Genomic DNA, 72,089 nt, shown 5'->3' with positions numbered 1-72,089 from the left:
CCGTATTACTTCATTGCAAGTGTTTTCCATTAACAATTTATTCCTTGTCTTTTTTGAATATTATGCTATATAAAAGGTGTTAAAATACAATCATATCCTCCACCGAGTAGAACATTGTGAAACTATTATGAAACCAAACTTTCCTCAACCCCCAGAAATATCAATGAAACTGGCAATAACTACTAATTGCATTACAGATAAACAAGCACACTAATAACAGTAAGTGATCTACATTTCTGACCCTATCAGAAGAACCAACCAACCAACCAAACATACACCATTCTCCAAATTGCAAAATACAAAAACACCTACTTAACAACACAATGCTAAATACCTAGTCACCTAAAACAAGAAAAACCTTAACCTAGTCACCTTATAACTAATCAAGTACATGTTTTTACATACTAAACATATAACTATACTGTCTAGACTATTCATCAGTATCATAGGAGGTGAATTTATTCACAGCTTTGACACCTTCTGCAATGGCATGCTTCCCAAGCTCTCCTGGTAAAACCAGCTTCACTGCTCCTTGAATCTCCCTTGAAGACAATGTCATGTGTCCAGTGTAGTCCTTCAGCTTAGCAGCTTCACCAGCCAATCTCTCAAACATGTCATTCATCAAATTGTTCAGAACAGTCATGCATTTGGCAGAGATTCCCATCTCAGGGTGCACCTGCTTCAACACCCTATACACATACCTCTGATACCCTTCTACACTTTTCCTTCCCTTCTTTTTCCCCTTTTTTCTCTCTTTTCCATTAGACCCTTTTGGTATCTTTGCCTTCTCCTTCTCCTTCTCCTTCTCATCCTTCTCTCCCTCATTCTCTACCTTCTTCTCTTTCTCTTCAATCTGCACTCCACCGTCTTCCCCAGTGTTGTTTTTCTCACCTTTGTTTCCCTCAGTAATGGCAGAGGTAGACGAATCCTTCCGGGCTTCGGGATTCACTTCTTCAACGGGAATAACCATCACATGCTCTTTTCCACCTTCTGCCTCTTCTGTTTCTTTGTTTCCCCGTGTTTGTCTTCTGCTGCCGGTGCTTACAACCGATACTTGCACGCTTGATTCCACAACTTTCTTGGTGGATCTCACCACCAACTTCTCACCACGTTTTGGAGCCATTAACTACTTCAAGCTTTTCTAGAAACGACAAGAGTAAGTTACTGATGGATGGCATCCTTATTGAAGGAAGAACTATCGAAACCTGAAGGGCTTCTAGAGCTTGACACGTGGACTCCAAGTGTCATGTGCATGGGAACCAAAGTGAATACGTGTGGTTAAAGGTAAGTAACAAGTTCAGGAGAGTTCAGAGGATATGTGTCCCACTGCGATTCTGTCCCTTCAAATTTATAGTACTATACTACCTTTGACATGTTTTTGTAGTATTATAATACACAAGAAAAAGACATGGTATATGTCAGATTTTAGCAGAACTTGGTTGTGTATCCATTTTTCAAGAACCATCCTTTAAAATTGATTCAAGAAATGTGGTGTGGTTTAAGAAAAGAACAAGGCAATGAACATGATTTCCAGGAGTTCTATATTTGTTGAACCACCCTTAGTTTTTCATGCATTCGGTGGAATGGATAAGGCTATCTTCGACCACATCTCCTGTAGTAAACTAAGCTGGAATTGGAGGTGTTGTTTATTCTTATTCTTATTCCTTTTATCTCTATATAAAAACATACTGTATAGTATAATCGGTCAATATATTCTCGTACATTTAAACTGAATATCTTTCCAAACAAATATATATTATAATTACTCGATTTATATTTTAAGGATGACCAATCGATTTATAAACTCTACATAATAAGATAAAATAAATTTTTAGAGAGTTAACTCTAATACAAAATTTATTTCAAAACTTATAAATACAGAAGAAAGATAAAAATTTATAAATATAGAAAAAAAATAAAAACTTATAAATATAGAGGAAAGATAAAGAATTACGTGATTGTATTATTTAACTAATTTAAGTATAAAATGTCTTCAATAATAATATACTACTGTAAAAAACTAAACCAGAACATGAATAATACTATTATCATTAATATCTTGTATTTATTATGGTAAAAAGAATTAGACATCAGCCAATACCAAATAAGAACTCAAACATGTCAATGACAAAATGCAGCAGTTATGCAATTTATTTTTCTGTATATTGGCAAGAAAAATAATGAAAGTAAACAGAGTGTTCATAACATAAAAAGAAAAATCAAAATCAAATGGAGTCATATTGAGATGGTTTGAAAGTGAATACATGTTATCACCAACTACTAATTCTTTATTTTAATAATATATTAATGATTTAATATAAAAGATATAAAATTTAGGTGAGAGTTTTTCATATGACTTTTGGTTTTAGTCATTTCTGTAGTTGTGGAGATCAAACCTATCCTCTATCACTTATTGGTCTATAAAAAAAAAGTTTTGAAAATGTGTAACACAAAAAGGAGACCACGTAAAAGGGCCAGAAGGGTAGAGTGAGATATTTCTTTTACCACCTCCATATTTTCTTCTTCCACCTCCATATAGGTGTAAGAAAATCCAAATCATCTATCCGTCAGAAACATTTATCTGAAAATTTATTTTGAAGCATACTATTTGTAACTCAAAAATGTATTTTGGATTATCTAAAACATAATTTTATATTTCCAAATACATTTTAGATTGTATAATTCAGAAAAACACAATTTGAAAATGAAAAATTATATCACGAGTTACACAATTTAAAATACATTTTTAAATTAAATAATTGGAAAACTTATAAATTCATACTTGAAAAAGAAAAAAAAATATTGTATTTAAAATTATATAATATAAAAAATATCTTTTGAATATCCAAAAGGTGCGTGAAGAAATGATGACGTGTTGAATTATAAAGGTGGATTGTGAAGGACAGAAATGAATGGTTAGAAAGTAAGGAAGTACAAATTATGTTCTCGTGGTGCTCGTGGATGTGTCTTGGTCCCCATCCATGGCTTTTCGACAAATAAAGCTAATCAATTCTGCAGCAGGTTTATCTGTCTCTTTCTCTTTTCAATAATCTCACTCTAATTACATACTCTCAAATATCACCTTTTTATGAATCAACATCATCCATTTTTACATAATGTTAGAATTACAGTATGTAAAAATGAAAACTTTATTATATAAATTAATTTTGTAAAATTATATTATATTTTTTTAACATGTAAATAATGAACATTTTATTATATAAATTAATTTCGTGAAATTAAGTTATAATTAAATTATATCTTTTAATAAGGTATCATAACGATATATTAAAATTTATTCTAATAAAATTTAATGTTTTTTAAGTTTATTGATTGACATCATTTACTCATGTTTAGTTTTATAATCAAAATATATGTATATGTTTACGTGTGTAAATATATTTTAGAAGTAATGGTTTGAAATATATGTATTAAAATATAAATTTTAAGTTTAATTTAATTTTATAAAATTAATTTATATATATATATATATATATTATAAATTGATTTTATTTTTTTAGTATGTAAGAAGGAAAATTACTTTTAACTATTTTTTTTTACAATATTTTAATAATTGATTATGTCATAGTTTGTAATTAGTCTGTTTAAACACAGACCAATAAAATAATGATATGTGATTTATTGTAAAAAAATTGTTAAATTTTTTTTTAAAAATATCAGATTATTAAAAAATTGTTAAAATACTGTGAAATAGACTTTTAAGTCACTTTTTTACTGGAAATATTAGTTTTTCTTAAAAAAAATGATAAAACTCACAAAAATGTCTGTTTTGTTGTGAATTAATAGCGATCACGATGACATAATAGTTTCTTCTTTGAGTGGGGTTGTCTCTTATATTATCTGTACGAAGCAGAGGCTACTGTAACTCTGAAGTATCAGATAATGCAGTTACTGCTTCCCATACACAACACATTGTTTATGGGAACGTGTAAGATAATTCTTTCGTGTGACATGATAGGTCATTGTATAATTACCATATATATCTATTTTTATCGATATTATAATAATTTAAACCCTCGTTTGTGCAATATCTATTTTAAAAAAAACAAATAAACACAGAGCTTGCATATGGCAGTCACATGAACTTCGGACACGAGACATTGGCATGGAACTTACAACAACCGAGTGGGGAATCGAATGTGAGATATGTGATATATTGAACACTCCACCATGATTTTATCCATTGAAATGCAAATATAGACGAACAATCACTCACAATTATTGACTAAGAGTTAAGTTGAGTTGAGTTTCATACACTTCTGCATCTCTTGTTTACTCTAGAAAGCTCAAACGTGGATTGGAAGAAAGACTCTACCTCTTGATCATGCCTCACTACATAGTTCAAGGCATTTGACGATGATCTTTTGATGCTTGAAGAAAACTGTTGCATTTGTAGTCTTCTTCTCTTTCTTGGTGCAGGTGGGCATGTTTCAATTGTGGGAATCTTGTTGCTCGATGAAGTTGGAGTTTTGCATTCTTCAAACTCTTGCAACTCTTGCAACTCTTGCAAGTCTTGAAGACTTCCATCTTTTGCTGCAACAACCCTTAAGATCATAGCTTCTGGTCCTGCTTGTGCTGTTGAGTCTGAAGACATGGAGATTCGCTAATCATAAGAAAAAAGTGTTAGTGTGTAAGCAATGGAAGAAATGGAGAATACGTTAGAAAATGAAAAGTGAAAGATGAGAGAGTACTTGGAAGGTGGAAGCTTTTTGGTGTATGATTTGTGTACCCTTTTGGCTGTGTAGTTGAAAGATTTGATGTGGAAGCTTTTGGGTTGAAGGTGGAGAATTGAAAGATGATGTCAGATTATGGTGCTTGCAAAGGACATGTGCATGTGAGAACAAAGTCTAAGTTGGCAAGAAAGGCACTCCTCGGATCCTGTTTGTGTTAAGATGTGTTCCATTCATTCCAGTACCTTCCTAACTACCCTTACCTTATACATGTCATTTCTTACCTGTCTAATAACTTTTTATTAGGATTTTTTTTAAGTAGTATTATTTTTTTTTATTTTTTTTACATTTAATAGATTTTTTTCATACATTCTACTTTCCTTTTCAATTCTTTTATAAATACAAAATTTAGTTTTTTAATGACAATAATACTCTTGAGAATAAACTTTTACCGCTCTCTCATAGCTTTTTATTGGGATTCTTAAGTATTTTTTTTCAAGGTGATATTGTTTTGACACTCAACAAAAATTTTACACAAATTCTACTTCTATTATTTTATTCTTCAATCTTTTTCTTTGTTTACACATACAAAATTTATCCCTTTTAATGACAAAAATACTCCTAAAAAATAAATCTCACAACTTTATATTAGGATTCTTAAGTATTTCTCTAAGGTAGTATTAGTTTGATACCAAACAAATTTTTACACACAATCTACTTCCATTATTTTACTCTTCAATCTTTCTCTTTCTTTACAAATACAAAATTTAGCTTTTCTAATGATAAAAATACTCTTAAAAATAAATTGTCAAGTAGTGTATCTAATGTCAACAAAATAATTTTTTGCCTTTTTATAAGTTAAATAGATTTATCATCTTCAAATAAGAATTTATTCTTTCAATTTTGTAAATTTATGTAAAATATTTTTATAAACATAATATACGAAGTATATTTTTATGTGACAAATAGAGTTTTGAAGTTATAATATAACTTTTATTTATCATTTATTAAGAGATTATTTACATTACATTTATAAACTATAAAAAAAATTATAATTTAATTAAGGATAAAAAACAATTTTTTACAATAAATTAGGAACAAAAATATATTTAAGTCTTTTTCTATTATTAAGATATGCATGTACAAATTTAGAAGAAAAAACTTTATATATATAGAAACAAAAACCAAAATTTGTCCATACAAGAACCATAAAACTATTTTAAAATGTTCATCCATTATTCCTCATAGTTACTTTGTTGATATCAGTTTTGGTCTAATAAAAGTTATTTGTTATTATCGATGTTGAGTTTATGTATGTTATCGATGTGACATTACACTAATAAAAAGAAGAACATTTCTCTCCTCTTAAGTGAACGTAAAAGAATTAAACACACTCCAATTAGAATATCAAAATTAAGAATTGTGGTAAAAGCAAAACCAAATATACATATAAAGAATCCAAAATTAAATAAAAACTTAGCTCTGTATTTTCTAATTAATACTTACTTGTGTACTTTATCCTTTGATATATACTTTTCTTACTTTAGATAAATGAAATTCTATGTAAAAGTTATGTATATAATTAAAATATTTTATTTATATAGATAATTATATATGTAGATGCATTGTTTCACTAAAATATAATATATATATATTTTCTAATTATTAATATATTATAACTAGCAGAGTAACATGAAGCAAAAGAACATTAAATACTCTAAAATCTTAATAGTAGTCAAAGAAAGAAGTATTACATGCAATATGTACCAAAATATAAAGATAAACATGTTAAATGATATAAACATATTTTTCTACATACTACTTTTGAACTAACCAACATTATATGCATTTATTGGGAACTGCATTCTTAAAGTTGAGAACTTAAAATGCACCATCTTGCATAAATGGAGTGTTTGTGCTTGAAATGTGTCAATGAATATGATAAAGTTTGTGTGCTAGTTGTATGTTTTCTTGTGTATTTTAGGAGATAATGCTACCAACAAGATAAAGTTACTATTTTATTGTTTTCTTTTTTGGGTTTTATCATTGAGAATTTTAAATCTCAAAATAAGAAGTGACATTATTGAAGCTCAATTATTGATAAAAATTGCATTGAAAATATTCAATTAGTTTTATTATCTTTACAATTGAATTTCATATTTACTTTTGACATAAATTACATCACCTTGTGCTTGTATTCACGAATTCATATATTCAAATAACATTAAATGAAATTAAGAACTATTAAAACAAATAATATAAAAAAAGTAAACAAGTTGGAACGGAAAATATAGCTAAAGAAAAATAGAAAATGAGCAGAAAAAGAAAATAGGAAATACATCACTTGAAGTCAAAGAAAAATAGAAACAGAGTACAAAAACAAAATAGAGAATGCATCACTTGAAGTCGGCCAAGGTAAGTAAGATAAAAAAAATACTACTTGAATTCTTGAGAATTTTAGGATCATATTTAAAAGAAATAGAATCTTTCTTTCAAGAGACCAAACTTTCACAAGTTATTCAAATAGTTTATATCTAATAAAAAAATGTATTACACAAGTTGATAATATATAGCCCAAAACTTGGCCTAATTCAAATTAAATTTAAGAGAAAAAAATTAAAAGTGAGGAATCTAGATATAGATTAGATTTTGAGGGGATCTTGCAATTTTTTTTCTTTCTCATATATAAATTAATTTTGTACTTGAGTATTAAATTTTATATATTTAACTTTTTTAAATTTTTATAATTTATAAGATAATTTTGATACTTTTAGATATGTTCTGAAGATGTTACTTTTTACAAGCATCATTTTTATTTTCTTCTTCTTTATAAAATGCAAATATATAAATATATAAATATATATATATATATATATATATATATATATATAAAATTATATTAGAAGGTTACTAAAAGAATCACCTAAAAGTATCTAATAATATTTAGGATCTTAAGAATGAGAGTGAAGTCCATAAATATACATAATAAATATACTAAACAAGTGAATATATTTTAGGAAAAGAAGGAAACAAAAATGGAAGATTACATTTTTGTTTTCTTTTCTTGTCTTCTTGCAATGTGTGCATGATAAGTTGGGTTAAAGTGTGATTATTTTTTGTTATTTTATGAGGTTAAAAAGAGTTTTTATTTAAAATATGTTGAGATTTGAAGATATTGATAATTGATTTAGGTATAGGGTTTCTAAGGGATTTTTTTGAGAAAGATGATATTTTGATGAAAAAATATTTTTCATGATTTTATGAGTTTCACGAACATAGGGGTATGTGAGCATCTTTGGTTGTAAGGAAAGTTAACTTTGTTGCTTGTTGACTTTGATGTTATCTTGACTGTGTATATAGATATGATTACTAGTGTTAATTATGATTGTTTGTTCAAGTTCTTAAAATGTTGAAGCCAAAAGGTTAATGTCTTTGGACAAAGAACTTTATGAACTATGCTTGGGTGTAATTGCTTATATGGATAATCCTTGGAGTTTGGAAGCTAGAGTGATGTTGTATTTGGGCAAGTAACTCTATGAACTATGATTGTATGTGTTTGTTTGTGATTGCTTGTATGTGAACTATGTTTGTGTGTGCTTGCTTATATTACAAACTAAATTTTGGTATCACAGTAGTTAGGTCAAAATGTAACACCCCAATTTTTCGCTTATTAAAATCTATAATTAACACAAAATTACATAATTTAAAATAAAACTTCATTCCTATTTTATTGAAAATCTCAATTAAAAACATACTTTATTGAAGAGGAAAACCTAAGACTAAAACATTATCCCAATAGTCTTTTAATATTGACATTTATGTGCATCTTTCTCAAATACCTATACTATCATATGTTCCCTTATAAAACAGTTATCGTAAGTGGAAACCACAAACATAAAGGCAATAATAAGCTAACAAAACATTATAAAAACCTTAATTTTAAAAATAAACTCCAAAAGTGTTTAAAATCCCAAAACATATGAATAATCATTTGAAAATTTAGATAATTGAAAATAATCTACCAATAATTTTTAAAATACAACAAAACCTTGAGTCATAAAGTTCTTGGTCTAGAGACATCAGCTTTCTGACTTCTACACTCAAGAACCAAATATTAAACACCAGTTAATATAGTTCTGTGCCTAGAGATATAAGTCATTTGGCTTTGATACTCCAAAAACCATCCACAAACAAGCACACACAACCATACTTTATAGAGTTTTTTTGTCTAAGACATCAACACTCCAAGGACCATCAACAAACAAGCACACCAAAGCATAGTTTATAAAGTAGTTTATAAAGTTCTTTGTCCAATCAGCCTTCTCACTTTTTGACACCTTAAAAATGTCCCACAAACAACAATTTAACACTAGTAATCATATTTATATATACACAATCAAGATGGCAACAAACAAAGCCAAAGCAACAAAGTTAGCATTCCTCACAACTTAAGATACTCACACACCCCTATCCCATGAAACTCATAAAATCATGAAAAGTATTTTTTGCATCAAAATATCATCTTTCACAAAAAAAAAACCTTTGAAACCCTATACCCAAATCAATTATCAATTTCTCCAAATCTCAACATATTTTAAATAGTCTTTTAAATCACAAAAGATAACCAAAAATAACAATAGCTTAACCCTACTTATCATGCACGTATACAAGCAAGAATACAAGAAAAAAAAGACAAGAAAACAAGAATGTAAGCTTCTTTTACCTCTTTCTGTTCACTTTTTTCCTTTAAATGTACTTAGTCGTGTTCTTTTTTATCCAAGTGTGTAACAATACTTATTCTTTAATATGTATATTTATGGACTTCGCTCTCATCACTTAAAACCTTAAATAATCTTTAAAAAAAAATTAAAAACTATTCTAATAATCATAAAATATTATATATATCTTTTCATACTTTTTTATTTATATTTCTTAAAAAATCTCTTATATATAACAAAAATCACATATAATAATATGATATATTTTTAATAAATTTGTTTATGGATTTAACCTTCATATACAACTTGTTTATGTAATAATAATTATTTTATATATCTTTTAAATAAAATAAATATATTAAATAATTAGTAAACATAAATCTTTTCAAATAAAAAACAATCTTAATTATTATAACTTTTTAGGTTTTATGAAATATAAATTTTATTATGGATTTGGTGTGTTTTATATTTTATTTTATTTTTTTATGAATAATTTTTTATACAATTAAATTAATGAATTTTGAAATATCAACATAACTTAATTAAAACTAATAGTAGTACTATCACATTTTTGGAACACGGTAATTTTATTTCAACCACTAATTTTTTTTTAACACGGTAATTTTATTTCAACCACTAATTTTTTTTTGTTAACATATCATCTTGAAAATTGTATGTTTGATATAGTTGACTCTCATCCACACTTCAAATTTAAACTGAATCAAATTTCAGTGCAACAATAATATATCATATATTTTATATTCTAACGATGACTCTAGTCAACGTTAACAAATTAAAATAAATCAAATTTAAGTTCCAATTATCCATTATATAAATTAGACTGAGTTAGTCTGACACATGTTTATATAATTCTATTGTATAAAATTTTAAAAACAAAATTTAACAAACATCTTTGTCTTGGTTAAACTTTTAAAACCTTATTGTTATGACAAGGTTTTATTCTCCAATAAGTTACCAATATTTTTCCTATATTATATTAAACAGAGAAACCATAAACCCCTGCCAAATTATTCAAATTTATGAATAATGCCCTAAATAATGGAATGTGTAGTTATTAAATACTTATATAGTTGATATCTCACTTGACACTGATTAATTAAGTACCTAACATAATATTTTTTTAAAAAATAATAAGTAAATTAATTTAAAAATATAAGTATTCTTTTATGTTACGATTCAAGCATTGAGATAAAGTTCTTTATTTTTGTGATAATTATTCTATAAATAATATTTATAATATTTGTAAATAATTAAATAATAGTAATCAAAACTAGAACTGTCAAAATAGGTAACCTGACTCGATCATGTTCGGTTCACCATGGGTTGGTCACTTAGTAAGTTAATCTAACTCAACTCACTTATTAGCGAACTGAAAAAATTCGAACTCAGTCCAACCCACCACGGGTTGGTGAGTTAAATGGATTGGCTCACTAGCTCACTTAATTATAATTTTTTTTAATTCAAATCTAAATAAATTTCACTCTAAAATGATGTTAAACTCCAAAGATAATTCAAATTAGAAAAATATCATACAATCAAAGCATAATAAAGAAAACACAAAAAATGAACAAATAAGTTTTTAATATTGATAATTTTTGTATCACTTGTCCATTTATAATATTAAAGTATTAAATAGATAAATCTATAATATTTTTCTCTTTTGAAACATTTTTTTTATCCTCATCTATAATATAATAAAAGAATATGCTAACTAATAATATTGAAATACAAAATAATAAATAATTAAATTAAATTAAATTGGGTGGGTTGGTGAGTCAATCCGACTCACAACGAGTTCAACCCAAGTGAACCGTCAAATTTGTAGTTGGTCGGATTGACTCGCAGCTCAAACTCGCAGATTACAATTCATTTTGACAGCACTAATCCAAATAAAGAAAGAAAAGGAAAACATCACAAACTTATTTTAATTTCAATAATATTTAACCGATTTAATAATCCTTCTATTCATTTTAAAGTAGCCTTTATTAGAACCAATAATTTGGCTACGAACAAACATAAAGTAGGAATAGTAAAAAACACTATAATGCCTTTAACTCCATAAAAAAAGAAAAAGAAAAAAATATCTATAATTCTATACATAGTTTTGTGTAGAGGTTCAAAAAGAGTTCTAACCTTCGGTTGATTTTCTTAATTCCCTTAAAGTCGATTTTGTTGCATGTCTTACACTAATTATTTGGAAGAAGATAAGAGAAGAAAAAACAAAGCAATGGTTTTGTTGAATGAAACCATTCATGTGTAGAAAGGAACATTTACAACTAGGATGTTTCATTCATTATATTCAAATGAATGCAAAGCATAGCATTATTGCAGCCAAAGCCAGCCTATCTTGAAAAGTAACATCAACATTGCTCTCTCTTTAGGTACTTAAAAAATTAATGCTCTCCATTAAGACAGCTTTGGTTTAAGGACACTCCAACCCACATGGGTTTGTGAGGAATGAGCTGGATAAAGAGCACAAATCCAGCTTGAAATTAGTTAATCATGAAACCATAAGAATAAAAATATATGTCAAAACTAAAACTTGTAATTATTCTTAATTGTACTATAACTTCAATTATGGACCTAAAGGTGCTCTATGAGGTATCCCTTTTCTTCTCCTTGAATTTGAACAACCATGTTGTAGGGATGGCCTTAGATGTGAATTAGAAGACGTGCTTTGGTACACTTGTTTGTGGATTCCTTCACGCAATTCTTCCTTTGATGGCAACCTTCTTCGCATTCCTTCATGCAGTCTCCCTATTTCTTCGTCTTTCTTTGCGCTTAAGACAAAGCTCACATTCCCATTCTTCTTTGTTCCTTCAACCTATTATTATTTATATACATATAAAATCACTCTTTTTATATAAGTTTCTTAAGATAATTCTATCAAAACCACTTCTAATCTTTATATATATTGTTCTTCTTCTTCTGGGTATCAACACAAACATACAAAATGACACAGTTCGATATGTTTTAATAAACTAAACAATTGAAAAAGTAACACAAATTAAGATATTGGAAAGAATAAGGAAAGAAGCAAATGAGAGATAACCAACCTTGCATCCCAAAGAACAGAAACGAAAAGGATCCAAGAGATTCCTTCTGCAAATTTCACACAAATGAGAATTGCTTTTTCCACCACCAACCATGTTACTGGTTTTTGATTGATTCTGAGGCCTCTCATTCAGGAAAATAACTTTAGCACTGTTGATCACATAAGTCTGAACTCCACTGATATCCAAAACTTTCTGAATCTCTGCTACCCTCACAACATCATGATACGAAGATCTTCTTATCTGCATTACACTTACCGATAAAAATATTCAATCTTTCTCATTCTGTTAATTCCATCGCCATTAAAACTCTCTTAATATCTAATCAAACTTCATGCATGAATGAATGTATATGTAAAGATTGATACTTGATAAACATTTTTTTGCTGCACATGGTATTCTCTTTTGCAGATAAAACATGGTTCATCACATTGTGAGGACTAATCCCTTCTGCTAGACTCAACCATTTGTGAAACTGTACTGAGATGTGTATATATAATGAAGAACAGAAAGTAAAATACAATACCCACTTGAATTACTTGATGATCTTTGTGCCAAGATTGTTTGCAATAAAAACAAAATGAATGGTCCTTGCAATCGAGGCAATACATGTTACATTCGTTTCTGGGTGTGTTGATGTGAGTTTCGCATACGGTGAAGAATGTGGTGGATAAGAGTTGTTCCAGCCATGGTGGAGGCACCAACATCAATTCCTGAGAAAGACAAGCACAAACACTGTCATATGTAGTGGACAAAAAAAAAACATGAGTATATGTTCGAACATCATACCATTGTGGAGGATGATTGTTATAATGTGCAAGTAACTTAGGGTTGGAGATTATTTTAGCAGACAGTGAGGAAGACACAGAGAAGAGGAAGAGGAAGGTTTTGAAAGGGTAACATAGGATTTGTCAACAAAACAATGAATGAAGTAAAGGACAAAGCAAGTGTGTCGTATTATATAAGGTGACACCAACCGTTAAGATGAAAGGATGGTAGGTCAAGTAGGTTTTGGAGCGTCGGATTATGAGAGATTATGCTCTTTCCAAGAGTTGGTCACGTTACAGCTACCCCCATTCGTTTATTTTTCCAATTTAACTTTTTCTTAAATATGGGTATATTTTGAAATTTGAAAAATTTAAGCATTTATATATATTATATTTACAGTAAATGTTAGGGACACAAAATTAAAGAGGAAAGTTTTTTAGAAACAAAATTGTATTTTTTTTAATATGCTTTAGCATAATTTTTAATGAAGAATTTCTTCTCCAACACTATTATTTTTTTTATAAATATTATATAGAGACAATTTTATTTTTTGATACTCCATTCATTATTTTCTATATGTTTCCAGAAAAAAAAATGTTCTTTTTATCTTTCTTTTTAAAACTTCATCATTTATTATATTTTCCCTATTTTACTTTATCTATTTTTAAATTTTTAAATAATTTACATATGTTTAGTGTGATGAAGAAACAGGAGAGTTGAAATAAAATAAAGTACACAACTATTTTATTAAAATAAAGAAAATTTTTGAAAAATATAAATTTGAATAAGAGGGTTTTGAGTGCATAACTAGTTCAGTTCAGTACACTTAATATAGATTATATTTAATTTACTTCATTCCTTAGAAGAGTAAATACTTTTATGTGTCAGATTACAACTACATTATTATTTTTACCATCTATTTTTCCTTTTTCTCTCAAATAAGTAAATAAACAAAATACCTCACACTAATTAAAAATTATAATTAATATCATTTAATTATACCATTTTAGTTTAAGCAATAAATTTTTTTCTTCTAAGTTATCCATTTTTGAAACTTAATATCACATTACCATTAAAAAATATCAATCAAATGAAAAATATTTTATATGGAAGTTTTTTTAAGTTCAAACACAGTAATTCTTTAAATATTCGACGTCAAAGAGATTTCTTTTTATATAGTTTATATAGTATTATTTATAATATATTTGGATTTCTTCTTACAGAAAATAAGTTGTTCATTTCCTTTCTCTAAGAAAAAAATAACTGGGCTATCATTTTAAAATTGAACTACGATGGAATAACAATTGATGATGATAATTTATAAGTTTTTTAACATATCATTTTAAATTATTGCATAATCATGTAGTGCAAAGATAGGAAAAAGTAAAACAGTGTGGATATTAGTCTTTCTTGAAATTATGAGAGTTCGTGTGTTTTGGAGGGATGACGACAAATAAGATTGTTCATATTTAGGAAAATTTTAATAGTGTATACGACACAATCATATGATCTGACAGGCAGTTTTTATAGCTACCTTCTGTGACAAAAATGATCACTTTTGTAGACATTACCTGTAGTACATATAAATATAAAATAGTTTTCCAATTGGTTCTATTTCTTGTTCCATTAAATTATACACTTTTTTTCGTTAGTGGTTGAATTTTTTGTTTGCCATAATGTCTATAATCCTTAATACTGTTTCAGAATTCACTTTTGCAAAGAGTTAAAATTCAACTCTAGGTGCGATGAGATTGAGACTTTTTTACTCATATTATATAATGCTAGATCAAAGTTTTCTTTGAAAACGTCACCTAGAAATGTGGCTTAGTAAAAATTGCATTGTGTTGTGTTTATCAAATATTAAAACAAGAAAAAACACTCTCTATTACTATGTGTGTTTTTTTAATGAAAAATAAAACTTTTAGAAGTTTATGATGTAACATCATATTTAATAATATAAAATTATTAAATAAAATATTATAAAGTTAGATAATACACACAAAAAAGTTAGAAAGTATATAAATTATTAATTCAGTTATCCACATTTATAACTATAATAACATAATATATATACACAACAATTCAAATCTACAAGAATTAATAAAAAAAATACTTTTATACAAAACAACTATATAAAGCTATGTAATTATGTTGTCGCATTATCACTTTTTATCAAAGATATATCAAAACATAATTCATCATCTACTCACATCAAGAGGTGATCATAGTAAAGTATCAACAAAACACAAAAAGAAAAGACATGATAAGCTAGTTTGCAAAAGAAACACCATAAGACAGTTAAATCATATAAATTATCAATTAAACATTGATAAAATACTAAAATTCATATAAACAAACAAACAGTTTACACTAAACTCAATCATCCGCATATATGCCTTTGACATAGGACTTCATTGTAGGTGTGTATTTTTAGTAGTATTTATGTTTTGTAGAGCCATAAACACATGGGCTATTAGTTATCACCCTACTACCCACAAAGTTAATCCCTTTCGCGTCTAGGACTAAGATCTCCTTCCATTCTCTACCACACTCCCTTCCTTTCTATACGAGTTGAATGGTTTGTAGTATATCATGATACATCCCTTTGAACTCCCATGTATCAAAGCATATACTAAACATCACCAACCCACGAAAATTCTCTAAACAAACATACCACATATATCCAAACAAAAATATTCATTTCCATACATACAGTTATCACACTCACAAACATACTCAAAGGTTTTATAAATCATTACCAAACAACTAAAAAGAAGAAACAATGTAAACATACATACTAACGATTAGAGGTAGCGCTCAACAATAGTCCTAACGTCTATCGCCAAACCTTTTGCAGAAGGTGGCGCTCAATAATAGTCTTGGCCCTTAGTGACATTCGTCTTGCAAAAACATCGCACTCAGTGACACACTTCTGTTGCTCAGTGTTCTAGAACTAAAATTGCTCTTGACCTACAGTGCAAGATAGCGCTCAGTGCTGCCCTGCTACTATTCAATGCCAAAGCATTTGTAAAACTTGACCCTCAAACAGTGAAAAGGGGCACTCAGCGATCTGAAGCAAAATCGCTTCTAGACTTGCAAAATGAAGCTTGGCTCAATGCTATATCAATTGACAACAAACTCAAATTTTTTATTCAAGTGAACTTGAACTTAATCAATTGCTCAAATTGGTTTTCTTTTTCAGAGAGTTAGTTCAACACAGTTTTTATACTTTAAAATTTATACCAATTTGCTCAATTGTTTAGCTATTTAATTCTCTCAAAAATCAAAACATTCAAAACAACAATCAAACTTAATTCAATCCTCAAACCACACAAATCAATTCATGCATTAACACCAATCAAAATCCAATCAACATACCAACAACATTAAATTTATCAACTCACGTACACTAGAGCAATTAGCTTCCCTTACATGCAACAGGACAAATAGCTCGATACAACCACCTCATATTGACAATAAGTTCAATATTCTCCTATGAACAACAAAAACATTATCAAGATACACCCATTAATACAGTTACCAACAAAGACTAGCAAAGAAAACACAAGAACTAAATGTGAGTTAAAAAGAGCTACATATAGAGGATGAACAAACAAACTAATAAAGGGACAAAGAAACCAACTTATTGTATTGAAGAAACTAATCAGTTGATCTTGATCAACTCATCACAAGAAGAAATCCTATTGTCTTTGATCTTAAAAAAAATGAACAAATTAAGAAATCTTAGAGAAAAAAGGAGGTAAAATTTCAAAAAAAATTATAAAGAGAATGTGTCTTTTTAAATAATGCAACCCATTTATAAAAGTTGTATATATACTTTTAATTTTTATTATTAAAATAATTAAGTCTCACAATTCTAAACACACCATCAATTCTAAAACAAAATTTTCTATGTTTTTACGTATAGTTTTTAAAAATGTAGTTAATAAAGTAAAAATTAAAAAAATGAAAATAAAATATAATATAAAGATATATTCACCATATATACTTGTAGTCTTATTAAATTAAAGTAATTATTAGAATATTTAAAAGAATTAGTTTTACTAAAATTTTCTTAAGTATGGAATGAATAGATTTGAAGGCATGTTTAGTTTTATAAAATGTGGAATACTAAAGATCATTATATTTAAATTTCAGTTATTATATAAAATTATTTTTCTTTTAATTATGTTTAAAATATTTATATACTTATTTTAATTCTACATGTATATAGATGATTATATTTATTTTAATATTATTTAAATAATTCTTACTTTTTAAATATTATTTTAGTAAATAATAATATACTTTTATCCTTTAACTTTGATTAGTAATCCAATTTATCCTCCAATTAGATATTTTGTTCTGAATGAATTTATGTACGTTATTAATTTATTAATTCATTAGTAAGTTCCTTAATCATCTAGTATATATTCTCCAAATACCAGATCTACTAGTGTCATTATGTTTTTTTGAGAATAGGGTCATTAATAGCATATAAAAACAATATTAGTGAAGAAAATTAAAGTTAGTGTAGATGATTAAAGTAACTTTGGGAAAAGAAAGAGATAATTAATCAAAGCTAAAACCTAACATGATTAAATTATATCACATCAGTGTCAACAAATACTTATGTTATATTTTATATATAGTTTTGAAAGATTTGTTTATATTTTTACAGAATTAATTATACATTCTTTAATTATACATTTCTTTGACTAATTTATATTTACATATAAAAGTAATGTGAAAAAAAAATTTAATAGAAATTTAAAGGGTTCAAATGATTGTAATAATTTGTAGACTTACCATTCTATTTTTATTATTTCTATTTTTTATTAAATATAACTTTTTTATTATTTATTATCTTTTTTTACTTCGTTTCAATGGTCTCTTATCACTTTCGAGGTAATGAGAAGACAACAAATAATAAAATAATATAGATTGAACCAAAAAATTTTAAATTTCTATGTTGTACTTTTTTTTTTAAATTAAAAAAAACGTAACTTGTTTTTTTTTTAGAAAAAGAATAAAGTAAATCTAATTTTTGTTAGAATAAACAAAACATATTTCAGTTTTTCAGTTAATTTCAGTTTATTCTCTTGTATAAAGTTGTATTCCTACACTATGTTTGCGGTTAATGAAATAACAGAGTGAGTATTATTCAGTACCTGTTTGTGTGTTCTTCTTTTGCTTGTTGTTTTTCTGACTCTGGTTGCTAGGCTGATTCCGGTGTGAACTCCGGCGTGTGGTGGTGGTGTCTGGTGCTTGCAAAAGAAGGGTGAAAACCCTAGCAGAGCGTCTCGCTCTACTTTTCCCTCTCATCTCTCGGTTTCTCAGTTTTCTCTCTCTTGTCACATGTGCATTATACTCGTTTAAAGAGTAAAGTGCATCTATTGGGTGGCTTTGACGTTTCTACCCTCAAGTTTAATATGGTATCAAGAGCTAAGGCTGTTTCGTGGTGAAATTGTGAAGTGGGTGTGTAATCTTTATCTGGAATTGGGTGTATCCAGAAGAGAAAAGTAGGAGTCTTTGGCTGTGTAAAAGTCAAAGAAACCATAAGATTTCAGCAAGAAAGGATGACGGGATTTGGAGGAATACAGGGACCATTACCAATATTTGATGGGAAACAGTTTGATGACTGGCGCATCAAGATGCAAGCCATCTTCGGTTTCCAAGATGTTTCAGAGGTAATACAAGAAGGGTTACCTGAGTTGAGTGATAGGGCTACTGAAGAAGAGAAAAAGAATTACAAACTGCAAGTGAAACTGGACAGCAAGGCAAGATTCTTGCTATGCCAGTGTGTCAGCCCAAAGATCTTCAACAAGATCTCCAAGGCTCCTACTGCTAAGGAGGTATGGGACATTCTAGTGAAGACCTATGGTGATGAAGACAAAAACACAAAGGTGAAATTGCAGGCATTGAGAAGGCAGTTTGAGATTTGAGTCATGGATGAGAGTGAAATCGTGGCTAATTATTTTGATAAGGTACAAGAATTGGTGAATAAGATGAGGGCCTGTAAAGATGGGATATCATATGAGTACATTGTTGACAAAATTCTGAGAACTTTGTCATCCAGATTTGACAATGTTGTGGTTGCTATTGAGGAGACCCGAAGAAAGGAAACTATGGAAATTAAAGAGCTGTTAAACTCATTAGAGGCTCATGAATTTCGTATCAATGAGCGCAAACAGTGTCATTAGCAAGCTCTACAGGCCAGATCACAGTTGAAAGGCTGGAAAGGGTTCAAGAAAGGTGGAAAAGTGTTCAAGAAAGGGAAAGACTCACAGGATCAGCAAGGAGTAGAGTCCAGTGGGTCAGGAAAATTGAAAAATTCAAAGAATTCTGATGCTGAGTGGAAATTTGACAAAAAGAAGGTAAAATGCTACAACTGCCAGAAACTGGGTCATTATGCCAAAGAGTGCTGGAAAGGAGAAGGGGCGAAAAATAAACCCAAGAAATTGGCCAATTTGGCACAGGAGGAAGAATCAGATTGTGAAGCAGTGATATTGATGGCCCAAGATGATGCAAAATGTTAATCTCTTTGGCAAGTGCACCAAATCGTTCAAGTAATAAACCGTGGTAAGACCAGGTATCGTTTTCCCAAGAGACTCGTAATACTAAAAAATTGTTCGATTAACAACTCATCTAGACTCAAGAACAAATCATCATTTAAGAATATGTGCAAAAAGATAAATTCACAAGTAATTACAAGGTTGGACTTTGGTATTGAAGGCACTTGGAAATGGAAAAGTCTAGAAATGGTATGAAATGACATTGTTAAGGTTAGTTTTCACCAATGCACTCTTGTGTATAACCAATTTCATCTCCTCTTTATCAATTTACTAAAGTCAATCCACTAAAACACTCTAGCCCTAATCCCTTAGGTGAAAGAGCCTAGGTTTTCCTTATCAAACTCCAATCCCTTGGACAATCTAACAAGCAAACCCGCATTAAGAACTAGGATCTACGACAACATGTGAATCATATCCCATCCCTGGCTCAATGACCCACAAGGACTCTTGTTTCAGTTCAAGATTTCATATCCCATCCCTGGCTCAATGAAACCCCAAAATCAAGTCATGAACGTCCCCATTACATGCAAGCTTTAAGATCGGAAACAAGAATACTAGTAATAGATAGAAAAGGCATTTATAAATACGAAACAATCATTCATTACACAAGAGTTCATAGGCTACATCTAACCCTAACAAGATGAATCTGGTTCTCCATTTCCATGGAGAACCCTAAAGCTTACAAACATGGAAGATGGAAGAAGAAGGAGACCCAAAGGAAGAGGAGGAGATGTTCCCACAAGCTCCTCGCGCCCTCCATGAGCTCCAGACGTGAAATCGCACCTCCAAATAACCAAAGACCCGTTTTCTTTCTACCTCGTGAGTATATATACTGCCCGAATTCTCGCTTAAGCTAAATTATTCTCGCTTAAGCGAGAATTCTTCTTGGAGAAGATAGTCATTCTCGCTTAAGCTAAATTATTCTCGCTTAAGCGAAAATGACTGTTAAATCAATGACTTCCTGGATCACTGAGGCTCTTCAATGTAATGGAGGATCTTCCTAACATCAAAATAGATCAAAGAAAACAAGGGATTAGAGTATTATTTACGTAATGTAGCCCAAAATATAGATAAATACTAAAACTAAATAAAAGAGAGGATTTAAGCAAGTAATAAGCTAAAGAAGAGTTGATTTTGCTACTAAAATGATGCTTAGATAATGGTAAGAATTAGCATTATCACAAAACAACCAGAAAACACAGTATGGTACCTAGATTCTGGATGTTCCACTCATATGACCGGGAGAAAGGACTGGTTTGTGAAAATACAGGGGGTGGAACATGGGAAAATCAGATTTGCTGACAACAACAGTTTGGAGGCTGAGGGGTCTGGCAGAGTGGTATTGAGAGGTCAAGATGGCAGAGAAGTAATAATAGAAGAGATACTGTTTGTACCTGGTTTGAAAACTAATCTGCTAAGTCTAAGACAACTTTTACAGAAGGGTTACATGATGAAGATGGAAGACAACTGCCTTAGTATCTTCAATCAGAATGCGAAAGTAGTTGTGCAGGCTCAACTGTCACAAAATAGAACTTTCAAGGTTGTAATGGAGGCAGTAGATCACAACTGTTTCACTGCTACAGAGAGTAAGGATGAATGGATGTGGCACCTCAGATTTGGACATTTGAATTTCCAAGATTTGTTTCAGTTAAGCCAAAAGAAAATGGTGATGGGTCTACCTAAGGTTGATATTCCAAAAACAGTTTGCAAGGAATGTGTTCAATGCAAACAGACAAGGGGAAGTTTTAAAAGGGTCTTACCCCAGAAATCAGTAGAAAAGCTTGGGGTAGTGTACTCAGATGTATGTGGACCTATGCAAATAGAAACACCTGGGGGCAGTAGGTATTTTCTGTTATTCATAGATGACTGGACCAGAAAGTGTTGGGTCTACTTATTGAAAAGAAAAGGTGAGGTGCTACAACAGTTTCAAAAATTTAAGAGTATGGTTGAAAGGCAAAGTGAAAAAAGGTTAAAAATTCTGAGAACAGATGGAGGATGGGAGTATACATCCACTGAGTTCAGAAACTAATGTGAAAGAGAGGGAATAGTTCATGAAATTACTCCTCCCTACACACCTCAACACAATGGGGCAGCAGAGAGGAAAAACAGAACTATTTTAAACATGGTGAGATGCATGTTGAAGAGCAAGGAGTTGCCTAGTTTTCTATGGGGTGAGGCAGTAATGACAGCCACCTATATCTTAAATTTATCTCCAACAAAGAGATTAAATGAGGTTACACCAGAAGAGGCCTGAACAGGAGCAAAACCAGATGTAAAGCATCTAAAAATTTTTTGTTCCCCCTTTGTTACAAACATGTGCCAGAACAACTAAAAAAGAAATTGGATGATAGAGGAGTTCCATTGATACTGATGGGGTATCATGTTACAGGTGGATACAAGCTGTATAATCCTACAACAGGGACAACTTCTATCAGCAGAGATGTGATAATTGATGAGACTGGGACATGGCAGTGGGAGTCAAAAGAAGATGGAGGACCAACTATTGAGTTGGAAGATGAACTTACAACAGAACCAGAGGTGCTCAGGAGGGAGGAGAATGTAAGAAGGTCATCTAGAATGACTCAACTACCAGCACATCTAAGAGATTATGATCTAGCTTATGATGCAACTGTGTTTGCAGAGGGAAATTTTGTTCATTATGCCTTGATAGCAGAAGCCGAACCAGTGGAGTTTGAACAAGCTGTGAAAGACAAAAGGTGGTACAAGGCTATGTTAGAAGAACTGGGTTCAATTGAGAAGAACCAGACCTGGGAACTAACTGAGTTGCCTCCCAAGAAGAAACCAATAGCACTTAAGTGGATTTACAAGTCCAAAATAAATCCACAAGGAGTGGTGACAAGGTACAAGGCCAGATTAGTGGCAAAAGGATTCTTGCAGCAGGCAGGAATAGACTATGGAGAAGTTTTTGCACTTGTGGCCAGAATGGAGACAATTAGACTGGTGGCCTCTGTGGCAACAAAACTCAACTGGACCTTACATCAGTTAAATGTAAAGTTTGCATTCCTAAACGGTAATCTGGAGGAAGCCTAAGATACTTTTGCAATACTAGGCCAAACATCAGTTACAGTGTGGGCCTGGTTAGTAGATATATGCAGAATCCTAAAATTTCTCATCTGATGGCCATTAAACGGATTCTGAGATATCTAAAAGGTACACATACCTTTGGGATCTTACTGCCAGGAGGAGAATCAGAAGGGGAGGTAAGAATCAATGCTTACTCTGACTCAGATTGGTGTGGAGACAAAAGTGATAGAAAGAGTACTGCTGGGTATGTATTTTCCTTAAATGGAGCACCAATTTCCTGGAGCTCTATAAAAGAATCAGTAGTGGCTCTTTCATCATGTGAGGCTGAATATATTGCAGCCTGTGAAGCTACATGTCAGGCGGCTTGGCTGAGTTCATTGATGAGTGAATTGAAGATTGAATTAGAAGGGAAGGTCAGACTACTTATGGACAACAAGTCAGCCATAGATCTGACCAAACATCCTACATCTCATGGCAGGAGCAAACATATTGAAACTCGTTTCCACTACATCAGGGAACAAGTTAGCAAAGGAAAATTAGAAGTTGTATACTGCAGATCCGAGGACCAGATTGCAGACATACTCACTAAGGCACTGAAAGGATAACGCTTTCTAATACTTAGAAAGCAGATCGAAGTAAAAAAGGTAGAGATCAAGGTAGATCTACAGAACATAACTATGAAAACCTAGGGTTTTCATCTTTGGAAGGGGATTCGTCTGGAAGAAAGAGTTTTCACGAGTTTAATCGGTGAAAATCGTTTCCGAGACCAAAGGAAGCATTTGTACCGATTATTAATCGGTAGAAAATGCTTAGATTCATCAGAAGCAAAGTTTTATCGATTTGATCGGTGAAAAGGGATTTTTTTCTTCAAAATCATGTTTTGTTTAGGAGGAGTGTTAGAATAAACAAAACATATTTTAGTTTTTCAGTTAATTTCAGTTTATTCTCTTGTATAAAGCTGTATTCCTACACTATGTTTGCGGTTAATGAAATAACAGAGTGAGTATTATTCAGTACTCTTTGTGTGTTCTTCTTTTGCTTGTTGTTTTTCTGACTCTGGTTGCTAGGCTAATTCCGGTGTGAACTACGGCGTGTGGTGGTGGTTTCTGGTGCTTGCAGAAGAAGGGTGAAAACCCTAGCAGAGCGTCTCGCTCTACTTTTCCCTCTCATCTCTCGGTTTCTCAGTTTTCTCTCTCTTGTCACGTGTGCATTACTCGTTTAAAGAGTAAAGTGCATCTATTGGGTGGCTTTGACGTTTCTACCCTCAAGTTTAATAATTTTTGCTTATTTTTGACACTTAAATGAATATATATTTTTTGTTGAGTAATGTATTTAACTAGAGTTAAAATTTATCCGATGTATTTAACTTTAGTTAATTTAAATTTAAAAATTGTTTAACATAATGAACATTATGAAATTCAAGATCTTATCACTATTATGAAAAAAACTTAATTATTCTTTGAACTTTACCTTGTTATCATCAAAGATACCAATCAACATAGGCCACATACTTCCACAAGCTTCAAAAATAATTTTAGGTCAAACAAGATTTTGTCTAGAAGAGAATATGATCACTTTTTGTTTTGTGGGATAAGACCATTTCTCTACACAATTTATAACAAAACAAAAAGTGCAATAATTCTCAATCAACCACAACATAATTTCTTGTATTTAAAAAAGATTACAAGCTTCCAAAACATGATTTTTAAGTTTGTAGGAGCCTTTAGTCCAATCTGCTGCACAAAACAGAAGAAAAAGATAGACCAAACACATAAAAATTAGATAAAATGATAATTGAGTTAAAATGGGATTGGCCCAACGGTGGTCACAACAAGATCGAGGGTTCAAAAGCCCAACAACACAAACTGAACATGTGAAGAGAATTTGTGTAGATATATTATTTGTTATTAATATTTATAATGAGAAAAATATATTTTGACATACATAAAATTTTTAAATTCATTTAATATTATTTTTTTTAATATAAAAATTTATTTTTTATAATTATTTAATATTTATATTCTGTCAAATGAATGTGAAAATGAAAAATATTTCATTTTATTATTTTATAGTAAAATCTGAGTGTGAATTAGGTGTAGAAGCATGAGGTTTGAAAAAATTCATGGCAGACATAAGTAGGTCCTAAAGATCCCAACTTACATAGCTTTTGGAAAAATGTTTATTTATGGCAGCCATTCATTGCAAACATAATAAGCTTGTGCTTCTATCACTATTTTTTAATTATATATACACACACATATATATGTATATATATATATATATATATACATACACATAATGTTATGTCCAACTAGGTTTTCTTTTTCTAAAACACCTTTTATATCTTTTCTTGTTACATAAATCTTTATATTTAGTTCATGGTTTTTTAAGAGAGATTACAGATGTTTTATATTAAATGTAATAAAAAAATTTAATGTAATTATCTCTAATAAAGTCTATTTTTTAGACATTACAAGATAAAACCAAGATGACAGCAGTTATTAATTCACGTGGTTAATTTAGAGCAATTGATAATTGACGAACAAACCAAAGTGACTCTCCCTTTCAATGGAACAATTTTTATTTTTGTTTTCCTTTTCAAACTCCAATTCCTTAGTTGTTATGATTACAAGAAATAAATTATTGGAGTCAATCTTTTCATGGATGCTGTTCTGCACACATAGGTTAGGCTCGCCGTCCAACTTATTTGCCATCATTAACAATATTTTTTTTCCTATTTATATATTTTTATTGTATACATTTTTTCTTTTCTTTTTCATCCTTCTCAATTATTTAATTTTAAATTAATTCTAAAATTAGTTGTCCACTGTCGACTTTGCTGTGGTTCAATTCTATTCTACTGAAATTCATCATTCTTAATGTTTGTTTAAGAAGCTGGTTTTGAGAGATAGATTTGAGGGAAAAAAATATATGAAAATAAATTTGTTTGGGTTAAGAAAGAAAATAATGAAAATTTTGAAAGTTTATAAAAGTTCACAAATGATGGAGAGAGTTTAATAGGTTAAAAATAAATGTTTTAGTTGATGATTGAAAATTTTACGTACACTACGTAAAAAGATAAAGTTAAAAGAATATTATAGTTGATGATTGGAAATTTTGTGTAAATTAAAAATAAAATTAATTTAAAGTATATAAATGAGTATAGATTTTATTTTATAGTAGGATTGAGTTAAGTTTTATTTTTTTAAAGATTATTTATTTTTTATTATAGAGATAATTTAAAATAAAAATTTATTATTATTATTATTATGATTATTGAAGTGTATTAGGATGATAAAAATATTTATGCTTTCGAGTATCTATGGATAAAAGTGTGGTGAATAGTTGACACTTCTAAATATTTATTATTTGTAGATAGTGAGTAGTGAGTATTTTATGAGTGAGTGTTTATCATATCATATTTACATGTATCTGCAAAAAAGTTAAAACAAAAATTTAATTTATATTTTATAAAGTTAAATTTAATTATAAATAAAATTAATTATATTTTATTAAATTTAATTTAATTAAAGTTAAATTTTAATTTATATTATATATATTTTTTAAATATTCATAAATATTCACGTATATTTATAAGTTTTTAAATAGGTTTAAACCCTTTAGTTGTCCCTGTTTATGTGGGGTTTTCCCATTGTGATCCCCTTTTTTTTTAGAATCTCCAATCGAATCCTTATAAGTGGTAATTTGAATCAATTAAACCCTTGCCGTTAAATTGAGTTAACGGGGTTAAGCTTTAAACGTGACATGGATTAGGCCTTTATGCGTGAAATTATGTAAAATGTAATAATATAAAATTAGGGAATTCTGAAATGGGATTTAGGGTTCAATCAAATTGAATTTGGGATTCAATTTGGGAAGCGAAGAATGGCCCTGTGTGAAGGCACTGAGTCCTTGCTTAATGGTTGCACTTCCAATATCCACAACTCACTGAGAAACAATTTCTTATCCTGAGAAGGAGCTTGATAGTTGGTGTTCTCAAACCCTTCGATCCGTCTATTGAGATCAGCGGAAGCGGAAGCAGAAGCTGAAGACGGTGGCTTGCTGATGTTATCATCTGCAGAAAAAATAGCAGAGATAGTCTCTTGAGCAGTGTCTCTAACAACCTTGTTCTTTCAGAGGATTCAATTGACCCTTCTATTGTAACAACTGTTGAATTCAATTTGATTGAACCCTAAATCCCATTTCAGAATTCCCTAATTTTATATTATTACATTTTACATAATTTCACGCATAAAAGGCCTAATCCATGCTACGTTTCAACTCTAAACCTGTTATGTTTAAAGCTTAACCCCGTTAACTCAATTTAACGGCACGAGCTCAATTAATTACCACTTATAAGGACTCAATTGAAGATTATAATAAGAAAGATATCAAAATGGAAAAACTGGACAAGGTTTAAACCTTTTAAATATTCACATATAATCTGTAAAGCGAATATTTAAAAAAAAAAACGGATAAGAGATTACATATCAGATGGAGTGATTGGCATCTCCATGTACACTCATATTTACCTAAAAGTGCACATAAAGTAATTTTGTAACCTCAACCATGTTAACGTGTGTATCTCACTTTTTTTTTCTCAAAAGAGGCTTCTTAATTTGCAAATATCGTTTAAAACAAATGAACACGTCACTCACTTTCTCTGTTCGTATATAGAAAATCACGGGTAACAAAAGAGAGGCTAAAGATTCTTAAAAGGGATTGCCTGATAGTGTTTTATACTATTCAATATTTGAACCTTTATTTCCTATGACCTCAAAAAAAACTATTAATAATAATAATATTAATAATACTTTTCATTACCTGAAACTTTAGCTATTTCAATAATTATTGATTTTCACAAAGCTCAAATTTGAGTACAATTTTTTTTATTAGTCTAAACATGTCACTATGATTTTAGAGTAACAAAATTTCACTTATTAAACTACACATATAAACATGTCAATTATGGATGCGAAATGTTATTCTTACAAGCAATTTAAGTTGTATTTATTTGAAAAAATAAATTTAAGAAACTGAATGAATGAATTTGAGAAAATTTAAAAATAAATAAAAATTATATTTAATAAGTCTTTAAGGAAAAAAAATATAAAAAAATAAAAAAAATATGAAAAATAAAATAAAAATAAAGATGGTTTAGTTGAAGAAATCAAAAATTGAAAAAAAAATGATAACTTCATCTATGGTTAATTTAGTGGAATCGGTTACAGCATAGGACTTGATGGAATCAAAATCTAAGCTTTTGGAATCAGTTACGATTTTGGTGAAATCGGTTACACATTTTTCATCTTCAACCTCATCGTTTTTTTTTACCGCCATAGAACCTGTATTAACACTTAACATCACTTTTGGGAAGCTCTAAATACTCGAAAGGAGGTTCTTCTTTGCAATATATGGAATCAATTACAGCAACATGAAATCGGTTCTTTCTATTCAGATTTTCTTCTGGCATGCATTCACCTCAACCAAAAATTCAGAATAAAAGTATATTTTCATTAAAAATACTCTCAAATCATCGTAGTTAAAGTAAGATACGAAAATGACTTATTTCTACAAATTATCACTTTCAAATCATTTAAAATAAACGCAAATTTATCTGCAAATCTGTTTGTATCAATTTTTGTAAATGGTAATTTCCAGCCAAGGGAGTCTAAACGAAAATTTAATTGGATAAACATCTTCTGTTTTCTACTAGTTTTATTACTGTAAGTTTAAATCTTGATTTGAAAGGACGATTAATTGATAAATATTGAGAGAAAGAAAAAATATATTATTTTAAAGAAATAATAATTTTATGAAATGAAATTTGAATACCTATTTTTTATTTACAAAATTTTTAATTTAAGAATACAATCTGATTTGCGTTAATTATTTTAAGGCTACAAATTAAGGTGCTATAAAACTATTAGAAAATTGTTCCTAACAGAAAAATTAGAAAATAGTCTGAAAAAATTGAAAAAAAAAAAACTTATAAATAGTCTGAAAAAATTGAAAAAAAAAACTTATAAATAGTCCTCAATCTTTTAATTTTTCAAAAACTCTGACAAAGGTTAAATTATCTCTTTCTCATATTTTTTTCACCAGAACTTCATATAAATATGATTATGATAACGAATTTGAAACTTACCAACAAAATTACATTTAATAGTCACCTCGGATTCATACATTTTATTAACACATTTTAAAATATTATTATTGTTTATTAAAATCACATAATCGATATTCAAATTCTAGACCCCCAACCAAATTATGAAAATATTATGGAACAGTTAATTTCGTCATTATTTGTGAGTTAACGAATCACGCACGTTAATTACTCTAAATAGAATCCATACTTTTTAATTTTAAAAAAGTAGTTTTTGTTTTTTTAAATAAAGTGAAAAAGAACTTAATTTGGAAGATTCGTCTAGCTAGGAAATCTGATGTGCTTATCAAGATAATATTTCCGGATAATTTTCTTGATAATTCCATATCCTGATCATCAACAAACTCAAAATTCATCTTACAATTTTAGAAAAATGCTAATGGAGTTCAGTATTTTAATGCCATTTTTAATTGAAAATAAGTAATTTTCTATATAACAAAAACCTTACTATAATTATCCATATCGCAAATTTAGGAAATTGTTATGTTTTAATCTTATTTTTGATTTGAAATAACTCTCTTTCTTCACTAAGAATAACAAGACTTTCTTAAAATTGTAACAAAATAATGAATAAATCATCCATGCAACCATACTCATTTTTATAATATCATCATGATCTGTTGTTATAATTTTATTGTTAAACTTTACATAAACCTACTTTTAAAATTATATTAAAAACTTTGCCGTCTCCTCATAGTAAGTATGGCTTAACTTTTTTTTTTACAAAAAGACTAAACAAATTTACTAATTAATAAATAAAAGAGGATATTAGTTTTACGAATTAACTATATTGCTTTAGAAAAATAAAAATGAAACCTGTTAAAGGTATCAATACAATTTAATTAACAACTTGGTGTGGGATGGAAGAAATATAATTTTTATGTAATCAAAAGCATAATAACTAAATAAGTCAAACTGGATATATTTCATTGTGAATTGTTAAGTTTAACAATTCACAATAATATTACTATTTTATTAATTTATATATTTAAAACAAAACAATCACAAATATCACTTACTGTTGTAAAAAAAAGTTGTTGAGAAAAGATTTTTCTTTTTAACTTCTCTTCTTCTAACTCTTCTAACTATCTTCATGTAGTTACCTTTTTCAATCATGTTTATCTTTTTTTTTTCTCTTAATTTTCTCATCAGATTTCTTACTTTCTAACATGTTCCTTCCATAAACCACCAAAAGGGGTTTTTTCTGATCCTTTATTTTTCCAACTCAATCTCTTAAATATCCTCTTAATGGCCCCACAATGAGTTGCAGTTAGAGTCTAGCAAACTTGTTTCAGAAGAACACAATATGACCTTGCTTTTAAGGATAGCATAGTTTTACCTGAAAAAGAGTGAAGAGGTTTATGATGTTCTTGTTTTTGTTGCTGTAACATCTGAGATTTAACCCACTTTTAATCGTGATGCATACGTAGGACTCTTATACCTTCTGTTTTCTGTTGGAGATAGACACTGACATGACAAAGCACGCTTCTTTCTTCCAAATCAACCCTCTTTGACTAACCACTTATGTAGTATAAATAAATTGCCGTATCCTTTGCTTCACTTCACTCTTTCTTTCTCTTGCTTCCTTTTCTTTTCTCCAAATGGAAAAGCTCCCTCATTTACTATCCATTTTCCTGTTCATTGCTTTGCACTTTCATGGAGGAAAGGTTGTAGCTTTCAAAACCCAAGACGGATCAGAGGAATGGGGATACGTTCAAGTCAGACCCAGTAAGCCACTGCTTCACAATTTACCAATCTGAATTCATGGGGACATACCACATGATAACACACTGCAATTTTGTTTTGTTTTTTTTGTGTTTTCATGTACTTTTGGGTTGTTGCTGTTGTTATTTAGAGTGTGTGGAAAAGGAGTTTAGAGTGATATTGTATTAACAGTTGCAAATTGTTTTGCCTTGTTGTGTTGTTATTGTCATCACAGAAGCACACATGTTTTGGTGGCTTTACAGAAGTCCCTATAGAGTGGAAGATCCCTCTAAGCCATGGCCAATTGTTCTCTGGTTGCAAGGAGGACCTGTAAGTGTTACTGAATTTGATTCTGTGATATGAGCAAAAACATGATTTGAGGTTTTCAAACATTGAGCAGGGTGCTTCAGGGGTTGGAATTGGAAATTTTGAGGAGGTTGGGCCTTTGAACACAGACTTGAAGCCACGGAATTCCACATGGTTGAAAAAAGCAGATCTACTGTTTGTGGTAATAATCGTGAAAAGAGTTTCTATGAACCTTTTTACTCTGTGGCTCTCAATTATGTTAACTCAATTTAATGCTTCTGATGCTGTGAACCATATAGGACAATCCAGTTGGAACCGGGTACAGTTTTGTGGAGGACAAAAAACTGTTTGTGAAAACAGATGTTGAAGCAGCCACCGACTTGACTACATTGTTGATTGAATTGTTCAACAAGGATGAGAAACTGCAAAAGAGCCCTCTGTTCATCGTGGCAGAGTCATATGGTGGCAAATTTGCTGTCACTCTTGGTTTATCTGCTGTGGAAGCTATAGAAGCTGGGAAATTGAAGCTTAGACTTGGAGGTAATCTTCTCTTGAATCGTGTGCATCTGTCTGATTCTAGATTGGTGTTTTTGGACGAACCTAAAAGACCAATCTCTCAAAACACTACAAATTTATTCAAGGAACTAGTTTCTTTCAATATATGCCTTTTCATATACAAATCTCTGATCATTTACATAAGGAGAAAGGTAATTTACCAACTTTACAGCTCATTATGTTGGTGGCTTTGTCTTCAGTTTATGATGATTGAAAACAGTTTTTACTTGTTACTTGGATTAAGAGTGAATTTCTCTTTTGTTAGTTAGGAAATGAATCAAATGATGAATCGTTTATAAATAATTTTAGAACAGAAGAAGCCCAAGAAATTGCTGATTTGGGGTAACTATTTTCCTTTTGTTTAGGTGTGGCATTAGGAGACAGTTGGATCTCCCCTGAAGATTTTGTGGTACTCACAATAAATAGAATTTATCTGTCCACCAGTTTTTGTTGAACTTTCAAAGTTCTCAACATTGAATTCACTATTGCAATTGCAGTTCTCATGGGGTCCTCTCCTTAAAGACCTCTCACGACTCGACGATAGTGGCCTGCAACAATCAAACAGGTAAAATCTGTTTTCCATCTTCTCAAGTAGAAACAAGTATGCACATTACACAGATAAGAAGAAAAAATGAAAACTGAAGTAACATTCTATGGAATGGTGATTTTCTGTGTTATCTAACAAACCCGTTTTAGAGATCAGTATTGCTGAGAGGATCAAGCAGCAACTTGAGGATGGTAAATTTGTTGAAGCCACCAACTCATGGAGTGAACTTGAGTCTGTGATTTCCATCAAAAGCAACCATGTGGTAGGTACCATGATGTCTTCATTCAACATTTTATTTATCCTTGTTTCCTGTCTAGCCCACATTGGTCTTTATTCTCTACATACCATTACTCCTAAAAAGTTCTATAACTTTTTGTTCACTTCAGGACTTCTACAATGTTTTGGAGGATGCAGGAAGTGATGATGTTGCAACATTGGAGTTAGCGTTATATAAAAAAATATCAATGAAGAGGTACTCCAGGTATCTCACTTCCTTGAGGTCAAGGTCAAGAACTCCTGGTGGTGGTGATGATCTTGATACATTACTAAACGGTGTCATAAAGAAAAAGTTAAAGATCATCCCAGAGAATGTCACGTAAGTTTTCAGTTCTTTGACAACAAAAGGATTCTCCAAACTTCACTGCAAACCAATCAAATGATCAATCACTTGGCTTCTGTGCTGACAGATGGGGAGGGCAATCCGGTGCTGTTTTCGACTCCCTTGCAGGTGATTTTATGAAACCAAGAATCAATGAGGTAAGAAGAAAATATAAACATTAAAACAAGCAGAGAACTATGGTTTTAACCTTCAATACAATTAGATGTTATCATGTTCACAATCATACCATAAACCCATTTGAGCATAAAATGAGTTTGAATCTCATTTTATGATATGATTTTCTGATATTGAATTAGTCCAATTTACATTATATAACCAAACAAATCTCATTTTACAAACTAATTTTATAGGTTTAGATTAGGTTTAAAGTATAAGTGGGTAGTTTTTTTCATTTTCTTTTCTGAATATTTAATGTTCTTGGATTTAAAATCTCCAGGTTGATGAACTGCTCGCCAAAGGGGTCAACGTCACAGTGTACAATGGGCAAGTAAGGTTCCTTTCCACAACTTTCATTGATAGTTTCTATGATAATTAATAAGAATTGATGATATTCATGATTGGATGATATATAAAACAGGTCACCCTAATTATTTAATTTAGCACTTGTTCCTAATTAATCAGATTATTGTGTATGATTGATTGTTTTAGCAACTTTGTTTTATCCTTGAAGTTTATCCAAATCATGTGCTAGTTTTTGTGTTTTAATATAGTTAACATCATATTGTGTCATTATTGCAGATTGATCTGATTTGTTCAACCAAAGGGACTGATGCTTGGGTTCATAAACTGAAGTATATTATGCATCTCTTTCTCTCCTAATTTATCTATCCTTCAAGATTGTCAAGATTCATAACAAACATGGAAGTTTTTTAATGTTTTTTCTTTCTTTGATCATTGTTCTTGTTATAGGTGGGAAGGGCTTAAAAATTTCTTGGCCAAAGATAGAACACCCCTCTACTGTGGAAGTGACAAATCAACAACCAAAGGCTTTCTTCAATCATATAAAAATCTATTCTTCTATTGGATCCTCAAAGCTGGCCATTTTGTAAGTCAACCACAATTACCTTTTCCTCATACTTTTTCATAAATGTTTCTGAAAAAAATAAAAAATAAAAAGCAAGTTTTGCAGAAAACTATAATTAATTATACATTAATTTAAAAATTATTTTATTTATTTTCCTCTAATTAATTGTACTTTTTCTTCTTTGTGGTTAACGTAAAGATATAATATAAGGAAAATGCTACTTGGATTTTTATTTTTTTTGTATTTGAATTTTAGTTTTGGTAGTTTCTTCATGTATCAGTTTTCTTGAGTTTTTATTCATCTTGGACTTCATTCTTATTATGACATAATTAATTGTTAAAGAACCAAAATTCGAGTGAAATTATATGCATAAAAATTAATATAAAAACAACAACTAACTTTAAAGTCTAAAATCCAATTCCTAGCAATATTAGAGGTTCACTTTGATATTCACTACCAAATACAGTTACAATATGTCATGTTTAAAAATTATTTACTGAGTAATGAAGTGATACATTGACTAATAAATTTTAATTTACCATAACTTTCTTTGCTCAATTGTTATCTTGAAAAACAAGTAATATGTAAGAAAATCAAAGTAGGATTTATTGGAATTAATAATTTATTCTAACCATAGATATATACATATATAATCATCGCAAAAAGTCAGAACAATCAGTGTCATGTTTTGTACATACAATTGGAATTGTGAAACCCTAATTTACTTGAAATGTGTGTTTTTTCTAAAAAACAAATAGCTTCTTTGCTTTCAATGAGAATCATCTTAGGATCACAATTTCTTTTTTAAGAATCAATTCATCTGTAGCTGTCAACGCAATAAATTTGCTCCCCAAGATTCCTTATTCTTTTTTCTTTCTTTATCTTTTAAAAAAATTTAATTAGTTTTCACGTGTGTGATGTCAGAAAATTGAGGTATCATCTTCCTTATGCTTTTGCTTTACTTAAAAACACAATCTCATTAAAATAACAATCAAATTTGCCAAAATTAGTGTTTTTGTTACTTCATCTGTCTTTATCATAAAAAAAAACATTAACATTTTTTAGTTTTTATTCTTTTCTTTGCTTTAAAAAGTTACCTTCCGTACCTTTTTGTTTGATGTCTTAGTTAAAAAAATTATCACATTAATTGTTAGTTTGCACAAAAAATGAAGCATTAAATTTTCCTTTTCCTGATCACTAGTATAGACATTAAGCATTTATTACTGAGAGAAAATAGAAAAGAAAATTCTCTCGCATGTACTTGATATTAATCACTTGAATTAATTTGGTTTTGCTGAATTTTTAATCGAAAAGTATCCTTAACAGAGTATTTGTAGTTTTTTATTTTCGTTTTCCTTTTTACGTCACAAGAAATATATATATATATATATATATATATATATATATATATATATATAATTGAAGATAAGGTGAAAATGAAAATTAAAGTGATAGAAGAGAACTAATATTCTCTTTCATTTATATCTTCTCGAAAAAAAGTATCCAAGTGATTCTTTTATTGGAAATTTTGAATATAAATTAGTTATGTTTTTTATAATTTATCTTTATTCTTTCTGTTTCTTTAGCCTTTGTAATAAAGGGGTATTTTTTGTGTATCATTTTAAAAATATGAAGATAGTATAATATTCTCCTAGTTATATTTTTCTTTTCTTTTTTATTACGTTTTGCAAATTGATTGAATATTAATTAAAAAATTAAAAATTTATAATCTATCACTTATTTAAAATTACATTACAAGTATTTTCCTTTAATAATATTTTCACGTAATAGTAAATGAAAATTGTTTTTTAGAAGTATCAATTTAGGTGAGATATCAAATAAATTATATAATGATACTTAATATAATTTTAAAAAATGTAATCGATGTTTTGAAATTTGAAATTGTAATTTGATACTATACAGGTATGAATATTCTTTTACAAAACCCAAAATATTTGATAAAAACAAGTTATAAAAATAATAGATAAAAATTAAATTTGTAGCAGATACATTTATGATAGTTCAGGATGAGATTAAATGGGATGGTGAGCATTTTATTACAACTTTTTTGTGGGAAACATTAGTGTCAGATTGTTGAGTTATGAGATCCAATGACATTGTCTGTTCTGAAAAAACGAGATATGTGTCTATGCTTCACTTATTTTGTCTCAAAAAGAGTACAGTGGTTTTTAATTTGTTTGCATATTGCTTCAGGTACCCACTGATCAACCTTGTGTGGCACTAGAAATGGTGGGTGCAATTACACAGTCACCAGCCACTTGACATTTCCATGGAAAATAAATAATAAGATTACAGTTTGGAAGATGGAGCAGGGTACAAAAAAGACCCAACAAACAAACTAGAATAGGATCAAGCATTGGATTGCAATAAAGAAATCAACTCATTACACTGATGCTATTTATTGTTAATTTGCTTTACCATATATCTCTTTGTCTAATGTCTTTTATTTTTCATCTAATCATATCTATAAGATCTAATTGCGTAATTAATTTAATTGATACTGATAATTTTTTAAAACTTATCCTTGCTCTTATTATATTTGTAAAATGTCATCCTTTACTATTTTAAATATTAATAAATACTTTATACAAAAAATTAAAGTCATAATAAAAAATATAATATTATCAAATATTCATAATTACATATATATTTAATATCAAATATTAATAAAGAAATTCTAATTATATAAATATCAAGCAAAAATACAAAATAATAATTGAATAAATGTTAAATGATTATAAAAAAGAGTATAAATGAATAAGTTACCAAAATAAAGATGAAAGAAAAATTAATATAATTTTTTTAGTTATCAAAGATGTTTTAATAATTTAAAATAAATTTATTATTTTATCTATTATTAGGCTATTATAGGATTATTTATTAATCTTTAGTACTTTGAGATTTATATAGTTAGGGGTGAGAAAGATGTGATGAAAGTTTCATATCCATCATGAATAAAGTAATTTAGTGAGTGATAATCTATTTTAAAGTTTAATTCAATTTATCAAATTGAATTTTAAAGTAAAATTTACACTCATTTATATATTATAAATGATAAATAGTTAACGTGAAACTTTCAATACACTCTCTGGTTACGAGACATTAATGAGGGATCATAATAGTATGATAACGGTTGAAATAATAAATCTAAAAATAATAAATTTTGTCGTGATACTTTAACACATGAATTTAATACAATATTAAAAAATAAATTTTAAACTTAACTCAATTTCATAAAACAATGTTATAAAATAAAATAAAACTTACATCTATTTTATGCATTATAATCTAGACCTATAATATGTTAATATTGCAAATATTCATGAATATTTTCATCTTCATTTCTAATTTTAAAAAATTAAATATTACTTATATTCATTATTGAAAAGAAATTATCAATAAGACGAATTCATAAAGGAAATATATGTAAAAAAATAAATTTATTTGTCTTCTCTACGAAGCTCGGACTTTACTTTGAACATCCTGAAAGGAACTAGACAGATCTATGGTATCTAATATCTCACGAATTCCAAAAAGAACAAAGGTTTTTTCTGTCAAGGGACATAGTCAGGACCACTCTTATTGATTGAGGCCAATTTACACTACCTGTCTTTTATTTTCTTATCTATTTCTTATAAGAAGTATCTCACCATTTACCTCTACCAACTTATATACATGTGTCCATAAACAATTACTTACTCTAAAAGTTGTTATAAAGGTATAGATAACACTCTGACTTTTTTTAGCATAGTGCAATGTCTTAGATTATCCAATTCACCATTTTTCTATTTGGGATCAATTCATTATATAAATACGCATCATCCTTTCAAGTCGAGCTAGGTCACACTTAGTAAAATGTCCAACTCTATACAGAATGATCTTGAGTCCATGACTAGCTATACCACCAATCTCGTGACATTATGAATCATACTCTTTCAATTACTTTTCTATTGGTGTTATAATAACTCCTTTTTTATTTCATAACACCAATGAGTAGTTAAATAATTTTTTAAAAAAGAAGGGACATAAATGCTATTAATTAACGTTTTTATAAAACTATACCACTTAGGATATTTCATTATTGTAAATCATTTCATGATATTGATATGGCTGGAAAACAAAGTATACAAGTAAAGAGATAATATTTACTTTAGAAATTGATTTTGTAAACTTAAGTAAACGTAAACCGGTATTAGAATTTATCTTCACAGCTATGATTAGGTCACTCGCTTCTGCATCAAATTTAGACTTTTGTGTAACTTCCTTGTTCTTTATCTATTATCGGGTTATACACGATGATATCCTTTCAAAACAGTATTGTTTAAGTTTAACTCCTTGGCGCAGCCAAGGAAGTTGAAGTTGAAGTTAGCAGTATAAGAAAGTTCAAGTAGCTCTTCTTTTATCCCTTTCGTTCTCTGTGGCCTATGGGCCACTAGCTGTCTGCTTATCTTTTGTTCCCTCTCATTCTGTGCGGCAAAATTTCTTGAAGAAGAATAAAGCACCCATCTATTGTGAAAATGACAAGACCACCATGGAATTTGAGATTGTCTCCTCTGTGTAAGTGGGGTGCTTTTATATCTTAATTATTTATTTTATGTCGAAACTGGAGTCAACAAACAAGTTAGAACAGGATGACACAGAGAGAAACAACAACTCAGTGGAAAGAGATAACAGTGTTTCTTACTTAAAAAATAAGACTCCTTAATATTTTCATATTAACTAATTTTTTGAAAAACCAATATAGTTACTTTATGTTACTTTTTAAAGAGTGTAACATTACGTTGGAAAATAAACCAATTTAATGTATTCAAATTGGTATCTTTCTTTTTTGTTAACGTTTCGTCCTTGTTTGCCGTTTATCATGCAGGGTCATTCTTCTTTTACATCCGCAAAATCATATATAACTTTTTAAACTCGAACGTACATTTGTCTTTCGGTTTTCTTCCTAAATAAGAAACACAATTACTTGTGATCGGATTCGTCTTGAAATAATAGTGTATTCCTTCAAATGTAAAATGTTCCGTTAACGTCTTTTGTTAAGAAAATGTTTTAGGAATATTTTATTTTTAATTTTAATTGAGTTCTGTTCCTTATTTTTAGGATTTAGTTAATTTTTTAATTATGGGTTAGAGTAGTGGATTAAAATTAGGATAAACGTATTAATGGGAAGTTTTGAATATTGCACCAGTTTCTTATTATTTTGAATTAATAATACAGAAGCATTTTAGCTTCAAGCGTGCTACTGTTTTTATTCTAAAAAAATCAATTGGTATCAGAGCTTTTTTCTCACAGGACTATAGAATGGATTCTGAAACAAGCTTCTCCCAAGCAACTCTTTCAATTTTCAATGGGGAAAACTATGATCTTTGGGATGTTAAAATGGAGGCTTACCTAGAACCTTTAAATCTTTGGAAATCCATAGAAGAAGATTATAAAATCCTTCCGCTACCTGACAATCCCACTGTGGCCCAGATCAAAAATCATAAAGAGAAGAAAACTCGAAAAGCAAAAGCAAAGTCATGTCTTTATGTTAGCATCTCTGCAACCATCTTTACCAGGATCATGACTCTCAAATCAGCAAAAGCAATTTGGGATTATCTGAAGAGAGAATATACTGGAGATGAAAATATTCGAAGCATGCAAGTGCTTAACTTGATGAGAGAATTTAACTTCAAAGGATGAAAGAGTCTGACACAATCAAGGAGTATTCAGACAATTTGTTGGGTATTGCCAACAAGATAAAATTATTTGGAAGTAATTTTGTAGATTCTAGAATTGTTGAGAAAATTTTGGTGACAGTACCAGAAAGGTATGAAGCATCTATTGCTTTTTTGGAAAATACAAAAGATATTTCTAAAATCACTCTTGTTGAAGTGATACATGCCTTCCAGGCCCAAGAGCAACGAAAATTGATGTGGGAAGATTATACTATTGAAGGTGCTCTTCTAGCCGTGAGCCAACAAGCAAAAAACTACAAGAATCATCCTACCAGCAATCAAAGCAGTGCAAATAATTACAACAAAGGAAAGGGTGAAAAGAAAAATTACCCTCCTTGTCAACACTGTGGCAAAATGGGTCACCCTCCTTTCAGATGTTGGAGGAGACCAGATGCTAAATGCATAAAGTGCAATCAACTGGGGCATGAAGCTGTCATATGCAAGAACCAACATCAGCAGCAGGAAGAAGACGCTCAAATTGCAAATGAAGAGGAGGAAGATCAACTTTTTGTTGCAACTTGTTTTTCAACCAATGCTTCAAGTGAATCTTGGTTAATTGATAAGGGTTGTACTAACCACATGACCTTTGACAAGACACTCTTTAGAGATATGAAATCAACTGATGTCACCAAAGTCGGAATAGGCAATGGTGATTATATCTAAGTCAAAGGAAAGGGGACAATTGCAATTACAAGTTGTGCAGGCACAAAATTTATTTTCGTTCCAGAAATTACAAAAATATTTTCTATGATGGGCAGGCATCAAGGGGTTGTTTAACACAACCCTTCATTTTGTGACCATGTATGACAAAAAATTAATACAATACTCGTGAAAAGTGTGATAGAAAAATTATTTAAAAAAAATAGATATAAACTATTTGTATAGCACTAGATTTGCGACTCAATATGTAATCTATCCTACCTGATGAAAAAAGTTATCGTCATTGATTTACTTCTTTTATAATGTAGCATGTATTTGAATCGACCTACTAGAAGATAATTACTTCTTTCCAGTTTTCTACTATTTAGTTGAAAATAATTTAAATTTTCTGAAATATACGTACATCTAAGAACAAAAAATTGATTTGTAAAACAACACAACTGTCCTAAGAATATTGATTATAGGTTTCAGTTTTGTTGATTTGAATATACTAAGATTTAGAGATATCCTAATCAATTGTAAAGTTATTTTGACTTTAAAGTTTAATTATTAGTTTGTATCTCTATTTGCACCTTTTTTACGTTTTTTTGTATATCTTAGGGATGAACTGTTTTAGTTCTTACACGTGCACTCTCAGTCATTTTAATCCTAGAAGTCAAGTGTCTTAACTCTTACACGTTCACTCTCAGTCAGTTTAATTCTAGAAGTCAAGCATCGCAATTTTTCTACAATTGTTATGTTTTCACAAATTACAACAAAAGCGAGAGCAAGAGAAGAGAAGTTGGCTGTAGGTGGCTAACAATATTATAACAGGTTCAGTTTTGTGAGATTCACCAGTAACAAAAGGAAGTTAAAGAAGGAACTAGACATTGTCATGACATCCCAAGGTTTAGAAACAAAGATAAAAAAGGGAGTCTACAACACAAAATGGTGGCTAGATCTTGGAAAATAACATCTCTACGCAGTTTGGGAAAGGAAAGGCCAAGGGCAAGTTTGACAAAAGAAAAACTAAGCAAAAGCCACAAGGAGAAGGTCCAGACTTGCACCACGAGGAGTAGTGTTAAGGAGGAAAGGTGGAAGGGGCAGATACGAGTGTTCAAGTGAAAGCCAATGTTGATCTCATCAATGGATGATGGGTCTCAAAAGGTTGTAATCATACCTGTCTCTTTTAGGATATGTAGAGCATATTTCTTTTAAAAGATTGCAACACCTTTTGACTGAGCTTACTTCAATACTTAATAAGTATGTGAGGCTTCCAAGATCCTTAGTTTAGAAATGTTTACACAAGTGATCCTTTAGCTGAGATATTTGGTTAGCATCATTTTCTATAATGACTATATCTTCAAGGGATACTATTACGTAGACACATTTTCTAAGAGGTGTGACACTAAAAGACTAAATGATTTGTTTCACAAGATTTCAGTCCAAAGGTTTGAACAATGTAGCTAAATTGTCCAAACCAAGCTCATGGTAATTGCTTGAGATCATAGCGAGAGCAGTGCAACTTACAAACCAAACTAAACTCCCTTTGAGCAACAAACTCAAGAAACTGCTCCAAGTAAACATTCTCCTCCAAATGACCATGGAGAAAAGCGTTTTTAATACCTAATTGATGAAGTGGTCAAATACGCATAACTGCCAGGACAAAGAAAAGATGAATAATAGTCATTACCGCCACGGGAGAAAATTATCATATAATCAAAGTCATAAATCTGAATGTATCCTTTGACAACTAAGTGTGCTTTAAGACCCTAAACTTCACCATCGGGGCAAAATTTAAGAATATAAACTCAGATTTTAAGCCTAACTCAACGCACAAAATCAACTTGTATGAAAATGTTTACACTAATTTATATACTACGAAATTGCCTTATCTCTAGCCAGTGATGAACTTCCAACACACCCTCCTCACATCGAGAAATATATATATATATATATATATATATATATATATATATATATATATATATATGGAACGTGAGACTAGACATTAATGGATAGTCTAATAGTGGTCCAATAATTGGTGGAATAATAGACCCAACAAATAACAAATCTTGCTAGGATAGACTTTAACGCATGACTTTGATACTATATTAAGAAGTTGAATTTTAGCCTAACTCAACCCTACAAAACTGGTTTGTAAGGTGAGATTTGCACCCATTTATATACTATGAAATCATCCAACTGTCTTCTTCCCAAGTGGAAGGTGAACAAACTCCCATGTGTTATTCTAGTCAAGAGCCTGCAATTATGAATTGTTGTCATCCAAAATGATCAAGTGCTTATTTCGCATTTTTGGGAATAGTAATAGAAGACAAAAATGATATAAAAGACCAATAGGAAGGAAACAATCCTATGATATCCAAGAAAACTATAAATTGGATGTGGACTACAATACAAACGAGTACCTTTTGGAAAGACAATGGGCCAAGATGAATCATCGAAGCTAGGACTCATGGTATTGAGTGACGACAAAGAAGAACTTAATGAAGAGGATTCACATTAGAGTAATGGATTAGTCATTTGGGTCTACGTTAGTAGCAAATAAGAGTAGGTGATGATGGTTCAAGAGGACTTTGAACATGATTGGAATTTTAAGGAGTGTGAGGCACAAAAGATTCAACTAACAAAATGGGGAGGCCTGTTGGACAGAGGAAGCATTTTGAACAGACAAAGAGAAGGACTTTGTTCAAAGAAAGTGACATTAACAAACATGTAATACTTCATGGTTTTTAGGAGAGTAACAACTGTTAAAAAGTGGACTTTAAGCCTAACTCAACCCGACAAAACCGGCTTGTAAGGTGAGGTTTGCACCCACTTATATATTCTAAATTAACTTTATCTTTAGTCGATGTGGGATTTCCAATACCCCCCACACCGAGGTATATATATATCGAGCGTGAGACCAGACATTAATAGATGATTGATAGCGGCCCGATAGCGGGTGGAACAATATGCCCAACAAACAACAAATATCACTAGGATAGGTTCTAATCATAGCTCTGACACCATGTTAAGAAGTGAACTTTAAGCCTAACTCAACTCCACAAAACCGGCTTGTAAGGTGAGGTTTGCACCCACTTATATATTCTAAATTGGTCTTATCTCTAGTCGATGTAGGATTTTCAACAGTAACAATATCCTTTTTTGAAGCCAATAATAGCCCAAGAAGACAAACTTGATAGCACAGGCAGAGAGTTTGTTGAAACTTGGAGACAAAACATACACAACCAAACATGTGGGGAGAAACATGAAAGAGAGGACCATTTGGAAAAAGAATGGAATAAGGAACTTCATTGTTGAGAGAAGAGGGCAACATTTTGATAATAAGAAAACAAGTAGTTAAGATAGCATCGTCCAGAGTGGATAAGTATATTGGCACCAAGCAATAAGGTATGGACAATCTCAACCAAGTGCCTATTTTTTTTTCTGCAATATCATTTTGCTGAGTTGTGTGAGGAAAGGTAAACAAATGCCGTGTGAACTTAAAACTGCAGAGAAATTAGAGAAGTACTCTTTTGGCATTGTCACTCAGTAAAATGTTAAGATAAATAAAAAACTATATTTGAGAGAACTTGAGAGAGCTAATCAATCTACTCATTTTTATACTATTTATATTGATAGAATTCTGATACAAAGAATATAGGGAAGAGTAAAGATCAAACTAGAGTCCTAGGTACAGAGATGGGTACAACTCATGGGTACAATACATTGCAGCTTTCCAATACAACTGCTTCCTACTTATATTTAACACATATTCTAACAGTGTGGTTAGTTGGTGGGTTACTTTTTCAGTTTGGTATGTGGTTGTATATTGTTTGTGGTATGTCTTTTATCACATCGCCTTTCTAATATAATATATCTTGATTTGATGATCAAAATAAATAGCCACAAATTTGTTATCAAAGAGACCACTTACGGTAGTAGTTTTGTCACAATTTTACTTAGTAGAATCAAAACAGAAATAAAAATGCAAATAACATGGTAAAAAAAAACGAGCTGTTGTCTTCCCTAACTTTCTCTCTATCTAGCCAGTCTCCTTATGTTCTCTAGCGTCTTGTCCTGTCTTTGGCCATTCTTGCAAATCTAACATTCACATCCTAACTTGAAATAGTTCATCACAGGTATAGACCGGATATAATATGGGAGAACCAACAATTAAATGGATATTACTTCATTTTCTGGTAACTAAAGTTTATACTACTGACCCAAAAAATATAATGAGGCCCAAAATATAAAAAGACCAAGAATGGATACATTCAAGTTGTGTTTCAACATTAGTACATCACTCTTCAATCTTCATAGGCATAAATCATGCTAAAATTTATTAATAGTTAGAAAATGATAGATACAAAATTTTTGTATGATAATTCACTCACATTACGTTCCACTAAAATAGGAATATGTGCAAATTGTGCGCCTTTGATAGAAGAGGATGCGAATAATCTAGAAGGTGGTGATCAGTTACCCCAATTACCAGAAAGAAAAAAAAATATTTATATATATATATTAAAGTAAAATTATGGTACAATTACATCTTATTTTCAGAGGACTATCTACAAGACACCAAAGTACAGATTTGGAAAATACTCCATAATTAATAGGGGATCATATGCCAAGTAATATGCAATACCTTTATACGGAGCTCTGCCAAAAATGAAAGACAATTGGGAAAAGGAGCAGAAGATTCTATATGCCTTACTTGCACGATAGAAGACAGCTACTCATTCAATCTTTTCCAGTATATCCAACCTGGTTTTCCTCTTCCAACCTTTCATAGTGGCAACAAGGTTGATCAGTCCAATAATCTGGCTTTTAGTGTATTCCTGCAAGAGTTGGAATGCTTAGTTAAAACCTCAAGGCAATCAGATGTGTATCGATGCTGCGGAAAGGGGATATCCTTACTGGGTGTGCTCGAGCCCAGTGCACATATTCTGTCTCGGGAAGGTAGTAAGCCTGGTTTAAAAGTCCAAGACGTGTATTAGTAATAAATGCATATCGCGTACGATGGAAGTTTCAAACATGTGAGATCCCAACTTATTTGTATAACAGGTAGGCAACAAAACCCAACCAATTCCGCAATGTGGAAAAATTCATCTGTATATATGCAACAAAATAGTGGGAATGTGTTTCCTATTACTTCGTTGTTACCTTGATGAAAGTTTCAACCATTTGAAGCTTGGGCTTCACATTCACTGACACAAAATGCTGTAATCCATTAATCAAAACCTGAAATGTCAAAAGACACAAATTCAAACCCAGCATATAAAAACTAAAACAGAATAAATGACACGGTAAGAAGGTCGATCAATTTATAGATCATTGTCTGCAACTCTACGTTACAAAAGAATTAAGTCCCAAACAAATTTGACACATTAAGATTCAATTGCTAGTAAGGTCTAAAAATAATTTAAACAGTGGCAAAATATGTCTCATAACTTAATAGTTTATGAAGATTAAATTATGTTTGCATAACTATTTAACATAATAATCGACTACATTAAATCAAAATCCAAACAAACATTGAAAGGACTTGAAAATGATCATATATTTAAGGAATAACCTGAAGATCTAATGACATAAGAGCTCGTCCTTCATCACTGCATCTCTTCACCCTTGAAAGTCCTTCAACAAGAGTTTCTGCCACAATTTCAAGCCCATAATCCAATAATAGGCCTTGAATCTACACATACAGATGCAAATTTTGTGGATAAAAACTAATGTTTAAACACAAGGGATTACTTTTCTGTTTTATTCTTTTCAACGATATAAAAGTGGACATTTCAAATAGAAGTCTTTATTCATTTAGTAAGCTGATTTGTTTGCACTTAATAACTGTCTCCCAAGATAATGAATAACAACAATACCTCTATACGAATTCCTCCATGAGCAAGTCTTGTTTTATAGTGCTTAAACTCCCCCAGCAACAAATCAACATATCTATCAATACAATCTACAAGTCAGAAGTGCAGAAATGACGCACCATAATTCCAAGATAAAATTCAGGCAAAATAGAAACGTTTACCTCTATAGCCTATAACTATATTTGCAGCTAAATAACACTAGCAACAACAACCTAGCCTTTTCCTAATAAGTGGGAGGGACCATTTGCATGGATAAGATGGTTCGAGATTTTACATCAACTAGAAATATATCTAAATTAAGGTACACAAGAGTAGGACAATCCCATCTCATAAACTGGTTTTGTGGAGTTAAGGTATATTCTAACCCAAATTCTAAAAGAAGTGATTCCATAATGTTCCATTTTAATCATGTCTATAAACTATTCATTGACCTCTTAATCTTAATGGTTTTACCTTTTTAATCTCTTTCTGTTTTCAATGATAGGTCTACCCTCCATTTGATTTATTTCTCCACAAAAGCACAAACAATGCCAACATCCTACTATTATTTTACAAATTCGGTGCTACCTCAACTTTTCTCAAATGCATTCATTGCTATTCATAGCATGTCTAGCACACCATCTCATTCAACATAGGATTCTCTCCATCACATTGACATTATTTTCTTTTTGAAATTTTTTCTCCCAACACTCAGTTTGATGTAACATTGCAAGTTGAATAGCTATACAGTAAATTTTTTCCTTAAGCTTGAACATTACCTTTTTGTCACTGATGGAAATAGGGATGGGAAAGAAGAGAAAAAAAATTATTGAATAGCGTGAAAAGAACATGGAATAAGAGAAAAATCTCACCTTCAAGGGTTTCTCATTTACAACGAGCTAACACTCGATATAAAAATGACAAGACATCTGAATCTATGCTTAAATCTTTCTTCTCCTATTTATATCTGTTAGTTCCTCTAATTAACTAACTATTGTTCTAAACTCCCATTCTCCTTATATCTTAACAGTAACACTCAAGGCACTCATCCGTTTACCCACTCCACTTAAATCCTTTGATTTTCCACATCACTCTCAATTACTCCATCTTGTCACTGATGGACCTAAGAAAGATGCATAAGCTTCTAAAGCTTGTCTCTGTTAAGAAGTGAACTTTAAGCCTAACTCAACCCTACAAAACTGGCTTGTAAGGTGAGGTTTGCATCCACTTATATATTATAAATTGACCTTATCTCTAATTGACGTGAGACTTCCAACACACCCCTCTCACGCTGAGGTATAGACATCATCTCAAGCGTGAGACTAGACATTAATGGGTGGTCCGATAACGGCCCGATAGCAAGTGAAACAACATGTCCAACAAACAACAAATATCGCTAGGATAGGCTCTAACCATAGCTCTGATACCATGTTAAGAAGTGAACTTTAAGCCTAACTCAACCCTACAAAATCGGCTTGTAAGGTGAGGTTTGCACCCACTTATATATTATAAATTAGCCTTTTCTCTAGTCGACATGAGACTTCTATCCGTCTCCATACCTGTAACTAGTCATTTATTTATTCTCAATACTCTACAACTAGGAACTATATCAACTACAAAAAATGCATTGTGGAACTACCACATAGTTTGATGCAAACCTATAATTATAGGGGATCTGTTGTGACCCCTGGCTCAGGTTCTCAGGCCTTTCATGTCATACATTCTTGCTCTTTCGCTCTCCGAAAAACATCTCCTAGCACTCGAATATGGTTACATTTCAATAACACCAACAGAATCAATTGCAGAAGTTAAACTATTTTTCCCAAGGACTCAAATATCAAAGACTTTTATGAGATAAAAACACCTTTCTGCACCTCCAGTACCATTTGTAGTTGTAAATTGAAGATATCTTGACAAGGAACAAAACCGTGCACTTTCAATCAACAATTTATGTTTTTGGAATGATTTGTTCATGACATGGTACCAAAGCCTCTAGGACCAAGTGAACTGAATTTTGCTCCCTGTTGCCCTCATTTTACTTGTGTGGTATGTGGTTTGCGCATTCACCTAAATGGCTCTTACGGGGTGTTAGATATTAAACCAACCATTTTGTTTCCATTTATCTTTACGTTTTTAGATTGGATGTTTGTGGAAGTTTTTCTCCCAAAATTCATTAACATACAAAAAAAATGTTGATAATGAAAAACTTCATTAAAAAAATATCCCAATTGTGCAAATAAATCTTTACACGTACATTAACTCCTGTGTGCAGTAGTTGCTTACCTTTGATATAAAATAGCAACTACAAGTAATATACCAAGAGGAAAAAAAAGACCTGGAATTCAAATATAAAGATGATTCGAAAAATACAAACCCATTATGCTCCATGCCAAGATCTTTTAATTCCCATTTACAATTGGCAACACGATCAACATATCTGTAAAAGAATGTATAAAAATTAAAAGAACAATAAGATTTAAACTAGCTACAATGACCTCGCAATATGAAAACATTATAAGTTAGGTTGAATTTGTTCTTCCACTACTTATAATAAAAGACTTGGGGGCCTGCAATTAAACAGAAGCATAAAAGTAACATTTTAGGATAAATTCCAAAGCACAACTGTCACCAGATACAATCCTTTCATTGGACAACAGCTTTGAGATCTTTAAACAACATGCAAAAATAATTGTTACGGCAAAACATTTTTAAATAAAATTTTTCCTTTAATATAAAGGAATCCTAAAATTGAATGATTTATATATGTAACCAAAAAAAGAGAGTATCATTAGACATTTGGATTTTTCATTTTCTGCACAGAAATTGTTGGTCAAACTATGCAGTAGAAAATATTAATTAAATTGAATTTAATTTGGTATAATAATATAGCTTCCCCTCCCAATGGTTTGTCAAAAACCAAAAGCCTCGCATTGAGGATGTCAATTTGATAGTACAAAAGTCATATATAATAGCAACACTTCGGAAGCAACCTTGCGGACTTCTGTTGACAATACATTTGTCTTACCCATTAATGTGCAACAATAGTCTCACTGTAGTCCGATGAATATGTTCTGTAAGATCTGGTACAGCATCCACCTAAAGAAGTCCTTACGTATTAGATTGCTGTTATCCATACTTAATCCTTTCCATATAAAAATACACAAGAACAACTGAATCAAGTAGAAGTAAACTATCAGATGAAAATGATACATCCTAAATATAAAATCCAAACATAATCATCCATTACAAGTCAACAACCTGATGTTATATATAAAGGTATGATTACAAAACAAAAAGCTTTAACAAAAGGTGGATTTCTACAATGTCAAAGGGTCAGAACTCCAAGAAAGTGCATAGAGGGGCAACCACAATACCCTTAGTTAGAATTAATCTAATATGCTTTGGATATGGGAGGAGTTCACCACTTCCTAACTCTTTCCGATGCCATGATAAATAGTTTGTTAAACTAGAAAGCCACCCATGCATGCATTTTCAAAATGAAAGCATTGTTACTCTTCGTGTAAGTATAATAAGGCCTTCGAATTTGTTTTACAGTGAAACTCTATTCTTGCATCATGTTTTTAGCAACATAACATTGGTCTATTTCCATTAACTTCCTTCCAAATCCTCCCAGAAACGGAACATAACAGGTTTTCAACTTAATCTAATCCACGACATAAATTTTACAATAATTTTGATGAATAGTCAACAAAGCATTGGAAAGTCAGTCGATATCAATTTCCATAATGGTGCACTAAGTTAAATATTAAGATTCCCCGTACCAGATGAACGTAGAAATCCTCAAGTATAGTTGAATTACTTTGCAAGAGCATTGATTGGAGATGAGCTTTAGATCTATTCAGTATTCGAGCAACAAGTGATATAGTGTCAACAGCCACACATCTTTCCTGAAACAATTAAAAAGATTTATAGAGACAAACATATCTTACACAACTTCCTCATTGATCCAAAATCAAAAGTACATAAATGAAGAAAATTATCTTAATAAGCCACCACAGAATGCAATACCATAAATTCATGAGAGGGCGAAATCTTTGATGAAAAAACAGTTCCGTTGATAATATGCCAGTGTGCACTTGGAGTGAAACCAAGACCACAAACCCCACACCAGATTCACATACCAATGTGGAACTTGTTAATCTAACAGGTATATAAAAGAGGTAGGATGGTTGGAGAGACAAAACACACAAACTTATCATTCAAATAATAAAAATAGGCCATTTATAGTCATTTACACTGAAGTAAAATGGTTTGGATCACACATTAGAGTATGATCCCTAATTTATTGGATCTTGTTGAATATAGTGAAAATCTATATTTAGATTAATCTCCCTTGTGTAAAATACACACATAGGGTTCTCTATTTATAACAGAAGAAATATGGGCTAAGCCCAAAATACAAATGAGAAATAATAACAAACTAACTAAAAGATAAAAGATATAATATATCTAACACTCCCCCTCAAGCTGGAGCATACAAATTGTATGAACTAAGCTTGAAATAGATGAACTCAGTGTTGAACTAGATGATTTGTCTTCAAGAGTGTGAGGCAAACATAGATGGACTAACAGTAGCTTGTGAAACTTCAACTTCAAAAGTGGATGAAGGAGAGCCGTGTGGACAATGATAAACTGCAAGGACTGATTCCCAATCAATGATGGATGAGTGACGGGATCAACAGTAGTAGCTGAAAGCTAAGAGCTACAAAACTGCAGGGACTACACTAAATCCTCATCAATGATGGATGGGTGACGGGATCAATAGTAGTAGCTGAAATCTACAAAACTGCAGGGACTACACCCATATTTATGTGACTTGCAGTGTCTTGGAAACGTACTCCCCCTTAGTGTGAAGGTGGAAATGTGAAAGATCACAGTTGCTGAACCACTAAAACAAAACAAAATATTAAGCTACAATGCTGAAACAAAGACATCAAGATATGTTGGAGGTCCAAGATTCTTTGCTGGACAACTCCCAAGTGGTGATACTCAGCCGTGTATCACAAGAAGATCGGGCTAAACTCTAGCATCGAACAACGGCAAACAGTGCTAACTCTAGCACCAAACAGCAGCAAACAGTGCTAACTCTAGCACTGAACAGCGGCAAACAGGGCCAAACATCGGGCTAACTCTAGCACCGAAAAGTGGCAAACAGTGCCGAACAGCGGCAAACTAAACGGCGCCGGACAGCGGAAACGGCACCTGGACAGCGATCAATAGTGGCTGGACAGTGGTCAAACGGCGCAGACAGCGGGAAACGGCGCCTGGACAGCGGGAAACGGCGCGTGGACAGCAGCAAACGACGCGGGGACAGCGGCGATGGTCTGGTTGGCGAGACCGACTCCGATCATCAAGTTGGGCAGCCATGGAGAGGGAGAAACCCTAAAAATTCAAAGTACTCCGATTGATGCAACGACCACAGATCCAGAAAGAGGGCGAAGAGGCGATCACGGCAGTGCTGATCGGCGGCGGAAAGCTCCGGCGACGCGCCGGCACGCGCGCCGGCATCGGCGGCAGCGGTGACTCTTGCGGCGGCGCGTGAAGGCGCGTGAGAGGTCCGTTCGCCGCAATCTTCATACCACGGTGGTCGCCCGGTCGAGACGATTCCGATGGTGTGGTCGCCGGTCGATTCTGGAACTCCGGCGGCGGCGGCGGTGGCCGGAGGCGGCGGTGGCCGGAGGCGGCGACGGACTGGCCGGAAAGAAGCGGCGGCGACGGTGGAGAGATCTGACTGCACAGTGCTGACTGTGGCACAGATTTAAGAGGAAAAGAAAGAGAGAAGGGTTGCCCACTGAAATTTTAGGGGCTGCCGGCGGCCATGGCGGCCAGCCGCCGGCAGACAGCAGAGACACCAGAAGAAGATCAGAGAACCTGCTCTGATACCATGTTGAATATAGTGAAAATCTATATTTAGATTAATCTCCCTTGTGTAAAATACACACATAGGGTTCTCTATTTATAACAGAAGAAATATGGGCTAAGCCCAAAATACAAATGAGAAATAATAACAAACTAACTAAAAGATAAAAGATATAATATATCTAACAGAACTATCCTACATAATAGAAGAAAGATCTGAAACAACCAAAAACATAAATAAACAGAGAAAAAACCCTTTAAAAATACCTGACAGAACTGATGTTAGACAAGGGTTTTGAACATAAATCAACCCTAAATGATTGCTCATAGGTTGAGGGTTGCCCCTATTAAGAAGTGAACTTTAAACCTAACTCGATCCTATAAAATTGACTTCTAAAGTGATGTTTGCACCCACTTATATACTACCAATTCGTCTTATCTTAGTCAATGTGAGATCTCCAACAACGAGACGTATACCTCTTGAACGTGGAACTAGACATTAATGAGTGGTCAAATAATGACCTAATAGTGGGTGGCACGATAGACCTAATAAATAACAAATCTCGTAGAATAAGTTCTTAATGGCTTTGATACCAAGTTAAGAAGTAAACTTTAAGTACAACTTAACCCTACAAAACAAATTAGTAAAGTGAGATTTGCATCCACTTATATATTATAAATTGGCCTTATCTATAATCAATGTCTAATCTCCAACACCCCCCACTTATATATTGTACATCAGCACTATCTTTAACAATTTGGGACTTGCAGTTTTCACTATACACCCATAACACTAAATACAATCTTAGTAGATAATACGGTGGATAGCATGTTAATGAATATAGAATAAGCTTTAATTTGGAATATCAAAACGGATGGCCCAACATTAGTGTTGGCATTAGGCAATTTAGCCAGCTTAAAAATAATAAGTAAATATGTATTTTCAAAATTTAGGTAACATTAGTAAACTAATTTTAATTTTTAGATTAGGTGATTTTCTATATAAAGTATAACACATCTATATGCTTTAATAAAATAATATTAATTTTCTTTTTTAAATATAAACTAACCCATTAACTATTATTTTAAACACAAACCGATCCATTAACTGATAAGACTTTTAAGGTGTATGTTAGGAAAAAGGTTCAAAACTAGAAGTTACAAAACAGTTAACAGTAGTTGGACAGTTTATGGGTGGTTAGAGGAAGTTATTTAGTCTAGTAGGGGTTATCTTTCAAGGAGAAAACGGTTCCTCCTGGAGGTGTGTATTTTTTGTTTCAGAACAGGGCTTGTCCTGTGCAGAAGGGAATTTCTTCCCTTGGAAGCTGTTGGATGTTTTCTGTATTATGTTTTTCCTAATTAAAATGTGATCATACATTGTGCAGTTAGATTTATGTGAAATTGTTAGCACTGCTCATATGATAGCTAAATGTACTAACGTGGTGGACAAGATACTTGAAGTCTAGGTTCTAGTTCCTCTAAAATGAGGGGGTGTACTTTATAAGATAAAGTGCATTTCAATGTGGTATTGGATTGCAATTAAATAAAAGAATATGTATAACAAACTCATTAAACTTGTCAAAATCTTAAATATTGATTTTTAACTATACAACTATTAGTACATTTTGTCCTCTAGATAGTATTCTCCTCAATTTTGAGAAGCCAAATCAACATATCTGCTCAATCAAACTTGAGTATAATATTAGTTTTAAGCCAAATTTCAGAAAACAATAATTCCCACCTCATATCCTTATGGAATCTTCTAAACATTCATAGCAGAAAATTTTCAATCAATAATGCCATGTAGTTAATAAACATTGAAAGAAATTCATAGTAGAAGGTATCACAATTCTAGCCATGTGAAAAAGAAATACAAAGCTCATGAGAATTGGTTTTCCCTAAAATAAAACTTCAAACAATTACCGTGAGACCAAAAGAGGTGCCTGAGGAATGACCAAGATTTGCATTGGGCGGGTTTGTAGGTGTCAATTCTGCATGTGCAAATGAAGAGGTCAAAGATGTTGGTGAAGACGATTGAGGCTTAATCCACTCTTCACAATCTTGGTTTATTCTAGACAAAGCTGTTCTCAAGCGATCTGCATGTCACAATTGAACTCAATCACTAATAGTTAATCAACTAAAAAATTGGAGTTAGCTACCGATGCTTTCAGTATTTAATTCACTATGTCACTTACAATTAAGAGAGTTAGTTGAGCTTTTTCCACTTGAGCTAGTGTTTTGCTGACCAAATGTTTCATATATATTATAGAAAAATATTTCAAACAATTGGCATATTCCCTGCATCAATATACTGAATCAGGAAAAAAGAATTTAGAGGAAAAAAAACACCCCCAAGCATGTTTCTGTAATGTGTAAAGAAAAGAGGGAGGTTGGGCAATCTACAGCAAGCTCATTTAAGGAAGAAATGACTAACCTTAAAGAACTCAACATTTACCACTTCCAATTTCTGCATAAGCCTTGCATATTTATCCATAGACCTTACATTTTAACACATTCATTAAATCCATTGATAGTGATAATAAAACTAATAAAGCTGAATGGTGGAAGGTAACCAATTCCTCTAATGCAAAATGTAAAGCGACTCACTTTAAAAGACAGAGAGAAGATCCAGTTTGTGTTGTATTCTCGTCATCATTACCATGTGAAGAAAGAGTTCTTGAATGAAAGGGTTTAGAACTTCGACTTGGTAGTTGGCTGTCTTCATCAATAAAGTCAGCAAGAAGATCCTCATCTTCATCTTCTGAAAGAGAATTGGCACCATTTATGTGATTGGAATCGTTGTTTCTGGGTGTTCTATCATCATAAAAGTATTTGGTTGAACTTCCATCAGATTCACCATGAACTAATCCATTAGGTTGGGAGTAACCATGACCTTCATTGGAGTTAGGTAATTTTTGCAAGAAAGGGTTTCCACTTTTGATCCACTGGGAAAACCCATTTTTCCTTGCACCAGTATGAACCATATTCACTGATTTATGAGAATGGAATGCACCGGCATTAATTGATTTGCCACTGGATAAAGAAATCAAGGGTGCGCCATCACCAATAAGTCCTGCAAAACTGATCATTTGTACTGTTTCTAGAGGTAATTTTAGCCAAGTCTCTCTCTCCATAACCATTTTTAGTGCCTAAAATGAGAAAAACAATCATTTAATCCTTTATCCGAGACTATATAGAATTAAGACATTGGTCAGATGCAAAGCCTGGCATATCAACAAGCCCAAAAAACGATTTAGCAATTAGATAGGTAATTATTCTGCACCATAAATTTGGAAGGCCAAAAGAAAAAAAAAATACAATGATTTACTTAATTTATTCGGGAATTATTTAGCTTCGGCATTTTGCAATAGTTTCAGCAAACTAAAGCATTCTTACTTTTCCAAACAACAATAGCAAAGCAATTTTAACTTTCAAGGAGAGTAGATGTCAACAGAACCAAAAATGACATAGCTGACGTGGTTACATGTCAAAACAAAATAATATAGTGGATGTTTCTGGGTTTAGACATACAAAACATTTATATGATTCAGATTATATTCTGTTACAAGATTAATTAGACAAACACGCGATAGACATGCACCTAGACATCAATAAATTTAAGATTTATGGAAAAAAAAATATTACATCAATGTTAATCTTAATGATAGCAGGAACACCATCACCATGCACACATAGGACACAAGAAATGACAATGCATTTTACGTTTCATACAAGACTCAAAGGAACTACGTAACAAAACACAATCAACATTATATGACTCTAGCAACATGAAGTACGGGAAGCCTTAAAGGGCACTTACATGCACATTTTGTCGATGAAAAGCTGTGAAATAGTTTTCACACACAGCCTTTAGCTTCTGCCTAAATTCAACTGCTTCGATTCCACAAAAGGCTTCCCCAGTCAAAATAAACACACTGAGTTCTTCATAATTTTTCAAGAATTGATATATACTAGCGGTACAAACTGCCGCAGAAGAAAGCAAAACAGACACTCGACTTGCGGTGAGATGCCACAAATTCCTTCGCCCTCTTTGAAGGGTCTGTGACACAAAGGTTGTAGCTTCTTTACGAAGATGGTACCAAGGGGATTCAATGTTTAACGTTGCACTGTCCTCCTTCCCAGTCTCCTTAATTGGATCGTGATAATCACTGTATGGTGAACCACTAGTTTCAGTCAGAGAGCTCATTGTTGCAGATTCCTCCCTAGAAGATGAACCATGTAATATATCTCCTGAACTGGACAAAGAATTGTTGGAGGCTCTTACATCTGAATCAACTTCCTGAGCGCCTGGACTACAGGAAATCTCTTCATTGCACTTATTTGAATTTTGTACTATGTCCTGAAATTTAAATCAATCATTCGTATGAGATTGAGGACCACATATAAATTTTTCCCCAGCCTCTAGATAGAATTCGTATTGAAATACTAAATGTTTGTGAGAAGCGTACTCTCTATCACAAACTTGTGATTTACTCAATCCAAAAGCAAATAAAGTATCTCTCCAACTTACACGTTAACTTGTTGAATGAGATCTTTCATGATAGTAAGAAATTAAAAACTAGGGACTAAGCAATTGAGTGGAAAACAAAGAATGACTTCTCCAATGCAAAGAAAATAATAAAAATTTGAAAGTCATGATTGACCTAATAGTAGTCCGTGTGAATTTTCATTAGATGAACAAGTCCACGTGAATACTTCAATGCACAAAGCACGGGGGAAGGCGCAATAAATGGAAAAAGATATGCGTTTAAGAGCTTAAGAGGAACCAGAAATTACCTTTCTTTCCAGCTCGAAATCCATAATTTCATGGTATGAACACATAAGGTCAAATAGAACAGCCAGCGTTCTTAATAAGCATTGCCTGAACTTTGAATCAGGTATTCTGAGGCATAGATCGCTGTAAGTGAGCCTGGAATTGAAATGACAACTATGAAGCCAATCCAACATAAAAATACTTATACCAATGATCATCAAAGGATGATAAATATGCTTGTAAAAGAAGAAGTACCTACTATTTTGCAAAATATCCTCCTCGTCCTACGAAAAAAAAAAGTCAACAGACTAATTAAATGAGCTCTTCAAAATTTTGGCTGGCTAGAAGAGAGAAATAGCAGTCCTTAAAATCAACCAAACTAGTATTTAACATGAATCAATTGCTACGATCAACATTTTGTTGTAAATAGAAGATTATTATGATAAAAATATCCTCAATATCTCCATATTGATTAGAAGAAAATATATTCAGAATCTTCCCATTTATTTCAGCATATGTTAATTTCCTTATTTTAAATAGTTTGATTTAGAGGTGATGAAAATGTATAGTGTCAGTTTTATCAATATAATGTTGTACTTCCCTACATAATTCAAGTTAGTATTAGAGCCCTCAATCTTGGAGCTCTGTTTTTGTTGTCACATAAACAGTTGTCTCTGCTGCTATCCACTGCCATTGGGGTCAGTGGTGGGTCAAAAAGGTGCACCCCACGCCAGTGATCATAGTTGGCAATTGGTTCGCCAATAGAATTGCCATACTCCATCATACACCACCACCAACATTGGCTTTGTAGCCCACACGCATAGCTCCGGTGAAGTTCACTAACCATCATAGACAAGGTCATTGGAACCTCTTGAGCCCATTCCAAAAGGTGGTGACATCCCATTTGGATTCAATTCCACTAAGCTTTGACTTCTATTATTCTTTTGCCAAATGGGTTCTCTTTCTTTTTGTATTTTTTTTCAATGGTGGCTCCCTACTACTTTGACGGTAGGAATTAAATGCAGCAGAGCCAACACATTTGGAGAATTCTCAAGTGACGATCAAGATTTGACCATATCAATGGTGAAGGACCCGAGTCAAACTATTGGGACAGTGACGATTCATTGGTCATGACCTAGTTGTTGCATTCCATGGTTCTTGACGATGTTGTTAAGATCACAATTTACAACAATTGTACGATTCTATGAGCTTGTACAACGTCTCTGATTCAAATCCCACGTGAGATTGCGGCACAACGTAATCACGTGGATCATTGAGCAAAATCAAGGAATAGTGCAGGCCATTCACCTTCTTGTTTTGTGTTTTCCACCACGCTGATTCACCTTCTTGTTCCATGTCTTTTCCACTGTACCAGTTCACCTTCTTGGGTCAATGGGTTTTCAGTTAAAATAAAACCCAAACCCAATTAAAAATTAAGGCATAACGTAAGTTTTTATTGAAATACAAAATTAAGATATTTAGAAACCTGCATTGCTTCATATAACTTAAGTCGTCTCTTCTCCTTCTTACAAAAAATATCAAAGGAAAAAACTCACTTTGTGCATATCTCTTCTCTTCCTCCTATTGGAGATCCAATATCGACTAGAGATAAGGAAGTAAATCTCACCTTACAAGGCAGTTTTTTGGAGTTGAATTAGGCTTAAAGTCCACTTCTTAACAAGATATCAAAGCCATTATTAGAATTTAACCTAGCGACATTTGTTGTTTGTTGGACATAGTCCACTTCTTAGCACCTCCTTACAAAAAAATCAGAGAAGAAAACTCATATTGGCATCGGAGTAAGAAGAGTTGCCTACGATGGAAGTGAGAACCCCTAGAGATAATTTGAGGAGGTAAGTGTTATTGAGCACTTGCTAGCTATTGCATTGAGAAAATCATTGTGTTAAATATTTTATTTGAGTATGGTTGCATTGACAATCTCTCTAATAAACATCGAAGGTATTATTATCATTCATGTCCCAGGAATTCTCACATCGGTCCAGGAAGTCATGAAAAATGAACATTGGACTCAAGCCATGAGAGCGCAGATGAATGCATTAGAAAGAAACACAACATGGAAGATTGTTGACAAACCAAAAGAAAAAAGGGTTGAGAGTTGAAATGGATAGTTGCAGTGGAATATAAGACATATGGGACTATAGACACACATAAAGTCAGATTTGGTTCCAAAGGGATACATTGAAGCTTATGGAATTGACACAGAGAAGACATTTACTCTAGTGGCAAAGATAAATACAATTTGCGTGATTCTTACTTTGACAACTCATTTTGGTTAGGACATACATAAGTTAGATGTGAATAATGTCTTTCTTCACAGAACTGTAGAAGAAGAAGTGCACATGGAGACCACTCTGAGAATTAACACTCAGTGGATAAAACAAGGTATGCCTCTTAAAAGAAGGCTTCATATAGTTGTAAGCAATCTCCAAGAACATGGTTTGGGAGATTTACAAGATTTCCTAGGCAGGAAGAGAGAAATAATAGTCATTCAAGTCAACTGAACTAATATTTAAGGTGAATCAAGTGCTATGATCAGTATTATTGTCTTGTGCCCTCAATTATCAATAAATATGGGCACCTGTCCTACTCTTAACCCGTTTCCAGGAATTACTGTTAATCCTCCCTTGGACCAATATAAGTAAACAGAGAATGACACGACTAAGCTTAAGTAGCCAATACATATGCATATGCTTATATAAAATTGAAAGTGGTAGTACCACAATGTCAATTTCAGACATCGATTGCATAGAATAACGAACAGAAGTTCCAAACTTTTATTTGCATGTCAAATGGGGAAAATATACCATTAACTCACTCAACTCCTAAACAATTTCTAATCCAGATAGTACTGAACATGAGTTAGGCAAGAAAACGTATTACATACCTCATGCATGACACCCTTTAATACAGAGTGTGTTTCTGATATAACTTCTTGCATGAAGAAACTCTGTATCTTTTCAGCAAGACCAGCAGTATCCCCTATTAATGCATATGCATCAATTACCTGCATCACGTCGTTAGATTAGCATCATTTATAATATATTTCTAATACCAAATGTCTGCATGATCATAGACAATAAAGTGGGGACAGCAGGTCATATCAAATATTGGTGATACTTTTTTATAAAATTGGAAAAGAAGAAATACACAAAAGCCAAACCAAGAAAGAATGGTGGAAAACTACAAGAAAAAAGGGGGAAAAACTACAAATATGATTATGAAACATCATGCCGATTTGTTTGTAGATCTACACGAGCCTTAGTTCAACACGCAAAGAAGCTTTGTAACAAACTACTTGATACCAAATGAACTCCAAAGACAACTCTTGACCAATGAAAATCCTAGCGTTTCTTCCAAGCCGCATGCAACAAACAACCACAAATTGAAAATACCACCAAAGGCTTTTAGTATCTCCGGTACCAAAACCTCATAAATTAACACGTAAAAGAACTTCGGGAGAACCACGTGGCAAACCCAATCTTCACCAACAACATCAAACAAATCATTACAAAGATGGGAAATTGCTGAGAGTTGCAAACATAATACGGCAAGCAATTTTAAAGCATGATCTTCAGAAATGAATTTCCGAATACTGGTAGCAATTAAAAGCATTAAATAAAAGCTTAAAAACTAGCTAAGTTGAGCCTTCAAATATCAATAAACCACAGATGGAAACTATGACCATATATATCTTTGAGCAAATGCTAACATACTCAAGTACAACAACATTCATTTAATGAAAAGTAAACAGCAATATATAGAAGATTAACTGTGAAACTCAATATCTGGAAAACCAGGCACCCCAGGGAAATTTTAAAGTTCTGTCTGAAAAAAAACAGCAAAAGACTAAAAACTAGAAAATTAGGAAAAACACCTTAGGTCAAATCAGTGTTTAAGTCAAAAGTGGATCGATAAAAATCTCAAACATAATTGGTTTTATTTAATTAATTTTTGCTGGATAAAGCTTACATCATCTCTCTTCCCTTCATTCTATTTATTTGAATTTCATACCAAAAAAAAAAAAAAGATTAAACATCACCAGCATTCACCAAACAAACTATAAACATTAAACTAGCTCATTTACTGGGTTTAATTTAAACTAGTTCAACTTGACAGAGATTCGTGAAATTAGTTTTTCATAAGTAGTTTTTAATTGCCATGTACCCCCTCAAAACAGAAACAAAACAAACAAGTGTGTATGCTCATAACCCATTGTAGACACTGAATCACATGCAACATATGAATAGAAAGCAAAGAAACTAATACAAACTTACTGTTATATAGCCATCTTCCTTGAATTCTTGACATACTCCCAATAAAAGAGCATCCAGCTTTTGCAACGTTCTTCCCAGCCAAACCTGGCATTAATAATGCAATAAAGAAACTTTAAACAGTTAAATACACAAGTACTTGCATTGTCATCAGGATTATATTGGATAACATGCGAAATAATAAATTTAATAAAATTAGACAAATTCTTAACATGCAAGAAAAATTTCCAGAATAAATTATCTTAATCCTTCCTAGAAGTTATTCAAATTCACCTCCACACCACGACTCATTTCTTGTATTGCTGAAAGCTCTGACAAACTATCTAAGAGTTGCAAATACTCAGATAGAACTTGAAAGGCCTGCATAATGATAAAAAAAAAATGAGCTTCTTAGAAGATACCATAGGTCTAAGAACAAAAGAACAAAAATTACAAACATGAGTAAGTCGTGATTAATTGACCACAATATATATGTTAATATATTATTAGAGATGTATTTAGCTATACTGTATAAGAAATGTACTAGTAGTCAGAGCTGTTAACTATTGCCAACAGCTACCTCATGTAACCTTTTCAGTAAAGGCAATTAGCTATCTCTTTTGTTGTAAGTAGTTACCTATAAGTACTTCTGTACATTTCCGTTTTCAATAGGTTCATAAAATGAATAGCATTCAGTTTGTTAAATATCTCTCTCTTTTTCAGTTCATTTTACATGTGACTCTTCTCTCTTTGTGACATCAATCTCAAGTTGTTTATTTTCTGGTATTTGTTGGTGATATCATAATCATTGGGAGCTCTAGTGCTCTAATTCAACAGCTTACTACTAATCTTCATGCAGCTTTTTCTCTCAAACAAATTGGTTCTCTTTATTATTTTCTCTCAAACCTCTCTCTTCAGCTCGTTTTGCTTTTCTTAGAGGCAAGCTCAATGTAAAGATTTTTTTTTTCCAGAAAAATCTTCTCATTGAGTTTGAGGGGGCATAATTAGAGTATGAAATTAGCTATATTGTGTGTGTAAAAATTGTACTACGTAGTCAGAGTTGTTAGCAATAACAACTTCGTCATGTAACCATTTCAGTGAAGGCTGTTTGGCTCTCTCTTATGTTGTAAGTAGTTAGCTATAGATACTTGTGTATAATTCTCTTTTCAATAGTCTAATAAAACGAATACCAGTCAATTTGTTATACAGTTGTCTATTGTTATGTTCATTTTACACACACATACATATATAGAGAGAGGCTCACCTTCCAGTAATTCCCTTCCTCTACTAGGGATTCAAGTGTTGATTGCATGTTCAGAGCCCGTTGAAGTTCAATCAAGGTTGGAAGCATGTCCTATGAATAAAAATAGATGAATTTACAACAAGTATTAAAGCCTTAGTGCAAGCAGGTATTACATACCGCCTCTACCCCAAAAGAATTGACGAGTTATGTATCCAAGACTAAACTACGTTACATGCTAATTGCCAATAGCAATAAATTAATTTTCAGAAGAATCAAATAAAATCATGAGAAGCATAAACAAGAAAGTAACGCTAGTTTGTACTCAGAGAGATGGAAATACCAGAAGAGCTTGTTTCTTTTTGGAATAAGAATTCACAATCAGATCCCTTGAAACCTCATTCATAGACGATGTCAAATGTCTCCTTCCATTCTGCACAGAATCAAAAAGAAGGTGGTAAGAGCTAGACAAACAGTAAGTATCAGCTCCTTATGAGTTATGAACTTACCATACAGATGACATTTGCAATTCTTAAGTCTTTTTCCAATTCTCTGACCAAATTCATCCCCTTCACTGGCCAAAAGTAAGTATCAGTTCCTAATTCTAAAAATCCTTTTACAAATAAATAAATATAAAAGTGATCCAGAATTTGAAGTTGGCAATAGCAGTAAAGTTGCATCAACCAAACTTTTCAGTATCTCAACGAATTGAAACCTAAATTATTTATTATTTAAACTAAAAATAACACTGCATTCTTCTGATAACACCAAAGAGAAACTTATTTTAATTAGTATTGAGAAATTATAAATATTTTATAATAATAGTAATTAGACCTATCAATTTGACCCCACTCACATGGCTTGACACTAACTCATATGGACCAGGGCCAAAAAGCCCACTAGACAAAACGCCCACATGAGAAAAGGCCCATAGGGCAAAAATTGCCACAAAGCCCCATGCGCCATTTCTTAAAAGTAAAAAATATTGTTTAAAAATGAAAATGAAAAATAAAAACATTTACCTAAAAATTCTTTACCCCAATGAAAAACATTTACTCAATCCAAACCCAATCAGAATGGACAGGGTCGGGTCAGCTTAGGTAAAGTTAGACCAAGCTGGGACCAAGTCAAGCTGGTCGAAATGAATTTAAGTCAGGTTGAGTTGGATTAAGACATGACAAGTTGGTCTAGATTGGCCTAAGTCAAGCCAAATCAAGTTGAAACTCGGTCAAGCAACACCGGATTGAGTTAGATCGAGCCCAACTAAAGCCAAGTCAAATTCGAGTCGAGTCAGGTATGGCCGAGATGAGCCTGACTCATGCCAGGCCAAGTCAGGTGACCATGTCTAGCCAGGTCAGGTCAAGCTTAAGTCAAGTGAAGGTGGGCCAAGCTCAAATTAGTATTGACAAAGTTGGATTCGGCCTAGTCCAACCTAGACCAAGTCGAGTCAGGACCATTTCAAGCTACATTGTGCTAAGTCGAGTTGGGCGCAGTTTAATTAAACCATGTCAAGTTGGGTCGATCCAAAGTCAATTTGAATCACATCAACCTTTGGTTGAGTTGGGTTGGGCCAATCAAGTTGGACCAAGGTTAGACCAAGACGGTCTAGGCCAAGTTACACCGAGTCGGGGTTGCGACCAGGTCAAATTAGTCATAAAAGGTTAGGTCGAGTTGGGCCCAAGTCATGCAAGCAACTTTGGGTCGAGCACAAGCTGGGTTTGGTTGGGCCCAAATTAGGTTGAGTTAGGCTAGGCCCACATAAAGTTGAACTCGGTTGGATCCAACTCAGGTCAAGATGGCATTGAATTAGGTCAAGCCCAAGTCAAATTTGGGTTGGACCCGATTAAGAAGTAGACTTTAAGCCTAACTCAATCTCACAAAACTGGCTTATAAAGTGAGGTTTGCACTTACTTATATACTATAAATTGGCCTTATCTCTAATCAATGTGGGACTTCCAACACACACCCCTCACACCAAGGTATATACATCTCGAGTATGGGACTAGACATTAATGGGTGGTCCGATAGCGGCCTGGTAATGGGTGAAACAATATGCCCAACAACACAAATCTCGCTAGGATAGGCTCTAACCCAGCTCTGATACCATCTTGAATATAGTGAAAACTATGTATGAAATTAATCTCCCTTGTGTTGAATACAAATAAAGTCCTCTATTTATAATAGAAAAAATATGGGCTAATCTCAAAATACAAATAAGAAATAATAAAAAATTAACTAAAAATAAAAGATAAAAAAAAGATAAAAATAATATATTTAACTGGCCCAAACAAGCCCATGTTAGACTGGGTTAAGCCTAGCCCAGGTCAACATGAGTCAAACTGAGTTGAGCCAAAGTCAAGCTTGGTCAAGTTGGGATAACTCAAGTTAGGTCGTAGTAGTCAAACTGGGTTGGCTTGAGCCAAGGTTAAGCCAAGTTGTGTCAAGCTCAGGTTAAGATGAATCCAAGTTAGGAAAGATCAAGTTGAGCCTTAAGTCAAGTTGGATCAAGCTATGCCTAAGCAAGTTGGGTTGCGCCACATCTTTGCAATTAAGTTGTAAATAAGAAAAATTAATTAATGATCAATTTATAGATTCTAAGGAATTGGACAATTCTGAAAAGTATTTAGTATTTAATTGAAGTTTTATTTTAATGTTGTAGTGGGTCAAACCCACTTTGCCCCAAACCCCAACTTTAGTGGGTCAATCCCAAACCCACTCTAAAAAGGCCAAGGCTTTCTTAACCCACTCATTTAGTAGGTCAATAAAAGAGGACTTATTTTAGTGGTGGGTTGGGATTAATCCATAAGTCATGAATCAAATGGATAACTCTAATAATAATAGAACAAATCATGCAAATACCCCTATAGTTTTTCAATATACACACAATATCCTCACCTTATTAAGTTTAGAATAGCCCCATCGTGGATACAAAGTGTACCGTATTTATTGGTTAACAGGGTGCATCAATGTCAGATATTAAGGGGTTACTAAAAGGGGAAAAGGGGAGGTATAGTACGAATTTGAAAGAAACCACAAGGGGTGCTAGTGTAATTTTATCATAACAATAATGTTGACCTGGCAATAAAAAATAGACAACCTTGTAAAAAGCGGGGAAAAGCTGTGCACAGCAGAAAAATTTTCTAAACAAAATATCAAACATACACGACCTCGTGCACTAAAACCTGCACAGAGGAGGTATAGCCAATTCTCTCCGTTCACCTCTTCAACTTACCCATTACTTCATGATGCTCCATAACATGGCGAGATAAATGTTCAGCCACTTTATCCAGTTGTACCAATCTAAGGGCAGCCTACATAACAAATTCCAAGACCAAATATCTTATATACGAGTATTTATAGCATGTAGCAGGATATTATAAACCTGATTCAATCAACTAACAAAATTCAAACAGTTAAGATAATAATGAGATTTGTTGGGACAACAACGAAACCTATATTATTTCAATAATTGATAATAATCAGAATCAGTTTTCCGTTTAGATAAGTTTACTGAAAGTGATTATAAGATAATTTTCTTTGGATGCAAAGTAAAAATCAGCTTTTACATAAGAAAAACAGTGTGTATAAAGTTGAAAAGAAAAAAAAATGTTAAAAAATAATCACAAGCTATAAACTTTCAGATTCAAAGAAACAATTTATTTTATCCAAAATAAAAGTTTCTTTACAAATTTATGTTATTATCAGAAACATACAGATTATTCTACAAACCACACTTTTAAAAGAAAAACAGCTAAATATAAGATTTCCGCTGTCCAAAACATGCTATAACTGGTTTGTAGTTATTGATTAAATAAGCAATTCCTTGCTATGTAGCACAGACACTGAAACACTTATAATCTATAAAATGTAGGACATGGCGACACACACACACATATATTTATATTGAACATCATTGTGAACTATTTAAACTAACAATCAAGATTTATATTTTCAAAATCATCTATAAAGGGGTTAGTCAAATATAACAATCTCAACACACACAAACAAACACATATATAAATGAAAAGAGGATCTAATTCATCTAAACATTTCACCCCTTCTTGATCATTATCATTAAAACAACATTACAGTCAAGATTCACTAAAGACACATTAACAATTTCAAAAAAATCCAAATCATATGAAGATATGATAAAAGAATATATGAAAACATTCCTAATAATACATATATAATCTAAATATCCCTAATTATGTAGAATTTGTTTCTTATTTTGATTAATTATAATATAAATTTACACAATAAGTTTCTAAGTTTTTAACTTATAAGAAAGATCATTGTGCCTGCCCTCACTAACACTGTTCTAGAGCCATGTCAGAAACCCAAAAACACATTTTTTAAATTGAACACTTCAACAGAATGTCCGATAAATGTCGGACATAGGGACATGCCACTGAAGAGGCATCTCCAAGCTAGCTGGCTGCCAAATCACAGCACTTCACTGATGGAATATTATTTTAGTCCCATTGCTCAATTTTGAAGTAACTTCAACAACGGCATTGGAGCTGCTCTTAATGCAAGAGATGAAAATTTGCAATGAATGTTATGAAACACCAATACTTTAATTTATTTCATGTATTTGTATGACAATAATACTCTTGAATACTACACCATACTTATTGGAAAAATAACCAAGCCTTAAAATTATGAAAATTTATTACAACTCAATGAGACATATAAGCATGTATAATAATATAGAAAAGCGGAACCATTGATGAACAAAAATGGAAAATTGTTCCCTTCATATATAATATAAAGAAAAAAATGAGATTAATAGAATTGAAATTCATAGATAATTCAGATGAAAGCTTGAGTGTGTGTATTCACTCAGCAAAAAAGGATGTATATATATAAATAAAGATGTTACAGATGCAAAGATAAAAAGAAGTTAAAGTAAGTACAAAATACATACAGATAGAGTCAGCTTCTAGAAGCTAGAAATCAGATAACATTGTAATTTCTTTCAGATAGTACTGTTCCTATTAGTAAATAATAGGAAGTAATTTATGATGCAATAATTTATAAAAAAATTTAAATTGGTACGATAAGTATGTTCTTAATTTAGATTTGCATAATTGCAACTATATTTTTCTTTGTAATATATGTATTTATCATGCTTTATGAAATTTTTTCCATATCAAGATATTCATTTATATGCTTTATATTCTATATACTTTTAAATTATTAAATAGTCCCATCAGATACTACTGTATTCAACACACATTTCATATCTGTACATCATAGAATAGGTGCAAGAGATGAGCACTAAAGCTAATGACATTTTTACTTTTAACAAATAAAAAGGAATCTTAAAAGATGATAAACTGCATCATTTATAAGTATAGAAAACTTAAATGAGTTTCTACTTTCTTTACGCTCATAAATAATACAATGGATACAACTATTTTTCGTTAAGTAGAACAATGGCTAAGTAGAGGACTAAGAAAATTTTAATTTTAAAGATAACAAAAATAAAAAAATATTTTATTTGTCAGCCAGATTGAGACACATGAACCACACCTGTTTTTCAAAATATGTTAGCTCATTCTCATCAGCTGGAACATGCTCTAAAATATGCTTAATTGGATCAAAGTCCTGCATAAAGACATTCAAAAGAGTCCATTCAACTCCACAATTCACGGTGATCAAATATGGGGTAATACAAATAAAATTTCATTGAAGTTAGTAAGTTGAGGCATTTAAGCTCAAAAACTTGCTATAAATACATGTATACCTTGATATCAATGAACAATAACAGATTTTCTCTATTCCATTCCTTTAAGTCTTGAGTTCACTAGATTAGAGTGCACAAAAAATAGTTTTTCCTCTGTATATTTGTAGCACATTGTTAATGTTATTGAATTTTTCCTTCTTATTTTTCATACTAGTTGACATTGGGCAAGAAAAATTTAGATTATAGGAATATTTTTAATAATCAGGTGAATTTTTATAATTAGTGGTACTATTTTTCTTGCTGGATTTTATCACTGGCCTATTCCTATAATCAGTAGAAACATTAAATATTAAAAATATAGTTGTTTTTAAATAGTAGTATACTAAAGAAGAAGCTGTATAAGAAAAAAAAAAAGAGTAAGAGGAGAAAAGAGTGGATAGATTGTCTCTTCTGAGAATGAACCAAAATACCAAAACAACAAAAAAAAAACAGAAACATTGATCTCTAAGGGATATGGACTCGCATCACCCAAAGTTCAAGTTATAAATAAATGGATACTCAAATATTAATTAAAAAAAAAATCAAGGAACAAGTTCGTACGTATAAAAACTTCCTAATATGAAGAGTTATATTAGTGATCTGTCTAAGGATACAAAACTAATCCTTAATGAGAAGTTATGTGCTCTAAACTGTTAGCATCCATCTCAAGGTCCCCTGGTACAAGCAATTATTTGGAAACTTACAAAAGATAAAATTTTCTGCCATCTCTCAATAAACATAAACAAACAAAAATATTTCTCCTCAGATTGAGCAACAGAACCTCCATATGAAATAGTTTTTATCATTCAACACAATGGAGGTTGCAAGAAAAATAAGTATGAAATTGAAAGAGGAGTGATATAGAAAGTAACACCTCTTCATAGAACTCATCCTCCAGCTCCTCGACTACTTGGCCTTGAGGTCTGCTTCCATATATTGAACTCAATTCTTCTGAACTTGAAGAAAAACTATATCTCTGATGAGGAGGTAACCCTGCAAGAGCACGAGCTACGGCAGCAGCTGCTGAAGCTCGAGCTGGAACCTGTTCAACAACATTTATAAAACATGAAAATACAACTCAAACTATATGACCATAAGGACAACAACAAGGAGAATCAACTGTTAGGCTCGCTGGTAGGTGGGCCTAGGAATGAAACTACAAAAGACATTTAAAAACTTATAGACTACCAAGTGTGTTTGGTTTGCAGTTGAAAACCACAGTATTCCTGGAATGTTAAGGATCAGGGAGAAGACAACCGCGATCCAAAACCATGGTATTCCCTACAACCATAAACATCTAAACATCTATGGCTTTTCGCAAGTCCACTTACAGAACCAATATTCTTGACAAAACTCATTTCATGATTTCATAAATTATCCAAATCAAACTCGCAATCGCTAGTTCTATCAAAAAGTCTTGATCAGTGTTATTTCGCAACCAAATAGCATGCGCAGAGCAACGGTACATCATCAAATCCAAAACTCGCATAAAATGCATCAAAAGCAACATAGTTAACGCTTCAGACTGACTTAGCCACAATCACAGAACACGTTTTAGCAATCCAATCGCACGGCATTATCTAAAACTAAAACCACGCATCTAAAGTTTCGAAATTAAAAATCAAATTCAGCATAACGAGTGTAGCAGTGGTGACCATGCAATTCTACACGACAATGATCCAGTGGATTTACCTCGGGACGATCAGGAACGGGAGGGAGCAATCCGATAGATCTCGCGGACCTAACGGAGCTCAAGAATTTTTCCCCAACCTTGGACAAATCCATTGCTCCTCCCTGGGAGAGCAAGAAGAACGGGAGCAAGAAGAAAACCCTAGAGCTCTCGATCCCTCCCTCACTCAAATCACCATTGAAAATAAACGGATTCCCCAGCACACTTCCAAAGGGAAACAAGTTCGGCTGCATCTCAACTTAAGACGCCGAGATCCACCACTCACAGCCGCGTTTCATAGCGAAACGGCTGCGTTCACTCTCGGCGAGATCTGAACGTTGTGGCATGAAAATGAGAGTTCCGAACTGGAAACTTATGGCGATGACGTGGTTATTTATTTGCTTTGAAGAGTTTCGGGTTTTGCTTTTACTTCACTGGCCACAGTACAGTGCATGAACGTGATCGTTGCTCCCTCGCTTGGTACGCTCGTTGACGAAAAGTGGATTAGAATTTGGGATCAGACACTGACTTTGCGCGCATCTGGTTTTGTTTGTCGTTGCCTTACCAAAAAATTAAGTCGGGTGGTATGGGATTTGGGATCAGTACTTGGAAAAGATTACTTGCTTCTTAAATTTACGCTAATCAAGCAACTAAATTAGATCAAACTTGCTTGTGTATATGGAATGTAAGACCCCTAGTAATCAAGTAATTAACAGTTAAATGAGTATAAATAAGATAAAATCTTCACCTTTCTTTTCCTACGAACATTAGCCTCTTAAATAAATAGATAATTAATACCTTCATCACTCTCTCACCAAAAAAAGATGTGATTATTTAATTAATTTCTGAAAACCAGTGGTATAGAAAAACTGCTGAAATTTATCTTTATGAAGAATCAATAGTCATAAAATCACTAGTGCAGAAAGGGCTATAGACGTCTTTGACGTCCGACATTCGACCGACGTCTTTGTGGGTGACGTCTATGTAGACGTCCGTTGTGTCAGGCCGGACGTCTATATAGACGTCCGCTGTGTCAGGCGGACGTCTATATAGACGTCCGACATTCGACCGACGTCTTTGCGGGTGACGTCTATGTAGACGTCCGTTGTGTCAGGCCGGACGTCTATATAGACGTCCGCTGTGTCAGGCGGACGTCTATATAGACGTCCGCTGTGAACCTCTCGGACGTCTATACACTACTGCAGAAAGGGCTTTATTAGACGGGTTATTTAGGGTTATTTACGGGTTATTTAGGGTTATTTAGGATTATAGGGTTTGGACGTTTGTTTGTGCACTGCAACACGTCTGAAGAGCAGATTCGAAATGAAAATGGAGGGAGATGGAGGAGTAAACGACCTAAAACATAGGCCAAAAACGCCGCCCAAGAACACGCTACAAACTGCACAAAAATGCACAGAAAACAATTTTTAATCGGTCCAAATGAAAGATATTTCATCACTGAACAATTTAATCGGAATAAAAGTAAGATTAAATGGTCCAAAACAGATAAAAACCAACCTGGAAATGCAAGGCGCAGAGGGAACTCTCACGGGTTCGCATAACTCCTCGCGGGTTCGCGTTTTGGTTAGTAAGTCCTTATTTTAAACGTCTTTTGAACGTCCGTTGTGGCGGGGGCGGACGTCTATAATATAGTAGACGTCCGTCCCCCTCCAGAACGGACGTTCAAGAGACTGACAGTAGTTCAACCCATCAGTCTCTTGAACGTCCGTCCTGGAGGGGGACGAACGTCTATAGATATTAAACGTCCGTCCCCCTCCAGGACGGACGTTCAAGGGGCTGACAGGTTCAACTACTCTCTCAGTCTCTTGAACGTCCGTCCTGGAGGGGGGCCGGACGTTTAATATATATAGACGTCCGTCCCCCTCCAGGACGGACGTTCAAGGGGCTGACTGGTTCAACTACTCTGTCAGCCTCTTGAACGTCCGTCCTGGAGGGGGACGGACGTCTATATATATTAAACGTCCGGCCCCCCTCCAGGACGGACGTTCAAGAGACTGATGGGTTGAACTACTGTCAGTCTCCTGAATGTCCGTCCTGGAGGGGGACGGACGTTTACTATATATAGACGTCCGTTCCCCTCCAGGACGGACGTTCAAGAGACTGATTGGTTCAATTACCCTGTCAGCCTCTTGAACGTCCGTCCTGGAAGGGGACAGACGTTTACCTATAGTAGACGTCCGTCCCTCTCTAGGACGGACGTTCAAGATGCTGACAGGGTAGTTTAACCCGTCAGTCTTTTGAACGTCCGTCCTTGAGGGGGCAGAACGTTTACTATATATAGACGTCCGGCCCCCTCCAGGACGGACGTTCAAATGGCTGAATCTTCAACTCTCCCGTCAGGCTTTTGAACGTCCGTTAGAGGGGTCGGACGTCTACTATATTATAGACTTCCGGCCCCTTCTAGGACGGACGTCTCCACATTCAATTATTTACATTTATGCCACCGGTCAATTATTTACGTTGGGGTTTT

At 32.3% G+C, this 72,089-nt stretch overlaps 6 protein-coding genes across 9 annotated transcripts; 3 read left to right on the top strand and 3 right to left on the bottom strand.

The window, feature by feature from the left end:
• Window positions 1-160: 160 nt before the first annotated feature.
• LOC124827725 (uncharacterized) lies at window positions 161-1,146 on the bottom strand. The gene has a single exon (XM_047300848.2). It carries the CDS (start codon window positions 1,121-1,123, stop codon window positions 431-433), a length of 693 nt encoding a protein of 230 aa, XP_047156804.1. The 5' UTR covers window positions 1,124-1,146; the 3' UTR covers window positions 161-430.
• A 10,526-nt stretch (window positions 1,147-11,672) lies between these two features.
• Window positions 11,673-13,398, bottom strand: LOC148201710 (protein RGF1 INDUCIBLE TRANSCRIPTION FACTOR 1-like). The gene is made up of 4 exons (XM_088109876.1): window positions 13,273-13,398; window positions 13,014-13,196; window positions 12,487-12,726; window positions 11,673-12,254 (listed from the first exon to the last, which is right to left on the bottom strand). Exons 1-4 carry the CDS (start codon window positions 13,273-13,275, stop codon window positions 12,006-12,008), a joined length of 675 nt encoding a protein of 224 aa, XP_087966002.1. The 5' UTR covers window positions 13,276-13,398; the 3' UTR covers window positions 11,673-12,005.
• Window positions 13,399-21,060: 7,662 nt separating this feature from the next.
• Window positions 21,061-23,476, top strand: LOC148201709 (uncharacterized). Its single transcript, XM_088109469.1, has 3 exons — window positions 21,061-21,664; window positions 22,216-22,857; window positions 23,028-23,476. The coding sequence occupies exons 1-3, from the start codon at window positions 21,061-21,063 to the stop codon at window positions 23,474-23,476; spliced, it is 1,695 nt and encodes a 564-aa protein (XP_087965595.1).
• A 6,828-nt stretch (window positions 23,477-30,304) lies between these two features.
• On the top strand, window positions 30,305-36,235 carry SCPL51 (serine carboxypeptidase-like 51). Its single transcript, XM_047314936.2, has 13 exons — window positions 30,305-30,765; window positions 30,977-31,071; window positions 31,142-31,249; window positions 31,347-31,587; window positions 31,968-32,011; window positions 32,100-32,167; window positions 32,306-32,411; window positions 32,536-32,744; window positions 32,836-32,905; window positions 33,205-33,255; window positions 33,507-33,559; window positions 33,678-33,813; window positions 36,007-36,235. The coding sequence occupies exons 1-13, from the start codon at window positions 30,639-30,641 to the stop codon at window positions 36,073-36,075; spliced, it is 1,377 nt and encodes a 458-aa protein (XP_047170892.1). The 5' UTR covers window positions 30,305-30,638; the 3' UTR covers window positions 36,076-36,235.
• Window positions 36,236-39,491: 3,256 nt separating this feature from the next.
• LOC124839192 (uncharacterized) lies at window positions 39,492-40,193 on the top strand. The gene has a single exon (XM_047314932.1). The coding sequence runs from the start codon at window positions 39,492-39,494 to the stop codon at window positions 40,191-40,193; it is 702 nt and encodes a 233-aa protein (XP_047170888.1).
• Window positions 39,510-70,269, bottom strand: LOC124846400 (coiled-coil protein). 4 transcript variants are annotated; one of them, XR_015784688.1, is made up of 27 exons: window positions 69,622-70,269; window positions 68,804-68,971; window positions 67,737-67,811; window positions 65,431-65,509; window positions 62,708-62,772; window positions 62,542-62,631; window positions 62,223-62,312; window positions 61,253-61,339; window positions 60,983-61,066; window positions 59,593-59,712; window positions 56,943-56,971; window positions 56,711-56,843; window positions 55,734-56,273; window positions 54,521-55,062; window positions 54,348-54,411; window positions 54,109-54,211; window positions 53,837-54,009; window positions 49,816-49,941; window positions 49,059-49,129; window positions 48,408-48,470; window positions 46,058-46,130; window positions 45,754-45,873; window positions 45,342-45,419; window positions 45,096-45,146; window positions 44,893-45,016; window positions 39,861-39,960; window positions 39,511-39,784 (listed from the first exon to the last, which is right to left on the bottom strand). XR_015784688.1 is itself a non-coding variant. In XM_088108430.1 (26 exons), exons 1-25 carry the CDS (start codon window positions 69,850-69,852, stop codon window positions 44,915-44,917), a joined length of 3,357 nt encoding a protein of 1,118 aa, XP_087964556.1. In that variant the 5' UTR covers window positions 69,853-70,269; the 3' UTR covers window positions 39,510-39,960; window positions 44,893-44,914. The 4 variants fall into 4 exon arrangements, 3 of the variants coding, with proteins under 3 accessions (XP_087964556.1, XP_087964555.1, XP_087964557.1); XM_088108430.1 differs by having other exon boundaries at window positions 39,510-39,960; XM_088108429.1 differs by lacking the exons at window positions 39,511-39,784; window positions 39,861-39,960 and having other exon boundaries at window positions 44,664-45,016; window positions 69,622-70,268.
• Window positions 70,270-72,089: the final 1,820 nt, after the last annotated feature.

Source organism: Vigna umbellata, chromosome 3 (assembly GCF_029865625.1).
Source record: "Vigna umbellata cultivar VRB3 chromosome 3, Vumbellata_1.0, whole genome shotgun sequence".
NCBI classification, from domain to species: domain Eukaryota; kingdom Viridiplantae; phylum Streptophyta; class Magnoliopsida; order Fabales; family Fabaceae; genus Vigna; species Vigna umbellata.
The sequence above is the reverse complement of the archived record's forward strand: the minus strand, read 5'-3'. Positions and strand labels throughout refer to the sequence as shown.

Excerpts from the sequence above, each read along its gene's own strand:
- LOC124827725 (XM_047300848.2), bottom strand. The coding sequence starts at position 1,123 with ATGGCTCCAAAACGTGGTGAGAAGTTGGTGGTGAGATCCACCAAGAAA.
- LOC148201710 (XM_088109876.1), bottom strand. Across the intron at positions 12,727-13,013 it reads AAGATCATCAAGTAATTCAA|ATAAGAAGATCTTCGTATCA; the intron begins GTGGGTATTGTA and ends AGTGTAATGCAG. Across the intron at positions 12,255-12,486 it reads TCTGTTCTTTGGGATGCAAG|GTTGAAGGAACAAAGAAGAA; the intron begins GTTGGTTATCTC and ends AAATAATAATAG.
- LOC148201709 (XM_088109469.1), top strand. The coding sequence starts at position 21,061 with ATGACCGGGAGAAAGGACTGGTTTGTGAAAATACAGGGGGTGGAACAT. Across the intron at positions 21,665-22,215 it reads AATAGAAACACCTGGGGGCA|GTGGATACAAGCTGTATAAT; the intron begins GTAGGTATTTTC and ends ATCATGTTACAG. Across the intron at positions 22,858-23,027 it reads AAAGTTTGCATTCCTAAACG|GAGGAGAATCAGAAGGGGAG; the intron begins GTAATCTGGAGG and ends TCTTACTGCCAG.
- SCPL51 (XM_047314936.2), top strand. The coding sequence starts at position 30,639 with ATGGAAAAGCTCCCTCATTTACTATCCATTTTCCTGTTCATTGCTTTG. Across the intron at positions 31,072-31,141 it reads TCTGGTTGCAAGGAGGACCT|GGTGCTTCAGGGGTTGGAAT; the intron begins GTAAGTGTTACT and ends AACATTGAGCAG. Across the intron at positions 32,012-32,099 it reads TCTCCCCTGAAGATTTTGTG|TTCTCATGGGGTCCTCTCCT; the intron begins GTACTCACAATA and ends TTGCAATTGCAG.
- LOC124839192 (XM_047314932.1), top strand. The coding sequence starts at position 39,492 with ATGAAAGAGTCTGACACAATCAAGGAGTATTCAGACAATTTGTTGGGT.
- LOC124846400 (XM_088108430.1), bottom strand. The coding sequence starts at position 69,852 with ATGCAGCCGAACTTGTTTCCCTTTGGAAGTGTGCTGGGGAATCCGTTT. Across the intron at positions 56,274-56,710 it reads ATTTCGAGCTGGAAAGAAAG|GACATAGTACAAAATTCAAA; the intron begins GTAATTTCTGGT and ends TTTAAATTTCAG. Across the intron at positions 54,010-54,108 it reads CTCAACTAACTCTCTTAATT|ATCGCTTGAGAACAGCTTTG; the intron begins GTAAGTGACATA and ends TGTGACATGCAG.